The following is a 72,089-nucleotide window of genomic DNA, read 5'->3' on the forward strand; positions in this document are numbered from 1 at the left end:
AGGACCTTGACCGAGCTCACCCACCTGGTGGTGAACTTCGAAGTCGCCAGGAGCCGAGGAGAGCGAACCACTCGGGGATACCCACCGAACCGACGGGACGCAGAGGGCCTATTCAGTACCCAGGCTCATCAAACCCGAGGGAATCCGCCCGACGCACGTACCACGCCGCCGATGCCACGTCCTCGGAATGCCTCCTACGACACTGCCACCCGAACCCGAACGGGAAGCCAGTGCCAGGAAGGCCGAGCAACAGGGGAACCAATCGATGTGAGAACCGCCTGTCGAAACTGCGGCCAGGCCGGTCACTACGCTACGGAATGCAGGAGCCCTAGGATTATCTTCTGCTGGGACTGCGGCCGACCAGGTGTCAGGACCATCGACTGCTGTCGGAACCAAGCGCCGGGAAACGGGCAAGGGCCTCGAGTATCCGGGAGTCACCCGAGGAACCCACCGACCTCCCCGAGCCAATAAACAACGCCATCATCCAAGACCACAGCCGTATTCGCGCCCAAGTCACCATGGAGGGACGCCCCTTCACCGCGACTTTGGATACGGGAGCCTCTCACAGCTTCATAAGCAGACGCCTGGCACAAGAGCTGGACGACGGGAGGAACCATCGCGCAGTACGGACACAAGTAAAATTAGCAGACGGAACCGACAGGGAGCTCACGCATGCCCTACGAACCACGATCCAGCTGGGAGGGACCCGCGTCCGCATCTCTGTTCTCATCATGGCAGATGTGCTGGATGGCCTCCTGCTCGGCATGGACTTTCTATGCTACAGCGGGGCTACACTACAGTGCGGCGGCCAAACCCTCCAGCTCCAGCCACCCATTCAACCCAGAGCCACGGAGACCAGCGCAGCAGACTCGGCACTCAGCGAGTGCGCAACCACATTACCACGGAGCAACAACATGGATACCCACCCCACAGACACCGTCGCCAGAGCACACGCACCCCCGAGCACACAACCCACAGACGCAGAGGAAACGGCAGGAGCCACCGCCAGGGTGAATCCGGAGCCGCAGCCCACATCGCCACCCGAGCTACCGCCAGATACACAGCAGGAAGACCTTCCACAAGAACACCACGCCCAGAGACATCGCATGGCTGCACCCACACACGCTCGCCCAGAGGGCACCCAACGCCACGCCCACGCAGACGCAGGCACCGCTCCAAGCTGGGCAGGAATCCTGCCACTCCCCGACGCATCTGCTGTCCGCCGGAACCCCTTTCGCCAAACGGGCAAGAGAGTTCGGTTCCGGGCACCAGAATCATCCACGAGCGAGAGCACACCATCTTGCGGAATGGCCAACGCCAGATGCAGCACCGAGGAGGAACAACGCCCCAGCGGCCAGGACGGGAACTACCCAGAACCCTGGGTGGAAAAGTTCCTGGAACGAGAACTAGCACGATTCGATACCCTCGCCGGCGTCTCTCACATCGCCGAGCATAGCATCGTAATGCGCAACGACCGCCCCATTAAGCAACGATACCATCCCAGGAACCCTGCAATGAGAGCCGTCATCGACCGCCAGATTGACGAGCTACTACGCGACGGGCGCATCGAGCCCTCCAGGAGCCCTCACAGTGCTCCGATAGTCATCGCCGCTAAGAAGAATGGAGACGTCAGGATGTGTGTAGACTACAGGCAACTGAACGAGAACTCCATTCCGGACGCCTACCCTTTGCCGAGGATTCATCACATCTTGGAGCGGCTTCGGAACGCTCGATATATATCCACGTTGGACCTGAAGAACGGGTACTGGCAGATCCCAGTAGCCCCAGCCAGCCGTGAGTGTACCGCCTTCACCGTTCCAGGTCGCGGCTTGTTCCACTGGAAAGTGATGCCTTTTGGTCTGCACTCGGCCCCGGCAACTTTTCAACGAGCCCTGGATACCGTCATTGGCCCGGATATGGAGCCATACGCCTTCGCATATCTTGATGATATCATCGTGATCGGAGCTACACTCGAGGAGCACGTCAGGAATCTACGCGAGGTGTTCCGCCGACTCAGAGCGGCAAATCTACGGCTGAACCGGGACAAGTGCCAGTTTTTCCAGCGCAGCCTAACGTATTTGGGCCACGTCATCAGCGAGGCCGGAATACAGACCGATCCAGAGAAGGTCGCCGCCATACGGGAGCTGCCGCCGCCAACGAATCTCAAGGAACTTCGCCGATGCCTTGGGATAGCTTCATGGTACCGTCGTTTCGTGCCCAACTTCGCGGACGTAGTCGAGCCGATGACAGCTCTACTCAAGAAGGATCGGAAGTGGCAGTGGGCTGAGAAGCAAGAACAGGCCTTCACCCTGCTGAAGAAGCTCCTAACCGAGGCTCCAATCTTAGCCTGCCCGGACTTCGAGGCGAAGTTCGTACTACAAACCGACGCGAGCGAGTACAGGAACGAGTCGTCGCATACGCCAGCCGGCGTCTAAACAACGCAGAACGAAACTACTCCGTGACGGAGAAAGAATGTCTCGCCATTGTGTGGGGTATCCGAAAAATGCGTTGCTACATCGAGGGATACCGCTTCGAGGTACTAACTGACCACCACTCACTCAAGTGGCTAAATTCCATTGACAACCCCACGGGCAGGATCGCGCGGTGGGCGCTGGAGCTACAACAGTTCCAGTATGATATCAACTACCGACGCGGGAACCAGAATCTGGTCGCCGACGCATTGTCACGCCAGCCACTGGCTACCGTTCAACAGGCGCAGGTGCAGAGTAATGCGTGCAAATGGATCCAGAAGATGCTACGACGAATTCAACAGGAGCCAGCGAAGTTTCCAGATTTCCGGGAGGAAAACGGTCAGCTGTACCGACGCCTAGGTCTACGCCCCGAGGAAGAAGACTATACGCCGTGGAAACTCTGCGTGGGAGCCCCATACCGACGAAGGGTATTGGAGGAGTGCCACGACCATCCAACGGCTGGACACCTGGGCATCCGCAAGACCAGTACGCGGGTGGCCCAGAAATATTACTGGCCAGGCCTGTTCCGAGAGGTGGCCCAGTATGTGCGACGATGCCCGAGCTGCCAGAAGTTTAAAGTAAGCCAGGAAAAGCCGGCCGGAAAAATGTTTACACGGCAAGTCAACGAGCCATTTCACGTGCTGTGCGCCGACTTCGTGGGACCCCTGCCGAGATCCAAGCAAGGGAACACGGTGCTCCTCGTTTTCTTTGATACGTTCAGTAAATGGGTGGAACTCGTCCCCTTACGCCGCGCAACGGTGCCGTACCTCGAGCGAGCATTTCGGGAGCGAATACTCAGCCGATTTGGGATCCCAAAGACTCTCGTTTGCGATAATGGAACGCAATTCACCAGCCGGGCCTTTCAAGCTTTTTGCAATTCCTTGGGAATGGAATTACAACATACCGCGCCTTACACGCCGCGACAAAATCCCACGGAGAGGGCCAATCGGACCGTGAAGACTATGATCGCACAATACCTCGGAGATTCGCCGCAGAGTGCCTGGGACCACCTTCTGCCTGAGATCTCTCTGGCAATTAACAGCAGCGTATCGGACACTACGGGATTCAGCCCCGCCTTCCTTGTACAGGGCCGGGAACCACGCCTGCCGAACACCCTTTACGACGAAGTCACTCCAGGAAGAGGAACGGCTCAACTTTCGCCAACGGAGAGGAGTACGCAGCTCCACAGCATCTTCCAGGTCGCCCGGGAAAACGCAGAACGAGCCACAGCAGAGCAAGGAAGGCACTATAACCTGCGCCGACGCGAGTGGAGACCACCACTCGGATCCCTAGTCCTCGTGCGCCGCCACGTTTTGTCAAACGCCGCCGAAGGCTTTGCCGCCAAGTTGGCATCCAAATACGAGGGCCCATACCGGGTCATCAAGTTCCCCTCTCCGAATATAGCACGGCTACAGATTCCGGGGAGCCGCCGCCGACGCACCGCCTGCATTCAGAACCTGAAGCCATATCACCAAGACAGCGACAACGACGACGACGAAAACGGCCAGAGCAACGACCCAGCACAGACAGATGGACGCACCAGGCAGGATGATGACCACGACGACGACGCCAGGGCCAAAGAGGACCAGGGTATCGTGGGGGCCACTTGCTGATGAGTGCGCTCGTCCAACGTCCCCACCCCCGCAGGGGGAAAACATACCCTGGCCGCTCTCCTTCAAATCATCCACGCTCAAGACACCATGAACACAGGAGAATAGCCAAGAAACCACGGGGAAATCGCCAGTTCCAGGGGAGGAAACTAATCCTTATTTTTCTACTCTCCACAGCCATCCGGAGTCCATCTACAGAGTTGCCAGATCGCCGGAAAGGGCTAGCTGCCGGGCGATAACCACGCCGCAAGACCTATCGATTATTCGATACCGCCCTCGCCGTCCGTTAGCTATAAATGGTAGCGTGGGAGCTTTCAAGCGCACAAACGTTTCCAGGATGCCACGCAAGGAGCAACGCAACCGCCATCAGCCGAAGCAGCGATCGCTTCCAGCCCAGCCTGCGCCAACCGCTCCGTCCGACCGCGACCACCCCGAGGCACCACCACCACTGACGCCCATCCAACGGCGACCTCACCCCGCGATGGGCGCCCAGATGGCACCACTGCCGCCGGCAGTCACTGGTCAGCGATCCCGCCCGGCTGCAAAACCGACCAGCGCCGGGTCACCACCGCCGCTGGCCCCGATCCGTCCGCAACTCAACGTCGACGATAACGGGACACCGCTGCTAGCCACACTGCCAGCTACGACGATCAGCACGGAACCACCCGCTGTCGCCCCGCTGGAGCCAACGCCGCCGGTGGAGGCCCCCACCGGATCCTCATCCTCGCCGAGGATCAGCCCGACCTGGTGCGAGGGATTGTCCTTAGAGGACATGATGACCGCGATCCTGGCCGAGGACGGGGTCCCGACACCGTTCTGCTTGGACGACTTCCAGGCAGAGGCGACGCTACCCGGACGGGGCAGAAACCCCAGTCCGCCTGCCACCGGGGCTCCCGATGAGTCGATGGCCGCACTAAGGATCTCCGACCTGACCACCCCTATCGCCAACAACGGGCTCATGGTCATCACTCTGGCCTCGGACGAGCCCATGACCACCGCTTTGGCTACCGACGAGCCCGTGACCGCCGCTGTGGCTCCCAACGAGTCCATGACCACCGTTTTGGCTCCCGACGAGCCCATGACCTCCGTTTTGGCTCAGGACGAGCCCATGACCACCGCCGTGGCCCCCAATGAGCCCCTGACCGCCGCTCCACTCGAGGAGCTGATGGCCGCCTTGGCCAGCCACGAGCCGCCGGCCGCCTCACCGACTGTCGAGCCGATGGTCGCCCGGCATCCGCCCGTAGCCGTTCCCGGAACCCTGGGAGCGGTCTACGAGGACATCTCCGAGGAGGAGATCATGGAGATAAGTTCCGGCGAAGACGAGGAGCCAGACCTGGCGCAGGACGCCATCCTCATCTCCGACGAGGAAAACAACGCCGGGGAGGCCGCGGCCAACCCACGACACCATCCCAACGGGACCACTGCCCGCCTCATGGGCGCATCACCGGCCGCGGCAGCAGCCACCGGGACCACCAACGCGACACCCCTTGGGGACGCGAGAGTCTGCGGAATCGCTGCCGGCGGACCGCCTGCCGTCACCCTGGACACCACCCTTGCCAGGGCTGGGGGCAGCAGCCAGGGACACCACAGCACCAGTGTCGCGACTGGCCAGGGCAACCACACGGCCCCCACGACTCTTCCTCACGCCGACACCAACGCCGGTACCGCCGCTAGCGCGCCCGACCGCGCCACCGGCCAGAGGACACCCCCTCGCTCGGGGCCACCTGACGCCCGCGCCACCCTTGGGCCACTCTTGGCAGAGCTGTTGGCCTCACCAGAGGGGCCCACAACATCCGCTGACGCCAGCCGACGAGCCACAGCCCGAGCCGCCGCCGAGAGGCTGCTACAAGCGGCACCTACGCGCGTCCCTCCACCGAGGAGCGCCGACAAGGTCACCGCTGGCTGCACCATGGTCACCCCCCGGCCGATACAGAGGGTACGGCCACTGCCCGCCACGGACGAATACCGCTGGCGTTTTCGCCGCGCCCCGGCAGACCGCGACCCGCACGCGCCCACCGACGACCGCCCCGGCATCCTGCGCAATGCAGGCCGTCGACGCCGCGCTCCTTGGCCTGAGGAAGAGCCAAACTCGGACGAGGAGGCATCGACGGATTCGGAACCCGAACTCGAACCGGAGGACTGGGTGCGCGCTCCTGCAGGCTGGACCACGCAGGGCGGATGGCTCCCCGCCGAGCTCATCGCGCAGGTGCAGGCGCGCCTCCAGCAGCCGGTCACCAAGTACCTGCGGTATTTAATAGAGATGGGCGACACGACGTACCGCGTCCAGATCTCACGCGGCGGAGACCGCGTCACCGTCCTTCCTCATCCCCGAGGTAGGGATGGAGTGTGAGGAAGCCTCACAACCATGTTTTGTAGTATGTAAGATCATTTCCATCTTTATAATATTTAAGCTCATTTTCTTAGTATTTAAGTCCATTTTTCCTAGTACGTAAGAACATCTATATTTAGCATTAGGACATAAGTTTTAAATACTAAGACCCACGAAGGGCACACTAAGTTAGGGATTTAGGAGTAGGGACTAGATTTAAGAGATCAAACGACGAAGAGACGACGAGCGGCCGAACACACACACGAGCGGCCACGAACAGCCGAAGGAAAACGAGCGGCCGAGAGCGGCCGAACATACGAGCAGCCGAAGCCGGCAGCCGACCGAGCCGAAGGACGGCCAGCCGAACCGTCTTCGGCAAACACCCGACGACAAGGCCCGATCAGCCGAAGCATGCCGTCGGCACATACGACAAAGCCCGATCAGCCGAAGCATGGCGTCGGCAGACACGACAGGGCCCGAGTAGCAGATCGGCGGCCATGACGCCAGCCGAAGTTCACCCGAAGCTCACCCGAAGTTCCCCGAAGTAAAACGACGCTACCGATCGCCGGCGGCCTATAAAAGGGCCTCGGCAAGCCGAGCCCGGTCTCTTCTCGCAGAACACCAGCAACGGACCAGACGTGCCACGGAGCTACAGGATTACATCGGAATAAAACCACGCCGCCGGCCACGTGCCCCAAAAATGGAGTTGGAGTGAATTATCGGTGAGCTGGCCAAGGGCCACCCCCGCGGGGGGAAAAACTCGGAGTGCGCTAGGGAACAGCTAGGTTTACCGACATTTGTAAAAATAAACTCTGGACATATAATAGAACTCAATCGCGGAAAATTATTTACCCTCTCGGCGCCCCATTACTTCTGGAGAGCAAGGGCCACCGACACATGGCCAGCGTGGCCGGCAACCCTTCGCTTCTCCTTCTCTTAGAGGAGGGGCCGGTACCCCGGCATGCGGGATCGGTTTTCTTCCTGGTTAGGCATCCACATTCTCTCTGCCAAGGCGGCGAAGCGGTACTCGGCCTGCGGGACCGCCTCTCCGTTTTGGAGCCCTTTTCCCCGACACCCAGGGCGACTGGCACATGGTTTTGCATGGCTGGTGGCCCTCACCCGGATCCCGTTCGTTCGGGCATATCGGGGAACTGGATCTCGGCTTGCGGGACCAGTCTCCTCCGATTCCCGGACGATTCCCCACCCCACTAGGACCCCGTTTGTTCGGACATATCGGGGAAACTGGATCTCGGCTTGCGGGACCGGTCTCCTCCGATTCCGGGCGGCCCCATCTCACCCAGAGGCGGCGGGACGGCACTCGGCCTGCGGGATCGACTCGCCGTTTCGGTATCCCTTCTCGGGGACCCAGGGCGGCCGGCACATGGCATGCGTGGCCGGCAGCTCTCATTTCGGGCCGCTCATTCGAAGATCAGGGAACACCGGTACCCCGGCTTTGCGGGATCGGTCCGACTTCGGAAGATGCGCCCTCGTCCCGGATCTGGCAATCGGACTACGGCTTGCGGAGCCGGTTGCCCGGATTTCGGGAGTTTTCCTGACCATCGCCTGCCCCTTTTCGCACCCTAATAAACATACCGGCCTTCGGGCCCGTCCTTTCTCCTGCCTGTCTCCGTAAAATTATAAATATTTCTGTAGAGGACTCCTGGGCCGACTGAGTTATTATCCTGGCCATAGCATCCTTACAATGTATTAGCCTTGTAAAAACTAATATAAATACAAATTCTGAAGTGGATACAGGCATTATTAGCTGAGTTGTGAACTTTTTGTTTACAAATTTACAATTGAGTATGCAAATGTACTAGCCTTGTAAAAACTAATATAAGTACAAATTCTACCATGGATACATGCATTATTAGCTGAGTTGTGAACTTTTTGTTTACAAATTTACAATTGAGTATGCAAATGTATTAGCCATGTAAAAACTAATATAAATACTAAATTCTGAAGTGGATACAGGCATTATTAGCTGAGTTGTGAACTTTTTGTTTACAAATTTACAATTGAGTATGCAAATGTATTAGGCTTGTAAAAACTAATATAAATACAAATTCTGAAGTGGATACAGGCATTATTAGCTGAGTTGTGAACTTTTTGTTTACAAATTTACAATTGAGTATGCAAATGTATTAGCCTTGTAAAACTATTATAAATACATATTCTGAAGTGGATACAGACATTTTTAGCGGAGTTGTGAACTTTGTGTTTACAAATTTACAATTGAGTATGCAAATGTATTAGCCTTCTAAAAACTAATATAAGTACAAATTCTGCCGTGGATGTATGCATTATTATCTGAGTTGTGAACTTTTTGTTTACAAATTTACAATTGAGTATGCAAATGTATTAGCATTGTAAGAACTAATTTAAATATAAATTCTAAAGTGGATATATGCATTATTATCTGAGTTGTGAATTTTTGTTTACAAATTTACAATTGAGTATGCAAATGTATTAGACGTGTAAAAACTAATTTAAATATAAATTCTGAAGTGGATTCAGGCATTATTAGCGGAGTTGTGAACTTTTTGCTTACAAATTTACAATTGAGTATGCAAATGTATTAGCCATGTAAAAACTAATATAAATACTAAATTCTGAAGTGGATACAGGCATTATTAGCTGAGTTGTGAACTTTTTGTTTACAAATTTACAATTGAGTATGCAAATGTATTAGGCTTGTAAAAACTAATATAAATACAAATTCTGAAGTGGATACAGGCATTATTAGCTGAGTTGTGAACTTTTTGTTTACAAATTTACAATTGAGTATGCAAATGTATTAGCCTTGTAAAAACTAATATAAATACAAATTCTGAAGTGGATACATGCATTATTAGCTGCGCAGTGAACTTTTTGTTTACAAATTTATAATTGAGTATGCCGTGTAAAAACTAATATAAATACAAATTCGGAAGTCGATACAGGCATTATTAGCTGAGCTGTGAACTTTTTGTTTACAAATTTACAATTGAGTATGCAAATGTATTAGCCTTGTAAAAACTAATATAAATACAAATTCTGAAGTGGATACAGGCATTATTAGCGGAGTTGTGAACTTTTTGCTTACAAATTTACAATTGAGTATGCAAATGTATTAGCCATGTAAAAACTAATATAAATACAAATTCTGAAGTGGATACAGGCATTATTAGCTGAGCTGTGAACTTTTTGTTTACAAATTTACAATTGAGTATGCAAATGTATTAGCCTTGTAAAAACTAATATAAATACAAATTCTGCCGTGGATACATTCATTATTAGCGGAGTTGTGAACTTTTTGTTTACAAATTTACAATTGAGTGTGCAAATTTATTAGCCTTCTAAAAACTAATTTAAGTACAAATTCTGCCGTGGATACATGCATTATTAGCGGAGTTGTGAACTTTTTGTTTACAAATTTACAATTGAGTATGCAAATGTATAAGCATTGTAAGAACTAATTTAAATATAAATTCTGCCGTGGATACATGCATTATAGCTGAGATGTGAACTTTTTGTTTACAAATTTGCAATTGAGTATGCAAATTTATTAGCCGTGTAAAAACTAATATAAATACAAATTCTGAAGTGGATTCAGGCATTATTAGCTGAGTTGTGAACTTTTTGTTTTCAAATTTACAATTGAGTATGCAAATGTATTAGCCGTGTAAAACTATTATAAATACATATTCTGAAGTGGATACAGACATTTTTAGCGGAGTTGTGAACTTTGTGTTTACAAATTTACAATTGAGTATGCAAATGTATTAGCCTTCTAAAAACTAATATAAGTACAAATTCTGCCGTGGATGTATGCATTATTATCTGAGTTGTGAACTTTTTGTTTACAAATTTACAATTGAGTATGCAAATGTATTAGCATTGTAAGAACTAATTTAAATATAAATTCTAAAGTGGATATATGCATTATTATCTGAGTTGTGAATTTTTGTTTACAAATTTACAATTGAGTATGCAAATGTATTAGACGTGTAAAAACTAATTTAAATATAAATTCTGAAGTGGATTCAGGCATTATTAGCTGAGTTGTGAACTTTTTGTTTACAAATTTACAATTGAGTATGCAAATGTATAAGCCGTGTAAAAACTAATATAAGTACAAATTCTGCCGTCGCACAGTAGCGCCTTTTCTCATTTAGCGTTGCAAAAATCATATCTTTTGAACCAAATAAGGTAATCGAATAATTGAAACGGCATTGGACAGGTAATTGTTGTAAAATATATATATGTACTGCATAAAGTACCACGCCCACAAATACGCCTTTTTAAAGGGTATCAAAGTGAAAAAATAATTTTTTTTCAATGAAAAAAATTTTTAAACAAAAATTTTTATTTAATTTTTTATGTTTATTTTTATGTATTTGCTCAAATAAAAATAATTTGAAAACTGAAAAAAAAAAATTTTTTTAATTCGAAGTGTAACCGCCACGCGCTTCAGTTAGTATATTTCTTGAAATGTATGAAATTGTGTCGGTATTTTGGTATATTTTACCCTGAGTTGTTTTGGTTTTTTGCGTTGCATTTCCGCAGACGCAGCTCGACGCAGCCGATGAAAGTTAATTCTGATCCAGGAAAGATCCACGGAACTTGTAGTCATAGTGTAGTCAGTGGCTTTCATTGGCGTCAGAAGATATAGACTACTTTAGGCAGAAAAAGGTGAAAAAAATGGACACCTGGCAGGTAGCGATTTACCTGTAGAAGCCCAAACCAAAGTGTCGTTTTTTTTAGATTCTTTAATAGTTTATGAATGTATCTATCATTTAAAGTAAAAACCATAACCATTGGTTTTATGGTTTTTTTGTAATATTACCTGAAAGTCGACCAATTTACACATTTTTTTTTATGATGCAAAAAACGAAACAAAGTTCAACTTTAAATGCTCATAACTTCTACAAAAAAAAATCTTAAAATTGATTTTATTGCAGATTCTGAATCCTTGTTAAATTTCCTGTCGAATAAGTATGGTTTAGTTTAGTCTTGCCTTGTTTCATATTTTACTAATTATGAGACAATTGTTTTGTGTGTTGGTTTCGAATGAGGATCGTCTCATTGTGTAGATTCAGGAGGGACTCTATAATAAAACCTTTGACGTAACAATCCTTATCCGCAGCAAAACCCCCCCCCCCCCCACATCTCCCGCTAGAGCTAGGAATCAATGGGTCCCGCTCAGCTGATGGTTAAGGGTCGACAAGCCTGAATGTGGTTAACACTCGGAGGTATGATCGAGAACAACGATACCCTGTTTATGTTTTCCCCTTTTAACGGCGAAATTACGCCACAAATTGAGTATGCAAATATATTAGCCATAACTAATATAATTACAAATTCTGAAGTGGATATATGCACTATTATCTGAGTTGTGAACTTTTTGTTTACAATTTTACAATTGAGCATGCAAATGTATTAGCCGTGTAAAAACTAATATAAATACAAATTCTGAAGTGAATGCATTATTAGCTGAGTTGTGAACTTTTTGTTTAGAAATTTACAATTGAGTGTGCAAATTTATTAGCCTTCTAAAAACTAATTTAAGTACAAATTCTGCCGTGGATACATGCATTATTAGCGGAGTTGTGAACTTTTTGTTTACCAATTTACAATTGAGTATGCAAATGTATTAGCATTGTAAGAACTAATTTAAATATAAATTCTGCCGTGGATACATGCATTATAGCTGAGATGTGAACTTTTTGTTTACAAATTTGCAATTGAGTATGCAAATGTATTAGCCGTGTAAAAACTAATATAAATACAAATTCTGAAGTGAATGCATTATTAGCTGAGTTGTGAACTTTTTGTTTAGAAATTTACAATTGAGTATGCAAATGTATTAGCCATGTAAAAACTAATATAAATACAAATTCTGTATTTATTATTATTATTGTATTATTATCTGAGTTGTGAACTTTTTGTTTACAAATTTACAATTGAGTATGCAAATGTATTAGACGTGTAAAAACTAATATAAATATAAATTCTGAAGTGGATTCAGGCATTATTAGCTGAGTTGTGAACTTTTTGTTTTCAAATTTACAATTGAGTATGCAAATGTATTAGCATTGTAAGAACTAATTTAAATATAAATTCCGCCGTGGATACATGCATTATAGCTGAGATGTGAACTTTTTGTTTACAAATTTGCAATTGAGTATTCAAATGTATTAGCCGTGTAAAAACTAATATAAATACAAATTCTGAAGTGGATACATGCATTATTAGCTGAGTTGTGAACTTTTTGTTTTCAAATTTACAATTGAGTATGCAAATGTATTAGCCGTGTAAAACTATTATAAATACATATTCTGAAGTGGATACAGACATTTTTAGCGGAGTTGTGAACTTTTTGTTTACAAATTTACAATTGAGTGTGCAAATTTATTAGCCTTCTAAAAACTAATTTAAGTACAAATTCTGCCGTGGATACATGCATTATTAGCGGAGTTGTGAACTTTTTGTTTACCAATTTACAATTGAGTATGCAAATGTATTAGCATTGTAAGAACTAATTTAAATATAAATTCTGCCGTGGATACATGCATTATAGCTGAGATGTGAACTTTTTGTTTACAAATTTGCAATTGAGTATGCAAATGTATTAGCCGTGTAAAAACTAATATAAATACAAATTCTGAAGTGGATTCAGGCATTATTAGCTGAGTTGTGAACTTTTTGTTTTCAAATTTACAATTGAGTATGCAAATGTATTAGCCGTGTAAAACTATTATAAATACATATTCTGAAGTGGATACAGACATTTTTAGCGGAGTTGTGAACTTTTTGTTTACAAATTTACAATTGAGTATGCAAATGTATTAGCCTTCTAAAAACTAATATAAGTACAAATTCTGCCGTGGATATATGCATTATTATCTGAGTTGTGAACTTTTTGTTTACAAATTTACAATTGAGTATGCAAATGTATTAGCATTGTAAGAACTAATTTAAATATAAATTCTAAAGTGGATATATGCATTATTATCTGAGTTGTGAATTTTGTTTACAAATTTACAATTGAGTATGCAAATGTATAAGCCGTGTAAAAACTAATATAAGTACAAATTCTGCCGTCGCACAGTAGCGCCTTTTCTCATTTAGCGTTGCAAAAATCATATCTTTTGAACCAAATAAGGTAATCGAATAATTGAAACGGCATTGGACAGGTAATTGTTGTAAAATATATATATGTACTGCATAAAGTACCACGCCCACAAATACGCCTTTTTAAAGGGTATCAAAGTGAAAAAATAATTTTTTTTCAATGAAAACAATTTTTAAACAAAAATGTTTATTTAATTTTTTATGTTTATTTTTATGTATTTGCTCAAATAAAAATAATTTGAAAACTGAAAAAAAAATTTTTTTTTTTAATTCGAAGTGTAACCGCCACGCGCTTCAGTTAGTATATTTCTTGAAATGTATGAAATTGTGTCGGTATTTTGGTATATTTTACCCTGAGTTGTTTTGGTTTTTTGCGTTGCATTTCCGCAGACGCAGCTCGACGCAGCCGATGAAAGTTAATTCTGATCCAGGAAATATCCACGGAACTTGTAGTCATAGTGTAGTCAGTGGCTTTCATTGGCGTCAGAAGATATAGACTACTTTAGGCAGAAAAAGGTGAAAAAAATGGACACCTGGCAGGTAGCGATTTACCTGTAGAAGCCCAAACCAAAGTGTCGTTTTTTTTAGATTCTTTAATAGTTTATGAATGTATCTATCATTTAAAGTAAAAACCATAACCATTGGTTTTATGGTTTTTTTTGTAATATTACCTGAAAGTCGACCAATTTACACATTTTTTTTTTATGATGCAAAAAACGAAACAAAGTTCAACTTTAAATGCTCATAACTTCTACAAAAAAAATCTTAAAATTGATTTTATTGCAGATTCTGAATCCTTGTTAAATTTCCTGTCGAATAAGTATGGTTTAGTTTAGTTTTGCCTTGTTTCATATTTTACTAATTATGAGACAATTGTTTTGTGTGTTAGTTTCGAATGAAAACTATAATAAAACCTTTGACGTAACAATCCTTATCCGCAGCAAAACCCCCCCCCCCCCATCTCCCGCTAGAGCTAGGAATCAATGGGTCCCGCTCAGCTGATGGTTAAGGGTCGACAAGCCTGAATGTGGTTAACACTCGGAGGTATGATCGAGAACAACGATACCCTGTTTATGTTTTCCCCTTTTAACGGCGAAATTACGCCACAAATTGAGTATGCAAATATATTAGCCATAACTAATATAATTACAAATTCTGAAGTGGATATATGCACTATTATCTGAGCTGTGAACTTTTTGTTTACAATTTTACAATTGAGCATGCAAATGTATTAGCCGTGTAAAAACTAATATAAATACAAATTCTGAAGTGAATGCATTATTAGATGAGTTGTGAACTTTTTGTTTAGAAATTTACAATTGAGTATGCAAATGTATTAGCCATGTAAAAACTAATATAAATACAAATTCTGTATTTATTATTATTATTGTATTATTATCTGAGTTGTGAACTTTTTGTTTACAAATTTACAATTGAGTATGCAAATGTATTAGACGTGTAAAAACTTATATAAATATAAATTCTGAAGTGGATTCAGGCATTATTAGCTGAGTTGTGAACTTTTTGTTTTCAAATTTACAATTGAGTATGCAAATGTATTAGCATTGTAAGAACTAATTTAAATATAAATTCCGCCGTGGATACATGCATTATAGCTGATATGTGAACTTTTTGTTTACAAATTTGCAATTGAGTATTCAAATGTATTAGCCGTGTAAAAACTAATATAAATACAAATTCTGAAGTTGATACATGCATTATTAGCTGAGTTGTGAACTTTTTGTTTTCAAATTTACAATTGAGTATGCAAATGTATTAGCCGTGTAAAACTATTATAAATACATATTCTGAAGTGGATACAGACATTTTTAGCGGAGTTGTGAACTTTTTGTTTACAAATTTACAATTGAGTGTGCAAATTTATTAGCCTTCTAAAAACTAATTTAAGTACAAATTCTGCCGTGGATACATGCATTATTAGCGGAGCTGTGAACTTTTTGTTTACCAATTTACAATTGAGTATGCAAATGTATTAGCATTGTAAGAACTAATTTAAATATAAATTCTGCCGTGGATACATGCATTATAGCTGAGATGTGAACTTTTTGTTTACAAATTTGCAATTGAGTATGCAAATGTATTAGCCGTGTAAAAACTAATATAAATACAAATTCTGAAGTGGATTCAGGCATTATTAGCTGAGTTGTGAACTTTTTGTTTTCAAATTTACAATTGAGTATGCAAATGTATTAGCCGTGTAAAACTATTATAAATACATATTCTGAAGTGGATACAGACATTTTTAGCGGAGTTGTGAACTTTTTGTTTACAAATTTACAATTGAGTATGCAAATGTATTAGCCTTCTAAAAACTAATATAAGTACAAATTCTGCCGTGGATATATGCATTATTATCTGAGTTGTGAACTTTTTGTTTACAAATTTACAATTGAGTATGCAAATGTATTAGCATTGTAAGAACTAATTTAAATATAAATTCTAAAGTGGATATATGCATTATTATCTGAGTTGTGAATTTTGTTTACAAATTTACAATTGAGTATGCAAATGTATAAGCCGTGTAAAAACTAATATAAGTACAAATTCTGCCGTCGCACAGTAGCGCCTTTTCTCATTTAGCGTTGCAAAAATCATATCTTTTGAACCAAATAAGGTAATCGAATAATTGAAACGGCATTGGACAGGTAATTGTTGTAAAATATATGTATGTACTGCATAAAGTACCACGCCCACAAATACGCCTTTTTAAAGGGTATCAAAGTGAAAAAATAATTTTTTTTCAATGAAAACAATTTTTAAACAAAAATGTTTATTTAATTTTTTATGTTTATTTTTATGTATTTGCTCAAATAAAAATAATTTGAAAACTGAAAAAAAAATTTTTTTTAATTCGAAGTGTAACCGCCACGCGCTTCAGTTAGTATATTTCTTGAAATGTATGAAATTGTGTCGGTATTTTGGTATATTTTACCCTGAGTTGTTTTGGTTTTTTGCGTTGCATTTCCGCAGACGCAGCTCGACGCAGCCGATGAAAGTTAATTCTGATCCAGGAAATATCCACGGAACTTGTAGTCATAGTGTAGTCAGTGGCTTTCATTGGCGTCAGAAGATATAGACTACTTTAGGCAGAAAAAGGTGAAAAAAATGGACACCTGGCAGGTAGCGATTTACCTGTAGAAGCCCAAACCAAAGTGTCGTTTTTTTTAGATTCTTTAATAGTTTATGAATGTATCTATCATTTAAAGTAAAAACCATAACCATTGGTTTTATGGTTTTTTTGTAATATTACCTGAAAGTCGACCAATTTACACATTTTTTTTTTATGATGCAAAAAACGAAACAAAGTTCAACTTTAAATGCTCATAACTTCTACAAAAAAAATCTTAAAATTGATTTTATTGCAGATTCTGAATCCTTGTTAAATTTCCTGTCGAATAAGTATGGTTTAGTTTAGTTTTGCCTTGTTTCATATTTTACTAATTATGAGACAATTGTTTTGTGTGTTAGTTTCGAATGAAAACTATAATAAAACCTTTGACGTAACAATCCTTATCCGCAGCAAAACCCCCCCCCCCCATCTCCCGCTAGAGCTAGGAATCAATGGGTCCCGCTCAGCTGATGGTTAAGGGTCGACAAGCCTGAATGTGGTTAACACTCGGAGGTATGATCGAGAACAACGATACCCTGTTTATGTTTTCCCCTTTTAACGGCGAAATTACGCCACAAATTGAGTATGCAAATGTATTAGCCATGTAAAAACTAATATAATTACAAATTCTGAAGTGGATATATGCACTATTATCTGAGTTGTGAACTTTTTGTTTACAATTTTACAATTGAGCATGCAAATGTATTAGCCGTGTAAAAACTAATGTAAATACAAATTCTGAAGTGAATGCATTATTAGCTAAGTTGTGAACTTTTTGTTTAGAAATTTACAATTGAGTATGCAAATGTATTAGCCATGTAAAAACTAATATAAATACAAATTCTGAAGTGGATATATGCATTATTATCTGAGTTGTGAACTTTTTGTTTACAAATTTACAATTGAGTATGCAAATGTATTAGACGTGTAAAAACTAATATAAATATAAATTCTGAAGTGGATTCAGGCATTATTAGCTGAGTTGTGAACTTTTTGTTTACAAATTTACAATTGAGTGTGCAAATGTATTAGCCTTCTAAAAACTAATTTAAGTACAAATTCTGCAGTGGATACATGCATTATTAGCGGAGTTGTGAACTTTTTGTTTACAAATTTACAATTGAGTATGCAAATGTATTAGCATTGTAAGAACTAATTTAAATATAAATTCTAAAGTGGATATATGCATTATTATCTGAGTTGTGAATTTTTGTTTACAAATTTACAATTGAGTATGCAAATGTATTAGTCGTGTAAAAACTAATTTAAATATAAATTCTGAAGTGGATTCAGGCATTATTAGCTGAGTTGTGAACTTTTTGTTTACAAATTTACAATTGAGTATGCAAATGTATAAGCCGTGTAAAAACTAATATAAGTACAAATTCTGCCGTCGCACGGCATTGGACAGGTAATTGTTGTAAAATATATATATGTACTGCATAAAGTACCACGCCCACAAATACGCCTTTTTAAAGGGTATCAAAGTGAAAAAATAATTTTTTTTCAATGAAAACAATTTTTAAACAAAAATTTTTATTTAATTTTTTATGTTTATTTTTATGTATTTGCTCAAATAAAAATAATTTGAAAACTGAAAAAAAAAAAATTTTTTTAATTCGAAGTGTAACCGCCACGCGCTTTAGTTAGTATATTTCTTGAAATGTATGAAATTGTGTCGGTATTTTGGTATATTTTACCCTGAGTTGTTTTGGTTTTTTGCGTTGCATTTCCGCAGACGCAGCTCGACGCAGCCGATGAAAGTTAATTCTGATCCAGGAAAGATCCACGGAACTTGTAGTCATAGTGTAGTCAGTGGCTTTCATTGGCGTCAGAAGATATAGACTACTTTAGGCAGAAAAAGGTGAAAAAAATGGACACCTGGCAGGTAGCGATTTACCTGTAGAAGCCCAAACCAAAGTGTCGTTTTTTTTAGATTCTTTAATAGTTTATGAATGTATCTATCATTTAAAGTAAAAACCATAACCATTGGTTTTATGGTTTTTTTGTAATATTACCTGAAAGTCGACCAATTTACACATTTTTTTTTATGATGCAAAAAACGAAACAAAGTTCAACTTTAAATGCTCATAACTTCTACAAAAATCTTAAAATTGATTTTATTGCAGATTCTGAATCCTTGTTAAATTTCCTGTCGAATAAGTATGGTTTAGTTTAGTCTTGCCTTGTTTCATATTTTACTAATTATGAGACAATTGTTTTGTGTGTTGGTTTCGAATGAAAACTATAATAAAACCTTTGACGTAACAATCCTTATCCGCAGCAAAAACCCCCCCCACATCTCCCGCTAGAGCTAGGAATCAATGGGTCCCGCTCAGCTGATGGTTAAGGGTCGACAAGCCTGAATGTGGTTAACACTCGGAGGTATGATCGAGAACAACGATACCCTGTTTATGTTTTCCCCTTTTAACGGCGAAATTACGCCACAAATTGAGTATGCAAATATATTAGCCATGTAAAAACTAATATAATTACAAATTCTGAAGTGGATATATGCACTATTATCTGAGTTGTGAACTTTTTGTTTACAATTTTACAATTGAGCATGCAAATGTATTAGCCGTGTAAAAACTAATATAAATACAAATTCTGAAGTGAATGCATTATTAGCTGAGTTGTGAACTTTTTGTTTAGAAATTTACAATTGAGTATGCAAATGTATTAGCCATGTAAAAACTAATATAAATACAAATTCTGAAGTGGATATATGCATTATTATCTGAGTTGTGAACTTTTTGTTTACAAATTTACAATTGAGTATGCAAATGTATTAGACGTGTAAAAACTAATATAAATATAAATTCTGAAGTGGATTCAGGCATTATTAGCTGAGTTGTGAACTTTTTGTTTACAAATTTACAATTGAGTGTGCAAATGTATTAGCCTTCTAAAAACTAATTTAAGTACAAATTCTGCAGTGGATACATGCATTATTAGCGGAGTTGTGAACTTTTTGTTTACAAATTTACAATTGAGTATGCAAATGTATTAGCATTGTAAGAACTAATTTAAATATAAATTCTGCCGTGGATACATGCATTATAGCTGAGATGTGAACTTTTTGTTTACAAATTTGCAATTGAGTATGCAAATGTATTAGCCGTGTAAAAACTAATATAAATACAAATTCTGAAGTGGATTCAGGCATTATTAGCTGAGTTGTGAACTTTTTGTTTTCAAATTTACAATTGAGTATGTAAATGTATTAGCCGTGTAAAAACTAATTTAAATATAAATTCTGAAGTGGATTCAGGCATTATTAGCTGAGTTGTGAACTTTTTGTTTACAAATTTACAATTGAGTATGCAAATGTATTAGCATTGTAAGAACTAATTTAAATATAAATTCTGCCGTGGATACATGCATTATAGCTGAGATGTGAACTTTTTGTTTACAAATTTGCAATTGAGTATGCAAATGTATTAGCCGTGTAAAAACTAATATAAATACAAATTCTGAAGTGGATTCAGGCATTATTAGCTGAGTTGTGAACTTTTTGTTTTCAAATTTACAATTGAGTATGTAAATGTATTAGCCGTGTAAAACTATTATAAATACATATTCTGAAGTGGATACAGACATTATTATCTGAGTTGTGAACTTTTTGTTTACAAATTTACAATTGAGTATGCAAATGTATTAGCCTTCTAAAAACTAATATACGTACAAATTCTGCCGTGGATATATGCATTATTATCTGAGTTGTGAACTTTTTGTTTACAAATTTACAATTGAGTATGCAAATGTATTAGCATTGTAAGAACTAATTTAAATATAAATTCTAAAGTGGATATATGCATTATTATCTGAGTTGTGAATTTTTGTTTACAAATTTACAATTGAGTATGCAAATGTATTAGCCATGTAAAAACTAATATAAATACAAATTCTGAAGTGGATATATGCATTATTATCTGAGTTGTGAACTTTTTGTTTACAAATTTACAATTGAGTATGCAAATGTATTAGCCGTGTAAAAACTAATATAAATACAAATTCTGAAGTGAATGCATTATTAGCTGAGTTGTGAACTTTTTGTTTAGAAATTTACAATTGAGTATGCAAATGTATTAGCCATGTAAAAACTAATATAAATACAAATTCTGAAGTGGATATATGCATTATTATCTGAGTTGTGAACTTTTTGTTTACAAATTTACAATTGAGTATGCAAATGTATTAGACGTGTAAAAACTAATATAAATATAAATTCTGAAGTGGATTCAGGCATTATTAGCTGAGTTGTGAACTTTTTGTTTACAAATTTACAATTGAGTGTGCAAATGTATTAGCCTTCTAAAAACTAATTTAAGTACAAATTCTGCAGTGGATACATGCATTATTAGCGGAGTTGTGAACTTTTTGTTTACAAATTTACAATTGAGTATGCAAATGTATTAGCATTGTAAGAACTAATTTAAATATAAATTCTGCCGTGGATACATGCATTATAGCTGAGATGTGAACTTTTTGTTTACAAATTTGCAATTGAGTATGCAAATGTATTAGCCGTGTAAAAACTAATATAAATACAAATTCTGAAGTGGATTCAGGCATTATTAGCTGAGTTGTGAACTTTTTGTTTTCAAATTTACAATTGAGTATGTAAATGTATTAGCCGTGTAAAAACTAATTTAAATATAAATTCTGAAGTGGATTCAGGCATTATTAGCTGAGTTGTGAACTTTTTGTTTACAAATTTACAATTGAGTATGCAAATGTATTAGCATTGTAAGAACTAATTTAAATATAAATTCTGCCGTGGATACATGCATTATAGCTGAGATGTGAACTTTTTGTTTACAAATTTGCAATTGAGTATGCAAATGTATTAGCCGTGTAAAAACTAATATAAATACAAATTCTGAAGTGGATTCAGGCATTATTAGCTGAGTTGTGAACTTTTTGTTTTCAAATTTACAATTGAGTATGTAAATGTATTAGCCGTGTAAAACTATTATAAATACATATTCTGAAGTGGATACAGACATTTTTAGCGGAGTTGTGAACTTTTTGTTTACAAATTTACAATTGAGTATGCAAATGTATTAGCCTTCTAAAAACTAATATACGTACAAATTCTGCCGTGGATATATGCATTATTATCTGAGTTGTGAACTTTTTGTTTACAAATTTACAATTGAGTATGCAAATGTATTAGCATTGTAAGAACTAATTTAAATATAAATTCTAAAGTGGATATATGCATTATTATCTGAGTTGTGAATTTTTGTTTACAAATTTACAATTGAGTATGCAAATGTATTAGCCGTGTAAAAACTAATTTAAATATAAATTCTGAAGTGGATTCAGGCATTATTAGCTGAGTTGTGAACTTTTTGTTTACAAATTTACAATTGAGTATGCAAATGTATAAGCCGTGTAAAAACTAATATAATTACAAATTCTGAAGTGGATATATGCACTATTATCTGAGTTGTTCACAATTTTACAATTGAGCATGCAAATGTATTAGCCGTGTAAAAACTAATATAAATACAAATTCTGAAGTGGATACATGAATTATTAGCTGAGTTGTGAACTTTTTGTTTACAAATTTACAATTGAGTATGCAAATGTATTAGCCATGTAAAAACTAATATAATTACAAATTCTGAAGTGGTTATATGCACTATTATCTGAGTTGTGAACTTTTTGTTTACAATTTTACAATTGAGCATGCAAATGTATTCGCCGTGTAAATACAAATATAAATACAAATTCTGAAGTGGATACATGAATTATTAGCTGAGTTGTGAACTTTTTGTTAACAAATTTACAATTGAGTATGCAAATGTATTAGCCATGTAAAAACTAATAAATTTACAAATTCTGAAGTGGATATATGCACTATTATCTGAGTTGTGAACTTTTTGTTTACAATTTTACAATTGAGCATGCAAATGTATTAGCCGTGTAAAAACTAATATAAATACAAATTCTGAAGTGAATGCATTATTAGCTGAGTTGTGAACTTTTTGTTTAGAAATTTACAATTGAGTATGCAAATGTATTAGCCATGTAAAAACTAATATAAATACAAATTCTGAAGTGGATATATGCATTATTATCTGAGTTGTGAACTTTTTGTTTACAAATTTACAATTGAGTATGCAAATGTATTAGACGTGTAAAAACTAATATAAATATAAATTCTGAAGTGGATTCAGGCATTATTAGCTGAGTTGTGAACTTTTTGTTTACAAATTTACAATTGAGTGTGCAAATGTATTAGCCTTCTAAAAACTAATTTAAGTACAAATTCTGCAGTGGATACATGCATTATTAGCGGAGTTGTGAACTTTTTGTTTACAAATTTACAATTGAGTATGCAAATGTATTAGCATTGTAAGAACTAATGTAAATATAAATTCTGCCGTGGATACATGCATTATAGCTGAGATGTGAACTTTTTGTTTACAAATTTGCAATTGAGTATGCAAATGTATTAGCCTTGTAAAAACTAATATAAATACAAATTCTGAAGTGGATTCAGGCATTATTAGCTGAGTTGTGAACTTTTTGTTTTCAAATTTACAATTGAGTATGTAAATGTATTAGCCGTGTAAAAACTAATTTTAATATAAATTCTGAAGTGGATTCAGGCATTATTAGCTGAGTTGTGAACTTTTTGTTTACAAATTTACAATTGAGTATGCAAATGTATTAGCATTGTAAGAACTAATTTAAATATAAATTCTGCCGTGGATACATGCATTATAGCTGAGATGTGAACTTTTTGTTTACAAATTTGCAATTGAGTATGCAAATGTATTAGCCGTGTAAAAACTAATATAAATACAAATTCTGAAGTGGATTCAGGCATTATTAGCTGAGTTGTGAACTTTTTGTTTTCAAATTTACAATTGAGTATGTAAATGTATTAGCCGTGTAAAACTATTATAAATACATATTCTGAAGTGGATACAGACATTTTTAGCGGAGTTGTGAACTTTTTGTTTACAAATTTACAATTGAGTATGCAAATGTATTAGCCTTCTAAAAACTAATATACGTACAAATTCTGCCGTGGATATATGCATTATTATCTGAGTTGTGAACTTTTTGTTTACAAATTTACAATTGAGTATGCAAATGTATTAGCATTGTAAGAACTAATTTAAATATAAATTCTAAAGTGGATATATGCATTATTCTGAAGTGGATATATGCACTATTATCTGAGTTGTGAACGTTTTGTTTACAATTTAACAATTGAGCATGCAAATGTATTAGCCGTGTAAAAACTAATATAAATACAAATTCTGAAGTGAATGCATTATTAGCTGAGTTGTGAACTTTTTGTTTAGAAATTTACAATTGAGTATGCAAATGTATTAGCCATGTAAAAACTAATATAAATACAAATTCTGAAGTGGATATATGCATTATTATCTGAGTTGTGAACTTTTTGTTTACAAATTTACAATTGAGTATGCAAATGTATTAGACGTGTAAAAACTAATATAAATATAAATTCTGAAGTGGATTCAGGCATTATTAGCTGAGTTGTGAACTTTTTGTTTACAAATTTACAATTGAGTGTGCAAATGTATTAGCCTTCTAAAAACTAATTTAAGTACAAATTCTGCAGTGGATACATGCATTATTAGCGGAGTTGTGAACTTTTTGTTTACAAATTTACAATTGAGTATGCAAATGTATTAGCATTGTAAGAACTAATTTAAATATAAATTCTGCCGTGGATACATGCATTATAGCTGAGATGTGAACTTTTTGTTTACAAATTTGCAATTGAGTATGCAAATGTATTAGCCGTGTAAAAACTAATATAAATACAAATTCTGAAGTGGATTCAGGCATTATTAGCTGAGTTGTGAACTTTTTGTTTACAAATTTACAATTGAGTGTGCAAATGTATTAGCCTTCTAAAAACTAATTTAAGTACAAATTCTGCAGTGGATACATGCATTATTAGCTGAGTTGTGAACTTTTTGTTTACAAATTTACAATTGAGTGTGCAAATGTATTAGCCTTCTAAAAACTAATTTAAGTACAAATTCTGCAGTGGATTCAGGCATTATTAGCTGAGTTGTGAACTTTTTGTTTACAAATTTACAATTGAGTGTGCAAATGCATTAGCCTTCTAAAAACTAATTTAAGTACAAATTCTGAAGTGGATTCAGGCATTATTAGCTGAGTTGTGAACTTTTTGTTTACAAATTTGCAATTGAGTATGCAAATGTATTAGCCGTGTAAAAACTAATATAAATACAAATTCTGAAGTGGATTCAGGCATTATTAGCTGAGTTGTGAACTTTTTGTTTTCAAATTTACAATTGAGTATGTAAATGTATTAGCCGTGTAAAACTATTATAAATACATATTCTGAAGTGGATACAGACATTTTTAGCGGAGTTGTGAACTTTTTGTTTACAAATTTACAATTGAGTATGCAAATGTATTAGCCTTCTAAAAACTAATATACGTACAAATTCTGCCGTGGATATATGCATTATTATCTGAGTTGTGAACTTTTTGTTTACAAATTTACAATTGAGTATGCAAATGTATTAGCATTGTAAGAACTAATTTAAATATAAATTCTAAAGTGGATATATGCATTATTATCTGAGTTGTGAATTTTTGTTTACAAATTTACAATTGAGTATGCAAATGTATTAGCCGTGTAAAAACTAATTTAAATATAAATTCTGAAGTGGATTCAGGCATTATTAGCGGAGTTGTGAACTTTTTGTTTACAAATTTACAATTGAGTATGCAAATGTATAAGCCGTGTAAAAACTAATATAAGTAAAAATTCTGCCGTCGCACGGCATTGGACAGGTAATTGTTGTAAAATATATATATGTACTGCATAAAGTACCACGCCCACAAATACGCCTTTTTAAAGGGTATCAAAGTGAAAAAATAATTTTTTTTCAATGAAAACAATTTTTAAACAAAAATTTTTATTTAATTTTTTATGTTTATTTTTATGTATTTGCTCAAATAAAAATAATTTGAAAACTGAAAAAAAAATTTTTTTTTTAATTCGAAGTGTAACCGCCACGCGCTTTAGTTAGTATATTTCTTGAAATGTATGAAATTGTGTCGGTATTTTGGTATATTTTACCCTGAGTTGTTGTTTTTTGCGTTGCATTTCCGCAGACGCAGCTCGACGCAGCCGATGAAAGTTAATTCTGATCCAGGAAAGATCCACGGAACTTGTAGTCATAGTGTAGTCAGTGGCTTTCATTGGCGTCAGAAGATATAGACTACTTTAGGCAGAAAAAGGTGAAAAAAATGGACACCTGGCAGGTAGCGATTTACCTGTAGAAGCCCAAACCAAAGTGTCGTTTTTTTTAGATTCTTTAATAGTTTTTGAATGTATCTATCATTTAAAGTAAAAACCATAACCATTGGTTTTATGGTTTTTTTGTAATATTACCTGAAAGTCGACCAATTTACACATTTTTTTATTTATGATGCAAAAAACGAAACAAAGTTCAACTTTAAATGCTCATAACTTCTACAAAAAAAATCGTAAAATTGATTTTATTGCAGATTCTGAATCCTTGTTAAATTTCCTGTCGAATAAGTATGGTTTAGTTTAGTCTTGCCTTGTTTCATATTTTACTAATTATGAGACAATTGTTTTGTGTGTTGGTTTCGAATGAAAACTATAATAAAACCTTTGACGTAACAATCCTTATCCGCAGCAAAAACCCCCCCCACATCTCCCGCTAGAGCTAGGAATCAATGGGTCCCGCTCAGCTGATGGTTAAGGGTCGACAAGCCTGAATGTGGTTAACACTCGGAGGTATGATCGAGAACAACGATACCCTGTTTATGTTTTCCCCTTTTAACGGCGAAATTACGCCACAAATTGAGTATGCAAATATATTAGCCATGTAAAAACTAATATAATTACAAATTCTGAAGTGGATATATGCACTATTATCTGAGTTGTGAACTTTTTGTTTACAATTTTACAATTGAGCATGCAAATGTATTAGCCGTGTAAAAACTAATATAAATACAAATTCTGAAGTGAATGCATTATTAGCTGAGTTGTGAACTTTTTGTTTAGAAATTTACAATTGAGTATGCAAATGTATTAGCCATGTAAAAACTAATATAAATACAAATTCTGAAGTGGATATATGCATTATTATCTGAGTTGTGAACTTTTTGTTTACAAATTTACAATTGAGTATGCAAATGTATTAGACGTGTAAAAACTAATAAAAATATAAATTCTGAAGTGGATTCAGGCATTATTAGCTGAGTTGTGAACTTTTTGTTTACAAATTTACAATTGAGTGTGCAAATGTATTAGCCTTCTAAAAACTAATTTAAGTACAAATTCTGCAGTGGATACATGCATTATTAGCGGAGTTGTGAACTTTTTGTTTACAAATTTACAATTGAGTATGCAAATGTATTAGCATTGTAAGAACTAATTTAAATATAAATTCTGCCGTGGATACATGCATTATAGCTGAGATGTGAACTTTTTGTTTACAAATTTGCAATTGAGTATGCAAATGTATTAGCCGTGTAAAAACTAATATAAATACAAATTCTGAAGTGGATTCAGGCATTATTAGCTGAGTTGTGAACTTTTTGTTTTCAAATTTACAATTGAGTATGTAAATGTATTAGCCGTGTAAAACTATTATAAATACATATTCTGAAGTGGATACAGACATTTTTAGCGGAGTTGTGAACTTTTTGTTTACAAATTTACAATTGAGTATGCAAATGTATTAGCCTTCTAAAAACTAATATACGTACAAATTCTGCCGTGGATATATGCATTATTATCTGAGTTGTGAACTTTTTGTTTACAAATTTACAATTGAGTATGCAAATGTATTAGCATTGTAAGAACTAATTTAAATATAAATTCTAAAGTGGATATATGCATTATTATCTGAGTTGTGAATTTTTGTTTACAAATTTACAATTGAGTATGCAAATGTATTAGCCGTGTAAAAACTAATTTAAATATAAATTCTGAAGTGGATTCAGGCATTATTAGCTGAGTTGTGAACTTTTTGTTTACAAATTTACAATTGAGTATGCAAATGTATAAGCCGTGTAAAAACTAATATAAGTACAAATTCAGCCGTCGCACGGCATTGGACAGGTAATTGTTGTAAAATATATATATGTACTGCATAAAGTACCACGCCCACAAATACGCCTTTTTAAAGGGTATCAAAGTGAAAAAAATAATTTTTTTTCAATGAAAACAATTTTTAAACAAAAATTTTTATTTAATTTTTTATGTTTATTTTTATGTATTTGCTCAAATAAAAATAATTTGAAAACTGAAAAAAAAATTTTTTTTTAATTCGAAGTGTAACCGCCACGCGCTTTAGTTAGTATATTTCTTGAAATGTATGAAATTGTGTCGGTATTTTGGTATATTTTACCCTGAGTTGTTTTGGTTTTTTGCGTTGCATTTCCGCAGACGCAGCTCGACGCAGCCGATGAAAGTTAATTCTGATCCAGGAAAGATCCACGGAACTTGTAGTCATAGTGTAGTCAGTGGCTTTCATTGGCGTCAGAAGATATAGACTACTTTAGGCAGAAAAAGGTGAAAAAAATTGACACCTGGCAGGTAGCGATTTACCTGTAGAAGCCCAAACCAAAGTGTCGTTTTTTTTAGATTCTTTAATAGTTTATGAATGTATCTATCATTTAAAGTAAAAACCATAACCATTGGTTTTATGGTTTTTTTGTAATATTACCTGAAAGTCGACCAATTTACACATTTTTTTTTTATGATGCAAAAAACGAAACAAAGTTCAACTTTAAATGCTCATAACTTCTACAAAAAAAATCTTAAAATTGATTTTATTGCAGATTCTGAATCCTTGTTAAATTTCCTGTCGAATAAGTATGGTTTAGTTTAGTCTTGCCTTGTTTCATATTTTACTAATTATGAGACAATTGTTCTGTGTGTTGGTTTCGAATGAAAACTATAATAAAACCTTTGACGTAACAATCCTTATCCGCAGCAAAAACCCCCCCACATCTCCCGCTAGAGCTAGGAATCAATGGGTCCCGCTCAGCTGATGGTTAAGGGTCGACAAGCCTGAATGTGGTTAACACTCGGAGGTATGATCGAGAACAACGATACCCTGTTTATGTTTTCCCCTTTTAACGGCGAAATTACGCCACAAATTGAGTATGCAAATATATTAGCCATGTAAAAACTAATATAATTACAAATTCTGAAGTGGATATATGCACTATTATCTGAGTTGTGAACTTTTTGTTTACAATTTTACAATTGAGCATGCAAATGTATTAGCCGTGTAAAAACTAATATAAATACAAATTCTGAAGTGAATGCATTATTAGCTGAGTTGTGAACTTTTTGTTTAGAAATTTACAATTGAGTATGCAAATGTATTAGCCATGTAAAAACTAATATAAATACAAATTCTGAAGTGGATATATGCATTATTATCTGAGTTGTGAACTTTTTGTTTACAAATTTACAATTGAGTATGCAAATGTATTAGACGTGTAAAAACTAATATAAATATAAATTCTGAAGTGGATTCAGGCATTATTAGCTGAGTTGTGAACTTTTTGTTTACAAATTTACAATTGAGTGTGCAAATGTATTAGCCTTCTAAAAACTAATTTAAGTACAAATTCTGCAGTGGATACATGCATTATTAGCGGAGTTGTGAACTTTTTGTTTAGAAATTTACAATTGAGTATGCAAATGTATTAGCATTGTAAGAACTAATTTAAATATAAATTCTGCCGTGGATACATGCATTATAGCTGAGATGTGAACTTTTTGTTTACAAATTTGCAATTGAGTATGCAAATGTATTAGCCGTGTAAAAACTAATATAAATACAAATTCTGAAGTGGATTCAGGCATTATTAGCTGAGTTGTGAACTTTTTGTTTTCAAATTTACAATTGAGTATGTAAATGTATTAGCCGTGTAAAACTATTATAAATACATATTCTGAAGTGGATACAGACATTTTTAGCGGAGTTGTGAACTTTTTGTTTACAAATTTACAATTGAGTATGCAAATGTATTAGCCTTCTAAAAACTAATTTAAGTACAAATTCTGCAGTGGATACATGCATTATTAGCGGAGTTGTGAACTTTTTGTTTACAAATTTACAATTGAGTATGCAAATGTATTAGCATTGTAAGAACTAATTTAAATATAAATTCTGCCGTGGATATATGCATTATTATCTGAGTTGTGAACTTTTTGTTTACAAATTTACAATTGAGTATGCAAATGTATTAGCATTGTAAGAACTAATTTAAATATAAATTCTAAAGTGGATATGTGCATTATTATCTGAGTTGTGAATTTTGGTTTACAAATTTACAATTGAGTATGCAAATGTATTAGACGTGTAAAAACTAATTTAAATATAAATTCTGAAGTGGATTCAGGCATTATTAGCTGAGTTGTGAACTTTTTGTTTACAAATTTTTCAATTGAGTATGCAAATGTATAAGCCGTGTAAAAACTAATATAAGTACAAATTCTGCCGTGGATACAAGCATTATTAGCTGAGTTGTGAACTTTTTGTTTACAAATTTACAATTGAGTATGCAAACTTGGCGAGAATTAAGTAAAGTAGGAATAGGGAGGGTTAAGCAAAGCGTCGATAGCAACGTCGATGTTGAAAAACTATGTCGATCGTTCTCTCGAATTGATGTGCCTGAAGCTACATCTAACCAGTACCTTAATAATATAATTCACTGTGATAATAGTTTTAGCTTTGTGTGTGTTGATCAATGTGATGTCTTGGAGAGCATACTCAAGATAAAGTCTAATGCGGAAGGCTTAGACAATATCAATCCTAAATTTATAAAAATAATGTTGCCCTTACTTCTCCCACATATTACACATATTTACAATTCTGCAATTACTACCTCCACATTCCCATCATCTTGGAAAATAGCTAAAATAATCCCAGTGCTAAAACCCAATAAAGACTATAGGCCAATTTCAATCCTTCCTTTTCTTGCCAAAGTGCTTGAAAACCTAATGTCCCAACAAATTCAGAAGTTCCTTGAAAGGAATTCGTTACTTTCACCACAGCAGTCGGGTTTTCGGAAAAAGAGAAGTTGTGTGAGTGCAATAACAAATATCGTGGAAGACATTCGACAAAAACTTGACAATAATTGTGTGACTTTTTTGACCCTTCTTGACCATAGTAAAGCATTTGACTCTGTCAATCACCATATTTTAAGAACAAAACTAAAAAACCACTTTAATTTCTCGTGTACTGCAGTTCGATTTATAGAATCCTATCTTTGTGATAGGCTACAAGCTGTGGTTGTAGGTGCTAGGACTTCCGACTTTTGCCAACTCTCACGTGGTGTTCCTCAAGGATCAGTCTTGGGTCCATTATTGTTTTCCATGTATGTGAATGATTTGCCCAGTCTCTTGTCTGATTGTGAAGTCCACTTGTATGCAGACGATGTGCAAATATATGTTAGCAGTCCCATTAGGCAGTTAAATGTTTGTGTTAGTGTAAGTAATAATATGCTTAATGTAATTTATAAGTGGGCAAAAGGTAATGGCTTGTGTATAAATCCTAGTAAATCAAAGTGTATAGTAATTGCCAAAAAACCGATTGATACAACGTACATTCGAAATCTAGCAATCAATGGCACGCTGATTCAATTTGAACAGAGTGCAGTAAACTTAGGATTTACATTTAGTAACACCCTTAGCTGGAGCAAACATATATCCAAAGCTACAGGGCGAACATACGGTATGCTAAGGCAGCTGTCATATTCCAAGTCATTCCTCCCGATCCAAATAAGGCTTTTAGTAGCCAGGGTAATTTTAATACCAACTATGTTCTATGGAGTGGAAGTATTTGGACACTGCGATACACGAGATATGCACAAGCTGGCTGTAGGTTTGAACTCAATTGTACGTTATGTCTTTAATCTAAAACGACTTGACCATGTATCACACTTGACTAATAAAATTCTTGGCTTAAACTTGACCTCGTGGATTCGCTATAGGACTCTATTATATTTCCACAAAATTGTGATATCCCATGAACCAACATACTTGTTTGACAAACTCAAATCTGCTACCTCAACTAGAACGAATAATTATATATGCCCAAGATATAATTCGCTGTGCTCAAATAGGCAATTCTTTACTAATGCTATCCGTCTGTGGAACAATCTGCCACATAGATATAAGACAATTAGGGCCGCAACTCAGTTTAAATCTCAAATAAAAGAATATTTAAAGTAAAGTAAAATGTAATGTAAGAATAAAACAATTATTAACTAGAAGACATGTAGTAATACGTTATAGATATAAGTTCATATGTTTTAAAATTAAGTATATACAATTTCAAAATCTTTGTGACTAGCGCTACAATTATAAGTGTAAACTTGCTGTGCTAGGATAATATAATAAATAAATTAATTAAATTAATTAAATGTATTAGCATTGTAAGAACTAATTTAAATATAAATTCTGCCGTGGATATATGCATTATTAGCTGAGATGTGAACTTTTTGTTTACAAATTTACAATTGAGTATGCAAATGTATTAGCATTGTAAGATCTAATTTAAATATAAATTCTAAAGTGGATATATGCATTATTATCTGAGTTGTGAACTTTTGGTTTACAAATTTACAATTGAGAATGCAAATGTATTAGACGTGTAAAAACTAATATAAATATAAATTCTGAAGTGGATTCAGGCATTATTAGCTGAGTTGTGAACTTTTTGTTTACAAATTTACAATTGAGTATGCAAATGTATAAGCCGTGTAAAAACTAATATAAGTACAAATTCTGCCGTCGATACATGCATTATTAGTTGAGTTGTGAACTTTTTGTTTACAAATTTACAATTGAGTATGCAAATGTATTAGCATTGTAAGAACTAATTTAAATATAAATTCTGCCGTGGATAAATGCATTATTATCTGAGTTGTGAACTTTTTGTTTACAAATTTACAATTAAGTATGCAAATGTATTAGACGTGTAAAAACTAATATAATTACAAATTCTGAAGTGGATATATGCACTATTATCTGAGTTGTTCACAATTTTACAATTGAGCATGCAAATGTATTAGCCGTGTAAAAACTAATATAAATACAAATTCTGAAGTGGATACATGAATTATTAGCTGAGTTGTGAACTTTTTGTTTACAAATTTACAATTGAGTATGCAAATGTATTAGCCATGTAAAAACTAATATAATTACAAATTCTGAAGTGGTTATATGCACTATTATCTGAGTTGTGAACTTTTTGTTTACAATTTTACAATTGAGCATGCAAATGTATTAGCCGTGTAAATACAAATATAAATACAAATTCTGAAGTGGATACATGAATTATTAGCTGAGTTGTGAACTTTTTGTTAACAAATTTACAATTGAGTATGCAAATGTATTAGCCATGTAAAAACTAATATAATTACAAATTCTGAAGTGGATATATGCACCATTATCTGAGTTATGAACTTTTTGTTTACAATTTTACAATTGAGCATGCAAATGTATTAGCCGTGTAAAAACTAATATAAATACAAATTTTGAAGTGAATGCATTATTAGCTGAGTTGTGACCTTTTTGTTTACAAATTTACTATTGAGTATGCAAATGAATTAGCCCTGTAAAAACTAATATAAATACAAATTCTGAAGTGGATACAGGCATTATTAGCTGAGCTGTGAAATTTTTGTTTACAAATTTACAATTGAGTATGCAAATGTATTAGCCTTGTAAAAACTAATATAAATACAAATTCTGAAGTGGATTCAGGCATTATTAGCTGAGTTGTGAAATTTTGAGCATGCAAATGTATTAGCCGTGTAAATACTAATATAAATAAAAATTCTGAAGTGGATACATGAATTATTAGCTGAGTTGTGAACTTTTTGTTAACAAATTTACAATTGAGTATGCAAATGTATTAGCCATGTAAAAACTAATATAATTACAAATTCTGAAGTGGATATAGGCACTATTATCTGAGTTGTGAACTTTTTGTTTACAATTTTACAATTGAGCATGCAAATGTATTAGCCGTGTAAAAACTAATATAAATACAAATTCTGAAGTGGATACATGAATTATTAGCTGAGTTGTGAACTTTTTGTTTACAAATTTACAATTGAGTATGCAAATGTATTAGCCATGTAAAAACTAATATAATTACAAATTCTGAAGTGGATATATGCACTATTATCTGAGTTGTGAACTTTTTGTTTACAATTTTACAATTGAGCATGCAAATGTATTAGCCGTGTAAAAACTAATATAAATACAAATTCTGAAGTGGATACATGAATTATTAGCTGAGTTGTGAACTTTTTGTTTATAAATTTACAATTGAGCATGCAAATGTATTAGCCGTGTAAAAACTAATATAAATACAAATTTTGAAGTGAATGCATTATTAGCTGAGTTGTGACCTTTTTGTTTACAAATTTACAATTGAGTATGCAAATGAATTAGCCCTGTAAAAACTAATATAAATACAAATTCTGAAGTGGATACAGGCATTATTAGCTGAGCTGTGAAATTTTTGTTTACAAATTTACAATTGAGTATGCAAATATATTAGCCGTGTAAAAACTAATATAAATAAAAATTCTGAAGTGGATACATGAATTATTAGCTGAGTTGTGAACTTTTTGTTAACAAATTTACAATTGAGTATGCAAATGTATTAGCCATGTAAAAACTAATATAATTACAAATTCTGAAGTGGATATAGGCACTATTATCTGAGTTGTGAACTTTTTGTTTACAATTTTACAATTGAGCATGCAAATGTATTAGCCGTGTAAAAACTAATATAAATACAAATTCTGAAGTGGATACATGAATTATTAGCTGAGTTGTGAACTTTTTGTTTACAAATTTATACCTGAGTATGCAAATGTATTAGCCATGTAAAAACTAATATAAATACTAATTCTGAAGTGGATATATGCACTATTATCTGAGTTGTGAACTTTTTGTTTACAATTTTACAATTGAGCATGCAAATGTATTAGCCGTGTAAAAACTAATATAAATACAAATTCTGAAGTGGATACATGCATTATTAGCTGAGTTGTGAACTTTTTGTTTACAAATTTACAATTGAGTATGCAAATGTATTTGCCATGTAAAAACTAATATAATTACAAATTCTGAAGTCGATATAGGCACTATTATCTGAGTTGTGAACTTTTTGTTTACAATTTTACAATTGAGCATGCAAATGTATTAGTCGTGTAAAAACTAATATAAATACAAATTCTGAAGTGGATACATGAATTATTAGCTGAGTTGTGAACTTTTTGTTTACAAATTTACAATTGAGTATGCAAATGTATTAGCCATGTAAAAACTAATATAATTACAAATTCTGAAGTGGATATATGCACTATTATCTGAGTTGTAAACTTTTTGTTTACAAATTTACAATTGAGCATGCAAATGTATTAGCCGTGTAAAAACTAATATAAATACAAATTCTGAAGTGGATACATGAATTATTAGCTGAGTTGTGAACTTTTTGTTTATAAATTTACAATTGAGCATGCAAATGTATTAGCCGTGTAAAAACTAATATAAATACAAATTTTGAAGTGAATGCATTATTAGCTGAGTTGTGACCTTTTTGTTTACAAATTTACAATTGAGTATGCAAATGAATTAGCCCTGTAAAAACTAATATAAATACAAATTCTGGAGTGGATACAGGCATTATTAGCTGAGCTGTGAAATTTTTGTTTACAAATTTACAATTGAGTATGCAAATGTATTAGCCGTGTAAAAACTAATATAAATACAAATTCTGAAGTGGATACATGCATTATTAGCTGAGTTGTGAACTTTTTGTTTACAAAATTTACAATTGAGTATGCAAATGTATTAGCCATGTAAAAACTAATATAATTACAAATTCTGAAGTGGATATATGCACTATTATCTGAGTTGTTAACTTTTTGTTTACAATTTTACAATTGAGCATGCAAATGTATTAGCCGTGTAAAAACTAATATAAATACAAATTTTGAAGTGAATGCATTATTAGCTGAGTTGTGACCTTTTTGTTTACAAATTTACAATTGAGTATGCAAATGAATTAGCCCTGTAAAAACTAATATAAATACAAATTCTGAAGTGGATACAGGCATTATTAGCTGAGCTGTGAAATTTTTGTTTACAAATTTACAATTGAGTATGCAAATGTATTAGCATTGTAAGAACTAATTTAAATATAAATTCTAAAGTGGATATATGCATTATTATCTGAATTGTGAACTTTTTGTTTACAAATTTACAATTAAGTATGCAAATGTATTAGACGTGTAAAAACTAATATAAATATAAATTCTGAAGTGGATTCAGGCATTATTAGCTGAGTTGTGAACTTTTTGTTTAGAAATTTACAATTGAGTATGCAAATGTATAAGCCGTGTAAAAACTAATATAAGTACAAATTCTGCCGTCGATATATGCATTATTAGTTGAGTTGTGAACTTTTTGTTTACAAATTTACAATTGAGTATGCAAATGTATTAGCATTGTAAGAACTAATTTAAATATAAATTCTGCCGTGGATATATGCATTATTAGCTGAGATGTGAACTTTTTGTTTACAAATTTACAATTGAGTATGCAAATGTATTAGCCATGTAAAAACTAATATAAATACAAATTCTGAAGTGGATATATGCATTATTATCTGAGTTGTGAACTTTTTGTTTACAAATTTACAATTAAGTATGCAAATGTATTAGACGTGTAAAAACTAATATAAATATAAATTCTGAAGTGGATTCAGGCATTATTAGCTGAGTTGTGAACTTTTTGTTTAGAAATTTACAATTGAGTATGCAAATGTATTAGCCATGTAAAAACTAATATAAATACAAATTCTGTATTTATTATTATTATTGTATTATTATCTGAGTTGTGAACTTTTTGTTTACAAATTTACAATTGAGTATGCAAATGTATTAGACGTGTAAAAACTAATATAAATATAAATTCTGAAGTGGATTCAGGATTCATTTACACATTTACAATTGAGTATGCAAATGTATAAGCCGTGTAAAAACTAATATAAGTACAAATTCTGCCGTGGATACAAGCATTATTAGCTGAGTTGTGAACTTTTTGTTTACAAATTTACAATTGAGTATGCAAACTTGGCGAGAATTAAGTAAAGTAGGAATAGGGAGGGTTAAGCAAAGCGTCGATAGCAACGTCGATGTTGAAAAACTATGTCGATCGTTCTCTCGAATTGATGTGCCTGAAGCTACATCTAACCAGTACCTTAATAATATAATTCACTGTGATAATAGTTTTAGCTTTGTGTGTGTTGAGCAATGTGATGTCTTGGAGAGCATACTCAAGATAAAGTCTAATGCGGAAGGCTTAGACAATATCAATCCTAAATTTATAAAAATAATGTTGCCCTTACTTCTCCCACATATTACACATATTTACAATTCTGCAATTACTACCTCCACATTCCCATCATCTTGGAAAATAGCTAAAATAATCCCAGTGCTAAAACCCAATAAAGACTATAGGCCAATTTCAATCCTTCCTTTTCTTGCCAAAGTGCTTGAAAACCTAATGTCCCAACAAATTCAGAAGTTCCTTGAAAGGAATTCGTTACTTTCACCACAGCAGTCGGGTTTTCGGAAAAAGAGAAGTTGTGTGAGTGCAATAACAAATATCGTGGAAGACATTCGACAAAAACTTGACAATAATTGTGTGACTTTTTTGACCCTTCTTGACCATAGTAAAGCATTTGACTCTGTCAATCACCATATTTTAAGAACAAAACTAAAAAACCACTTTAATTTCTCGTGTACTGCAGTTCGATTTATAGAATCCTATCTTTGTGATAGGCTACAAGCAGTGGTTGTAGGTGCTAGGACTTCCGACTTTTGCCAACTCTCACGTGGTGTTCCTCAAGGATCAGTCTTGGGTCCATTATTGTTTTCCATGTATGTGAATGATTTGCCCAGTCTCTTGTCTGATTGTGAAGTCCACTTGTATGCAGACGATGTGCAAATATATGTTAGCAGTCCCATTAGGCAGTTAAATGTTTGTGTTAGTGTAAGTAATAATATGCTTAATGTAATTTATAAGTGGGCAAAAGGTAATGGCTTGTGTATAAATCCTAGTAAATCAAAGTGTATAGTAATTGCCAAAAAACCGATTGATACAACGTACATTCGAAATCTAGCAATCAATGGCACGCTGATTCAATTTGAACAGAGTGCAGTAAACTTAGGATTTACATTTAGTAACACCCTTAGCTGGAGCAAACATATATCCAAAGCTACAGGGCGAACATACGGTATGCTAAGGCAGCTGTCATATTCCAAGTCATTCCTCCCGATCCAAATAAGGCTTTTAGTAGCCAGGGTAATTTTAATACCAACTATGTTCTATGGAGTGGAAGTATTTGGACACTGCGATACACGAGATATGCACAAGCTGGCTGTAGGTTTGAACTCAATTGTACGTTATGTCTTTAATCTAAAACGACTTGACCATGTATCACACTTGACTAATAAAATTCTTGGCTTAAACTTGACCTCGTGGATTCGCTATAGGACTCTATTATATTTCCACAAAATTGTGATATCCCATGAACCAACATACTTGTTTGACAAACTCAAATCTGCTACCTCAACTAGAACGAATAATTATATATGCCCAAGATATAATTCGCTGTGCTCAAATAGGCAATTCTTTACTAATGCTATCCGTCTGTGGAACAATCTGCCACATAGATATAAGACAATTAGGGCCGCAACTCAGTTTAAATCTCAAATAAAAGAATATTTAAAGTAAAGTAAAATGTAATGTAAGAATAAAACAATTATTAACTAGAAGACATGTAGTAATACGTTATAGATATAAGTTCATATGTGTTAAAATTAAGTATATACAATTTCAAAATCTTTGTGACTAGCGCTACAATTATAAGTGTAAACTTGCTGTGCTAGGATAATATAATAAATAAATTAATTAAATGTATTAGCATTGTAAGAACTAATTTAAATATAAATTCTGCCGTGGATATATGCATTATTAGCTGAGATGTGAACTTTTTGTTTACAAATTTACAATTGAGTATGCAAATGTATTAGCATTGTAAGATCTAATTTAAATATAAATTCTAAAGTGGATATATGCATTATTATCTGAGTTGTGAACTTTTGGTTTACAAATTTACAATTGAGAATGCAAATGTATTAGACGTGTAAAAACTAATATAAATATAAATTCTGAAGTGGATTCAGGCATTATTAGCTGAGTTGTGAACTTTTTGTTTACAAATTTACAATTGAGTATGCAAATGTATAAGCCGTGTAAAAACTAATATAAGTACAAATTCTGCCGTCGATACATGCATTATTAGTTGAGTTGTGAACTTTTTGTTTACAAATTTACAATTGAGTATGCAAATGTATTAGCATTGTAAGAACTAATTTAAATATAAATTCTGCCGTGGATAAATGCATTATTATCTGAGTTGTGAACTTTTTGTTTACAAATTTACAATTAAGTATGCAAATGTATTAGACGTGTAAAAACTAATATAATTACAAATTCTGAAGTGAATATATATGCACTATTATCTGAGTTGTTCACAATTTTACAATTGAGCATGCAAATGTATTAGCCGTGTAAAAACTAATATAAATACAAATTCTGAAGTGGATACATGAATTATTAGCTGAGTTGTGAACTTTTTGTTTACAAATTTACAATTGAGTATGCAAATGTATTAGCCATGTAAAAACTAATATAATTACAAATTCTGAAGTGGTTATATGCACTATTATCTGAGTTGTGAACTTTTTGTTTACAATTTTACAATTGAGCATGCAAATGTATTAGCCGTGTAAATACAAATATAAATACAAATTCTGAAGTGGATACATGAATTATTAGCTGAGTTGTGAACTTTTTGTTAACAAATTTACAATTGAGTATGCAAATGTATTAGCCATGTAAAAACTAATATAATTACAAATTCTGAAGTGGATATATGCACCATTATCTGAGTTATGAACTTTTTGTTTACAATTTTACAATTGAGCATGCAAATGTATTAGCCGTGTAAAAACTAATATAAATACAAATTTTGAAGTGAATGCATTATTAGCTGAGTTGTGACCTTTTTGTTTACAAATTTACTATTGAGTATGCAAATGAATTAGCCCTGTAAAAACTAATATAAATACAAATTCTGAAGTGGATACAGGCATTATTAGCTGAGCTGTGAAATTTTTGTTTACAAATTTACAATTGAGTATGCAAATGTATTAGCCTTGTAAAAACTAATATAAATACAAATTCTGAAGTGGATTCAGGCATTATTAGCTGAGTTGTGAAATTTTGAGCATGCAAATGTATTAGCCGTGTAAATACTAATATAAATAAAAATTCTGAAGTGGATACATGAATTATTAGCTGAGTTGTGAACTTTTTGTTAACAAATTTACAATTGAGTATGCAAATGTATTAGCCATGTAAAAACTAATATAATTACAAATTCTGAAGTGGATATAGGCACTATTATCTGAGTTGTGAACTTTTTGTTTACAATTTTACAATTGAGCATGCAAATGTATTAGCCGTGTAAAAACTAATATAAATACAAATTCTGAAGTGGATACATGAATTATTAGCTGAGTTGTGAACTTTTTGTTTACAAATTTACAATTGAGTATGCAAATGTATTAGCCATGTAAAAACTAATATAATTACAAATTCTGAAGTGGATATATGCACTATTATCTGAGTTGTGAACTTTTTGTTTACAATTTTACAATTGAGCATGCAAATGTATTAGCCGTGTAAAAACTAATATAAATACAAATTCTGAAGTGGATACATGAATTATTAGCTGAGTTGTGAACTTTTTGTTTATAAATTTACAATTGAGCATGCAAATGTATTAGCCGTGTAAAATCTAATATAAATACAAATTTTGAAGTGAATGCATTATTAGCTGAGTTGTGACCTTTTTGTTTACAAATTTACAATTGAGTATGCAAATGAATTAGCCCTGTAAAAACTAATATAAATACAAATTCTGAAGTGGATACAGGCATTATTAGCTGAGCTGTGAAATTTTTGTTTACAAATTTACAATTGAGTATGCAAATATATTAGCCGTGTAAAAACTAATATAAATAAAAATTCTGAAGTGGATATAGGCACTATTATCTGAGTTGTGAACTTTTTGTTTACAATTTTACAATTGAGCATGCAAATGTATTAGTCGTGTAAAAACTAATATAAATACAAATTCTGAAGTGGATACATGAATTATTAGCTGAGTTGTGAACTTTTTGTTAACAAATTTACAATTGAGTATGCAAATGTATTAGCCATGTAAAAACTAATATAATTACAAATTCTGAAGTGGATATAGGCACTATTATCTGAGTTGTGAACTTTTTGTTTACAATTTTACAATTGAGCATGCAAATGTATTAGCCGTGTAAAAACTAATATAAATACAAATTCTGAAGTGGATACATGAATTATTAGCTGAGTTGTGAACTTTTTGTTTACAAATTTATACCTGAGTATGCAAATGTATTAGCCATGTAAAAACTAATATAAATACTAATTCTGAAGTGGATATATGCACTATTATCTGAGTTGTGAACTTTTTGTTTACAATTTTACAATTGAGCATGCAAATGTATTAGCCGTGTAAAAACTAATATAAATACAAATTCTGAAGTGGATACATGCATTATTAGCTGAGTTGTGAACTTTTTGTTTACAAATTTACAATTGAGTATGCAAATGTATTAGCCATGTAAAAACTAATATAATTACAAATTCTGAAGTGGATATAGGCACTATTATCTGAGTTGTGAACTTTTTGTTTACAATTTTACAATTGAGCATGCAAATGTATTAGTCGTGTAAAAACTAATATAAATACAAATTCTGAAGTGGATACATGAATTATTAGCTGAGTTGTGAACTTTTTGTTTACAAATTTACAATTGAGTATGCAAATGTATTAGCCATGTAAAAACTAATATAATTACAAATTCTGAAGTGGATATATGCACTATTATCTGAGTTGTAAACTTTTTGTTTACAAATTTACAATTGAGCATGCAAATGTATTAGCCGTGTAAAAACTAATATAAATACAAATTCTGAAGTGGATACATGAATTATTAGCTGAGTTGTGAACTTTTTGTTTATAAATTTACAATTGAGCATGCAAATGTATTAGCCGTGTAAAAACTAATATAAATACAAATTTTGAAGTGAATGCATTATTAGCTGAGTTGTGACCTTTTTGTTTACAAATTTACAATTGAGTATGCAAATGAATTAGCCCTGTAAAAACTAATATAAATACAAATTCTGAAGTGGATACAGGCATTATTAGCTGAGCTGTGAAATTTTTGTTTACAAATTTACAATTGAGTATGCAAATGTATTAGCCGTGTAAAAACTAATATAAATACAAATTCTGAAGTGGATACATGCATTATTAGCTGAGTTGTGAACTTTTTGTTTACAAATTTACAATTGAGTATGCAAATGTATTAGACGTGTAAAAACTAATATAAATATAAATTCTGAAGTGGATTCAGGCATTATTAGCTGAGTTGTGAACTTTTTGTTTACAAATTTACAATTGAGTATGCAAATGTATTAGACGTGTAAAAACTAATATAAATATAAATTCTGAAGTGGATTCAGGCATTATTAGCTGAGTTGTGAACTTTTTGTTTACAAATTTACAATTGAGTATGCAAATGTATAAGACGTGTAAAAACTAATATAAGTACAAATTCTGCCGTCGATACATGCATTATTAGTTGAGTTGTGAACTTTTTGTTTACAAATTTACAATTGAGTATGCAAATGTATTAGCATTGTAAGAACTAATTTAAATATAAATTCTAAAGTGGATAAATGCATTATTATCTGAGTTGTGAACTTTTTGTTTACAAATTTACAATTAAGTATGCAAATGTATTAGACGTGTAAAAACTAATATAATTACAAATTCTGAAGTGGATATATGCACTATTATCTGAGTTGTTCACAATTTTACAATTGAGCATGCAAATGTATTAGCCGTGTAAAAACTAATATAAATACAAATTCTGAAGTGGATACATGAATTATTAGCTGAGTTGTGAACTTTTTGTTTACAAATTTACAATTGAGTATGCAAATGTATTAGCCATGTAAAAACTAATATAAATACAAATTCTGAAGTGGATATATGCACTATTATCTGAGTTGTGAACTTTTTGTTTACAATTTTACAATTGAGCATGCAAATGTATTAGCCGTGTAAAAACTAATATAAATACAAATTTTGAAGTGAATGCATTATTAGCTGAGTTGTGACCTTTTTGTTTACAAATTTACTATTGAGTATGCAAATGAATTAGCCCTGTAAAAATTAATATAAATACAAATTCTGAAGTGGATACAGGCATTATTAGCTGAGCTGTGAAATTTTTGTTTACAAATTTACAATTGAGTATGCAAATGTATTAGCCTTGTAAAAACTAATATAAATACAAATTCTGAAGTGGATTCAGGCATTATTAGCTGAGTTGTGAAATTTTGAGCATGCAAATGTATTAGCCGTGTAAATACTAATATAAATAAAAATTCTGAAGTGGATACATGAATTATTAGCTGAGTTGTGAACTTTTTGTTAACAAATTTACAATTGAGTATGCAAATGTATTAGCATGTAAAAACTAATATAATTACAAATTCTGAAGTGGATACATGAATTATTAGCTGAGTTGTGAACTTTTTGTTTATAAATTTACAATTGAGCATGCAAATGTATTAGCCGTGTAAAAACTAATATAAATACAAATTCTGAAGTGGATACATGAATTATTAGCTGAGTTGTGAACTTTTTGTTTACAAATTTACAATTGAGTATGCAAATGTATTAGCCATGTAAAAACTAATATAATTACAAATTCTGAAGTGGATATATGCACTATTATCTGAGTTGTGAACTTTTTGTTTACAATTTTACAATTGAGCATGCAAATGTATTAGCCGTGTAAAAACTAATATAAATACAAATTCTGAAGTGGATACATGAATTATTAGCTGAGTTGTGAACTTTTTGTTTATAAATTTACAATTGAGCATGCAAATGTATTAGCCGTGTAAAAACTAATATAAATACAAATTTTGAAGTGAATGCATTATTAGCTGAGTTGTGACCTTTTTGTTTACAAATTTACAATTGAGTATGCAAATGAATTAGCCCTGTAAAAACTAATATAATTACAAATTCTGAAGTGGATATATGCACCATTATCTGAGTTATGAACTTTTTGTTTACAATTTTACAATTGAGCATGCAAATGTATTAGCCGTGTAAAAACTAATATAAATACAAATTTTGAAGTGAATGCATTATTAGCTGAGTTGTGACCTTTTTGTTTACAAATTTACAATTGAGTATGCAAATGAATTAGCCCTGTAAAAACTAATATAAATACAAATTCTGAAGTGGATACAGGCATTATTAGCTGAGCTGTGAAATTTTTGTTTACAAATTTACAATTGAGTATGCAAATGTATTAGCCTTGTAAAAACTAATATAAATACAAATTCTGAAGTGGATTCAGGCATTATTAGCTGAGTTGTGAAATTTTTGTTTACAAATTTATACCTGAGTATGCAAATGTATTAGCCATGTAAAAACTAATATAATTACAAATTCTGAAGTGGATATATGCACTATTATCTGAGCTGTGAACTTTTTGTTTACAATTTTACAATTGAGCATGCAAATGTATTAGCCGTGTAAAAACTAATATAAATACAAATTTTGAAGTGAATGCATTATTAGCTGAGTTGTGACCTTTTTGTTTACAAATTTACAATTGAGTATGCAAATGAATTAGCCCTGTAAAAACTAATATAAATACAAATTCTGAAGTGGATACAGGCATTATTAGCTGAGCTGTGAAATTTTTGTTTACAAATTTACAATTGAGCATGCAAATGTATTAGCCGTGTAAAAACTAATATAAATACAAATTCTGAAGTGGATACATGAATTATTAGCTGAGTTGTGAACTTTTTGTTTACAAATTTACAATTGAGTATGCAAATGTATTAGCCATGTAAAAACTAATATAATTACAAATTCTGAAGTGGATATATGCACTATTATCTGAGTTGTAAACTTTTTGTTTACAAATTTACAATTGAGCATGCAAATGTATTAGCCGTGTAAAAACTAATATAAATACAAATTCTGAAGTGGATACATGAATTATTAGCTGAGTTGTGAACTTTTTGTTTATAAATTTACAATTGAGCATGCAAATGTATTAGCCGTGTAAAAACTAATTTTAATACAAATTTTGAAGTGAATGCATTATTAGCTGAGTTGTGACCTTTTTGTTTACAAATTTACAATTGAGTATGCAAATGAATTAGCCCTGTAACAACTAATATAAATACAAATTCTGAAGTGGATACAGGCATTATTAGCTGAGCTGTGAAATTTTTGTTTACAAATTTACAATTGAGTATGCAAATGTATTAGCCGTATAAAAACTAATATAAATACAAATTCTGAAGTGGATACATGCATTATTAGCTGAGTTGTGAACTTTTTGTTTACAAAATTTACAATTGAGTATGCAAATGTATTAGCCATGTAAAAACTAATATAATTACAAATTCTGAAGTGGATATATGCACTATTATCTGAGTTGTTAACTTTTTGTTTACAATTTTACAATTGAGCATGCAAATGTATTAGCCGTGTAAAAACTAATATAAATACAAATTTTGAAGTGAATGCATTATTAGCTGAGTTGTGACCTTTTTGTTTACAAATTTACAATTGAGTATGCAAATGAATTAGCCCTGTAAAAACTAATATAAATACAAATTCTGAAGTGGGTACAGGCATTATTAGCTGAGCTGTGAAATTTTTGTTTACAAATTTACAATTGAGTATGCAAATGTATTAGCATTGTAAGAACTAATTTAAATATAAATTCTAAAGTGGATATATGCATTATTATCTGAGTTGTGAACTTTTTGTTTACAAATTTACAATTGAGTATGCAAATGTATTAGACGTGTAAAAACTAATATAAATATAAATTCTGAAGTGGATTGAGGCATTATTAGCTGAGTTGTGAACTTTTTGTTTACAAATTTACAATTGAGTATGCAAATGTATAAGACGTGTAAAAACTAATATAAGTACAAATTCTGCCGTCGATACATGCATTATTAGTTGAGTTGTGAACTTTTTGTTTACAAAATTACTATTGAGTATGCAAATGTATTAGCATTGTAAGAACTAATTTAAATATAAATTCTGCCGTGGATACATGCATTATTATCTGAGTTGTGAACTTTTTGTTTACAAATTTACAATTAAGTATGCAAATGTATTAGACGTGTAAAAACTAATTTAAGTACAAATTCTGAAGTGGATATATGCACTATTATCTGAGTTGTGAACTTTTTGTTTACAATTTTACAATTGAGCATGCAAATGTATTAGCCGTGTAAAAACTAATATAAATACAAATTCTGAAGTGGATACATGAATTATTAGCTGAGTTGTGAACTTTTTGTTTACAAATTTACAATTGAGTATGCAAATGTATTAGCCATGTAAAAACTAATATAATTACAAATTCTGAAGTGGATATATGCACTATTATCTGAGTTGTGAACTTTTTGTTTACAATTTTACAATTGAGCATGCAAATGTATTAGCCGTGTAAAAACTAATATAAATACAAATTCTGAAGTGGATACATGAATTAATAGCTGAGTTGTGAACTTTTTGTTAACAAATTTACAATTGAGTATGCAAATGTATTATGTAATGGTCGCCTTAGTTGCAAGAATGTTTTCTTTACTATACGAACGGTGGGAAAGAAAAGTTTTTTTTATTTTGTAAGGAAGTTCGACGGCTGGGGTAAGCCTCAGTCACGTCCAAGGTCCTCTTTAACAGAAAAAATTTGTAAAGATGTGGGACAAAGTGTTTTGACGGACGGCAAACTGACATGAGATGGTAATGGTCAGTTACCGGGATACGCAGCCAGAAAAATGGCTGATTCGGTCACTGCAATAGAGCGAAATAATCGTCGGAGCGCGTTTTGGGTCGGGCCCATAGCAATCGCTAGAAGGAGACCGAAAGAGGGGTCGACTTTGGGGACCACCGTTTCCTAGGGCAGAGTTTATGGCCTAAGATCTAGGCATTTTGGGAAAATATTCTACGTAATTCATGGCCAGCGTGACGGTGGGTCGTTCCCTCGCGAGCTGGACTCGATCGGAGTCGAAGATTTTACTTGAGAAAGCTTTTCTGGAATTTATTTAATTTTTCCCTCATTTTTAAATTTTCTCTGCATTTTATTTTCCAGTGTGGGCAGCGTACGGCCTCTCGAAAGTGGCGGTCAGTGATTAGATTTTCCGCGAGAGCAAAAATATATTTAAATAGAATTTTCTTAAAATTTTATTATTAAAGTTTGGAGTAAAATTTCTCCCAGTGTGGGCGAAACTCAGCCATTCCCCGCAAGAACCGAAATGTAAATACGTACGAGTTTATTTTAATTAATTTCAGTTTTCATTGTGTCTTTTATTTAATCAAGTTGTGTTGTTTCCAGAATTTTCTTTTCGCCTTCGTTGGTTTTTTTATTTAATAAAGTTTGCAGGGATTTTTGGTTAGATTTTTGGGATCATTATTTCCTAGCCTACTCTAGCGAAAACCGCATCTTGGCCATCGTGAAATTTCTATTCACACGTGTACCCGCTGGCCAAAATGCGATCCTCCCTATACACTCACCCGTCTCCGTTTTCCGCACACACACACGTGCCTGTGGCTGCTGCTTCCGCCACGTCCTCGCCTCCGTCCGCTTCCAAAAAAGGTGCCTCCAAATTCTCCGCACTCCACGGGCTGCCGTTACTATCCCTGGTCACTTCGAGCACCACCTCCTGGCTGGTCTCGGGTTATAACATTGTCATCGTTGGCCGCAGAAACTCCGTCGCGTAGAAACTCCCGTTGTGGTTACGTTGAAACTCCGTCGACCGCTCGCACGTCTATACGTTTTCGTCGCCTCCGCAAAAGTAACTCCAGACACGCGGCTTTGCCAAATTTTCGGCCGCGCTGGTAATTTTCCATTGCTCTTGCATTTCGGTGCATCAGCTTCCCTCTCGCTCTCTCCCGTTGGCGCGTGCCAATTTTCGGGGGTTGCTTTGCGCTCGATCGTATGCTCGCTCTCCGTTGCTCTCGTACGGCGCTAACTCCGTGGCCACTTGTTCGTGGTGAATAACTCTCTCTGCTCTCCGAGTGTAGGTGTGTGTGTGTGTGTGTGCGGGATCTAGAGATGTGAGAACGGGGAACCAAAGATAACTACTAATTCTTGACTACGCTTAAATTCTGTACAACTAGAAGATGATTACAGTGCGAAACTTGACTGCTTAAATATACAGAGCTTATTTTACAAAACAATAGAGAATGATCCCAAAAATCTAACCAAAAATCCCTGCAAACTTTATTAAATAAAAAAACCAACGAAGGCGAAAAGAAAATTCTGGAAACAACACAACTTGATTAAATAAAAGACACAATGAAAACTGAAATTAATTAAAATAAACTCGTACGTATTTACATTTCGGTTCTTGCGGGGAATGGCTGAGTTTCGCCCACACTGGGAGAAATTTTACTCCAAACTTTAATAATAAAATTTTAAGAAAATTCTATTTAAATATATTTTTGCTCTCGCGGAAAATCTAATCACTGACCGCCACTTTCGAGAGGCCGTACGCTGCCCACACTGGAAAATAAAATGCAGAGAAAATTTAAAAATGAGGGAAAAATTAAATAAATTCCAGAAAAGCTTTCTCAAGTAAAATCTTCGACTCCGATCGAGTCCAGCTCGCGAGGGGAACGACCCACCGTCACGCTGGCCATGAATTACGTAGAATATTTTCCCAAAATGCCTAGATCTTAGGCCATAAACTCTGCCCTAGGAAACGGTGGTCCCCAAAGTCGACCCCTCTTTCGGTCTCCTTCTAGCGATTGCTATGGGCCCGACCCAAAACGCGCTCCGACGATTATTTCGCTCTATTGCAGTGACCGAATCAGCCATTTTTCTGGCTGCGTATCCCGGTAACTGACCATTACCATCTCATGTCAGTTTGCCGTCCGTCAAAACACTTTGTCCCACATCTTTACAAATTTTTTCTGTTAAAGAGGACCTTGGACGTGACTGAGGCTTACCCCAGCCGTCGAACTTCCTTACAAAATAAAAAAAACTTTTCTTTCCCACCGTTCGTATAGTAAAGAAAACATCCCCCTCTTTCACATCCCCCTCTTTCTTCGGGGGCGCGAAAAAAAAGAGATCTCGTTCTCCGTGGTGATGTGGACGCGGCGGATGTGTGCCGCGGCCAGTGCTGGCGCCTCCTTCTTGCCCGGGGAAGAATTTCCCGGAATGACGGTAGCCAGAACGTCGTCGTCGTTGCTTGTGGTGGCGGCCGTGGCCAACGCTGGCACCCTCTCTCTCGGGGCTCGCGGTCACGTCTCCAAGGGTCACTCCACGGGGAGCGGATGGTAACAGGCTTGGCACCACCGCTGCTGTCCAGGCGTGTATGGCCTCTTGGCCCAGGCCTGAGACGAGCTTTCTTGCGTCGAGCGGGCTGGCTGGTCCGTGTCAAATCGACGGCTTGCGTATGACGCGCTGTAGGAAAACAAAGTTTCATTAGCCTTTTAGGTTTACTAATATGACTAACTAGTGGTTTTAGTTGGGGGTTAGTTATTAGTGAGGGGGAAATGCTAATGCTGGTACTGGGAGCGTTGAGTTTCCCCCTTAGGGGAGTGGGAACGTTGGGAAGGCGCACCCTCCAGCAAGTGGCCCCCACTGACTCAAGCATTGGCTCCTGTCGCAGTGTTCCTGGTTGGCTCTTGCCTTGGCCAGATCGAGCGTCGCTCGTCGGCTTATCTTTGAGCAAGTTTGTTGCTGTCGTGCAGTCTTCGTACGGACTTCTGAAGCTGCTGCTGCGCTGCTGTTCTCCGTGTGTGCTTCCGCCGTCTGCGGGTATCCTTGAATGTTTCTCCGTTGCTTCCGTCTTGATGCGGGTATCCCTGGGTAATGATGCTCTGCTTCTCTGCTGCCGCGGTTGCTCTGCTATTTCCGCCTTGGTGCGGTATTCGTGCGGCTGTGTCCGCCGTGTGCGGGGCTTCTCGCTGATGTGGCCGCCGTGTGCGGTCTTCTCGATGATGTGTCCGCCGTGTGCGAACTCCTGATGCTGATGCCGCCTTGCGCGGGGTTCTCGCTGATGTGCCGCCGTGTGCGGGCTCCTGCTGCTATGCCGCCGGGGTGCGGGCTCCTCGATGACGTTCCTCTGATGCTTCCGCCTGGGTGCGGGTATTTCCTGGATTCTGCTCCTGTCACGGTACAGGCTCTCCGCTGCTGATGCTTCTCTGTTACGGGTCTCTCTGCTTCCTGATGCCGCCTTGGTGCGGTCTTCCTGCTCCGTGGTCTCCTTAAGTGCGGCTAGGATTCCTCCAGCGTCAGGTGTACACTCTGCTCTGGCTGGGGAAGTCGCTCGCCCTTCCGCTACTGGTTCTGTTGAAGCAGAAGCTTGATTTCGTCGAAACGGATTGTTTCGCGCTGCATTGTCGTCTCGCGGCCCTAACATACTGCTGGTCTGGGTATCTGGCGTCTCGTGATCTGGCTCGTTGCTGGCTGGTGTGGATTCTACGGCTTCGATGGGGTCTGCTGTTTTCGGAGTGAACGCGTTTGTCAAAACCGACGGCGTAGCTAAGTTATAGGTGGGGCTGGGTACTGAAAGAGAAGAGAGAACCTGTAAAACACGGCAGCACTCGTAAGTGCGTATTCCTCTGCGACCACAATCCCAGCAGAAGAGAACTCTGGGATTGCGACATGTGTATGAACGGTGTCCTTCCTGGGCACAATTCCTGCAAGCTAATCTACAATGCGGCACCATCGATATGTTTCCCACTCGAGGACCTAGTTGTGGAACTGCGGCGAGCGTAGGTGGTCGTCTGACTGGTCGCGTGACATTTTGGTAGCTCGTTGATGGTGCTCCTGCATACGCTGGGGTCGCGTAGTCATCTCTTCCTGGTGGTGGCTGCAGTTCGACCCGCATCCTTGCTTGGTTTCCTGTGGCTCGATCGCGGGTGTCCTCATAGTTTACCACTAAGGCGGTAAGTTGCTCCAAAGTCGTGAACTCGTGTCTCCTTGTAAACAGCTGGTATTCCGGTTGAAGATTTTCGTAGATTCGTTCCAACTCCTGTTCCGCGTTGTATCCTGCTCTGTGCATCATGAGTCGAATGTTTACCAGGTACTGCTTAAATGGCTCTCCTCGTCGTTGGTATCTGTTGCGGATCTCATCGTCGAGTCTCTGAAAATACCTGGGCGGCAGGAAGAAGTCAAGAAACGCCTTCTTGAAGTTCGTCCACGATTTTCCTAGTAGCTGGCTTGTCCGAAACCAGTGCTCCGCTGTGTCCGTCAAAAGACCAGGGATGGCCTGTGGCATCTTCTCCACGTCGACTTCATATGCGGTGGCTCGTTCCTCGAAGTGCTGGATAAAGGTAATGGGGTCCGTGGTCCCATCGAAAGTAATTCCCCAATTCTTCAGTTTCTCTGCGAGCGTGGCTGCTGACATCTCGGATTTCTTGGGAGAAATGTCCCGTCTGACCGGGTTGGTCTCCATGTCTCCGACTGTAGTGGCGGCACCTCTGCCTTCCTGTGTTGACATCTGAAGCTGCGTTGGACCCGGTGGGTGTGGATTCAGACTCGGTGTACGTTGGTTACTCTCAGTTAATGCGGCTGTGATTTCCGCCTCGCATTCCTGCAGTTGTTCGGCTATCTCCAGTACATGATCGTCCCGATTATTAAATGCGGCCAGCCGGCTCCTCATTTCCTCGACTGTTCCGGTTGCTTCCAAGGAAAACTCCTTCAAAATCGCCTCCAGTTCCCGCTTCCGCAGATACGAAATCCAGCGCGCGCCCATATTGCTGTGAAATAATTAGTCAAATGGCAAACGACAAGAAAAATTTCGATAGGTCGAGAGAAATAATTCGGACGAGGGTCAAGCGACGTTTGAGTTGATTAAACTTCAGTGAAATATTGGATTTTATTTGCCACACATAAAAGAATGGCTAACTGCCCACGTGTAACTAGGTTAAACCCGAATTCGATGTAAAACGGCGATGTAATTCTGTAGCTCTCCTCGACGGCGGTTAAATTTTGATTCGACGGCGATGTAAGCTTGTAAATGTTCACGACGATGATGAAAATTTTATTCGACGATGATTTAAGTTTTCTTCGACGGTGATTTCAAGTTAATTCGGCGATGCTTTAGCTTTTATTCGACGGTGCTCGAGACTTAGTAAAATTTTCACGACGATGATCTTTGGTTCCTGTTGAAAAACTGCGACTGTACGCGTTGGCTCGACGACGGTTGAAAGACAAGAGACAACCGATGGGATCCCGTTGACTGTACTCGATGGCTGCTGGTGTGAGGGAGACGACGATGAGAGTGAAGGGTGAAAACAAAATGGCTGCGCTGTGGAAAATTTGTGTTAGCTTTTCCCTGCCACGTGCTTTCGAAATTCTCGCGACCTGACTTGGCTACCTAGAGGGCTTTTCGCTCTCGCTCTCTCTCTCCCTTTTTCTTTCCCTCTTTGCTTTCTCTGCTCGATTTTATTTCTTGGCTCACGTGTGTTTCTAGTCACGTGATCAAATAACCTCTCGTTTTAGGTTATGATCTTTTCACGGCTGGGGTATACAAATTTTCGCTGCGTGTGCCACGAGTTTCTTAGAGTGGGTATACTTTTTGGTTAAGTTCTCCCGATTTTTGCCATGGGCTTCTCGAAAAATTCAAAGTTTTCTCGATTGTGAGGTTATATAGAATGCCCGGTATATATTCTTATCGATATATATATATATTCACGTAGTTTTCTGCCCTAGAAATTTTGGTGTCCCTCGACATCCGACTCTCCATACGTTCCGACTTAGAAAATTTTCTCTAAGTGGCGGAACCGAAAATTTTTCAAACTTGACGTATCCGAATGGGTCTTTAGGCCATATTTTCGACGTCTAAAGTTCGTAAACCCCATGTCCCTGTTCGGGCGCCATTCTGTAAGGAAGTTCGACGGCTGGGGTAAGCCTCAGTCACGTCCAAGGTCCTCTTTAACAGAAAAAATTTGTAAAGATGTGGGACAAAGTGTTTTGACGGACGGCAAACTGACATGAGATGGTAATGGTCAGTTACCGGGATACGCAGCCAGAAAAATGGCTGATTCGGTCTCTGCAATAGAGCGAAATAATCGTCGGAGCGCGTTTTGGGTCGGGCCCATAGCAATCGCTAGAAGGAGACCGAAAGAGGGGTCGACTTTGGGGACCACCGTTTCCTAGGGCAGAGTTTATGGCCTAAGATCTAGGCATTTTGGGCAAATATTCTACGTAATTCATGGCCAGCGTGACGGTGGGTCGTTCCCTCGCGAGCTGGACTCGATCGGAGTCGAAGATTTTACTTGAGAAAGCTTTTCTGGAATTTATTTAATTTTTCCCTCATTTTTAAATTTTCTCTGCATTTTATTTTCCAGTGTGGGCAGCGTACGGCCTCTCGAAAGTGGCGGTCAGTGATTAGATTTTCCGCGAGAGCAAAAATATATTTAAATAGAATTTTCTTAAAATTTTATTATTAAAGTTTGGAGTAAAATTTCTCCCAGTGTGGGCGAAACTCAGCCATTCCCCGCAAGAACCGAAATGTAAATACGTACGAGTTTATTTTAATTAATTTCAGTTTTCATTGTGTCTTTTATTTAATCAAGTTGTGTTGTTTCCAGAATTTTCTTTTCGCCTTCGTTGGTTTTTTTATTTAATAAAGTTTGCAGGGATTTTTGGTTAGATTTTTGGGATCATTATTTCCTAGCCTTCTCTAGCGAAAACCGCATCTTGGCCATCGAGAAATTTCTATTCACACGTGTACCCGCTGGCCAAAATGCGATCCTCCCTATACACTCACCCGTCTCCGTTTTCCGCACACACACACGTGCCTGTGGCTGCTGCTTCCGCCACGTCCTCGCCTCCGTCCGCTTCCAAAAAAGGTGCCTCCAAATTCTCCGCACTCCACGGGCTGCCGTCACTATCCCTGGTCACTTCGAGCACCACCTCCTGGCTGGTCTCGGGTTATAACATTGTCATCGTTGGCCGCAGAAACTCCGTCGCGTAGAAACTCCCGTTGTGGTTACGTTGAAACTCCGTCGACCGCTCGCACGTCTATACGTTTTCGTTGCCTCCGCAAAAGTAACTCCAGACACGCGGCTTTGCCAAATTTTCGGCCGCGCTGGTAATTTTCCATTGCTCTTGCATTTCGGTGCATCAGCTTCCCTCTCGCTCTCTCCCGTTGGCGCGTGCCAATTTTCGGGGGTTGCTTTGCGCTCGATCGTATGCTCGCTCTCCGTTGCTCTCGTACGGCGCTAACTCCGTGGCCACTTGTTCGTGGTGAATAACTCTCTCTGCTCTCCGAGTGTAGGTGTGTGTGTGTGTGTGTGCGGGATCTAGAGATGTGAGAACGGGGAACCAAAGATAACTACTAATTCTTGACTACGCTTAAATTCTGTACAACTAGAAGATGATTACAGTGCGAAACTTGGCTGCTTAAATATACAGAGCTTATTTTACAAAACAATAGAGAATGATTATATAAAAAGCTTATGTTTACCAAGTGCGAAGTGATTAAAGTATTATCCGAAATTATTTCCAAAAACTTAGTTTACAAAGCGAGAATAATTTGGGCGTTTGCCGGTTTGTTTTTGATTTCGCTGCTGGCTGCTGCGGCTCTCCATGAGCGTTGGCGGCAGTGGTTATTGCCGTCGGCTACTGTTGTTGTCGCTGCCGGCTCCTGACCGCCGTTGTTATTGTTTTTGGGCGCTGCTGACGCTGTTGTTGTTCGCTGCTGACGCTGTTGATATTCGCTGCTGGCGCTGTTGATATTCGCTGCTGACTCTGCTGTTGTTGTTGGCTGCGGGAGCTGTTTTTTTTGTTGTCGGCGGCTGGCGCGGTTGCCGTTGTAGTTGGCCGACAGTATTTGTGGGAAGTCGAACGACTCCTCACAATTTTGACTTAGATTTTAAAAATCTCGTCATATCCCGCCATAGTAGGACCCACTATTCACCTTTTTTGACAACTACCTGTGAATGACAAAAAAGTGATTAATCTGAATGCACCCCTTCGTCGGCTTGAGAACTGATAAAAAGCTCGTAAGCCCAGAAATTGGTCTTTCCGTTTTAAGTCGTGCCTACGAGCAGTTGAAATCGCTCTTATTTCAATTTATAGTTTTTGCACGCTGCCAAAAAAAATTGGACTTTAAAGTTCAAAGTCCAGGCATTCAAATCTGATCGCATCTCGCGATACGGACAGTGCTCCGCTATTCAGTCAGCATTATTTTACCTTTCGGCTGCTGATTAAACCTGTACGGTAAATATTTTGTGCAAATTTTAGAAAACATAAATTCTAACCTTTGCCCCTCTAATAGCCACTGGATCAACCAATACCAACAATTCTCCTGATCGTGGCCGTAGCCAAATTCTTTTTGCCAACCTGTGTTGCAAACCCTTGTTTTTGGGCAGATCCGAAAAATCGACTTACGTAAGTCCTACCATAACCTGTCGCTTATACTCTTTTCACTGAGAAAAATTCTTTAGTTCCTCGCAACAACGTTCTTGCCATCGAAAAAGGAAAAGCCTGTAGGGATCCAGGAGAGAAAAGCAACAAAAGCAAAAATGTAGCAGAAAAACTGGCCACGTGGGATTGTTAAAAAAATTACAACGATACAACAAACACCTTAAAATAATAAAATCCTAAAAACCCTATATATATATAAAAAAATAATAATGAGGCAAAACAGATTAAAATTTAAAACTAAATTCTAAAAAAAAAAACAAAAAAAAAAAAAAAAATAACAATAATTATGAAATACTAAAATTAATTAATTTAAATCCGCCATCACAACACGCCGATCAACCTTTCTCTAAGTGTACCTCTTATGGAGAACCCTAATCATATAAATTGAAAGCTTCTAAGCCCACAGCTTTTTAACCATCTCCTCTGGAGCAACATGAAGGCCTTCATCAAGCAACAAGAGTGGGTGAGTTTTTATTCGGCAACATATTAAAAAGTGGAAGTGATCGAGCAAACCAATGAACATGCAAATTAAACAACTAATATTTTGTGCAAAGGGATAATCCAAATCAATTTAACTGTGACCATTTAAGTTGTGAAAAAAAAAATATATAGAATAATGTAAATGAAGAAGTAATCGCAGCTTTTGTTTTGATTATCCAGTTTCGTTGAGAGATAATGGAAGCTCGTGTACATTGGTTTGGCCGATAGCAAATATATATGATTGACTGTTCTCGCATAGTTTGAAATTAATTATGAATTAAATAAAACACGGCCTGTTGATGTGATTGGGAGAATAAAAGAAAAAGGTTCAAATAGAGTAAAAAGAAAAACAATGAAGATAAACAACATACACTAAAACAACAAAGATGTACAATTAATTCATACAATTTAAAACTTAGATCTTAATTTTTATTTTAATTAGTTAAAAGCCAACATGTAGAGATAAAAATATTATTTGAAAATTTAAAATTTAATTCTTAATTTTTATGATAATTAATTAAAAGCCAACATGTAGATATAACCATATTATTTGACAATTTAAAACTTAAATAAGACATATTAATTTTGGAAATGATTAGAACCTATGAATAGAAACAGAATGCTTGAATTGTAATAATGGATGTTTAGAAAAAAATGAATTGAAAAAAAAATATGATGAAAATGAATATAACAAACATTTATAGTATGAAATTAACGATGAATTTCTAAGTTTTATTTTAGACATGGGGGTATAAATTAAATAAAAGAAGGGACATTAACATTTGGGTTTCCCCAGTTAGGGAGAGACATGGTTGGGAGGGTTAAGACTACATGTGGCATTCACCATCAACGCCACCGCCTTACATTTCGTTGAAGACCCTACACCTACATCCATAGAATAAATTTGATTTTGATTCCACCTTTTTCGCCTATGAGTAGGCTTATTGTTTTGTTGAGGGACTCTTAAATTTAAAGTTCGTAGTGTCAAGTTTAGACGTCAGCAAGAACCTACCCCACCCGGAATGAGCTACCGTTTTATGGGTCCCGCCGCCGCTGATCAGTCGAAAACTAACAATATGTTGTCATATAACACAGACCATGCAACACGCTACAATTAGCCATGTAAAAACTAATATAATTACAAATTCTGAAGTGGATATATGCACTATTATCTGAGTTGTGAACTTTTTGTTTACAATTTTACAATTGAGCATGCAAATGTATTAGCCGTGTAAAAACTAATATAAATACAAATTTTGAAGTGAATGCATTATTAGCTGAGTTGTGACCTTTTTGTTTACAAATTTACAATTGAGTATGCAAATGAATTAGCCCTGTAAAAACTAATATAAATACAAATTCTGAAGTGGATACAGGCATTATTAGCTGAGCTGTGAAATTTTTGTTTACAAATTTACAATTGAGTATGCAAATGTATTAGCATTGTAAGAACTAATTTAAATATAAATTCTAAAGTGGATATATGCATTATTATCTGAGTTGTGAACTTTTTTTTTAAAAATTTACAATTGAGTATGCAAATGTATTAGACGTGTAAAAACTAATATAAATATAAATTCTGAAGTGGATTCAGGCATTATTAGCTGAGTTGTGAACTTTTTGTTTACAAATTTACAATTGAGTATGCAAATGTATAAGCCGTGTAAAAACTAATATAAGTACAAATTCTGCCGTCGATACATGCATTATTAGTTGAGTTGTGAACTTTTTGTTTACAAATTTACTATTGAGTATGCAAATGTATTAGCATTGTAAGAACTAATTTAAATATAAATTCTGCCGTGGATACATGCATTATTATCTGAGTTGTGAACTTTTTGTTTACAAATTTACAATTAAGTATGCAAATGTATTAGACGTGTAAAAACTAATATAAATATAAATTCTGAAGTGGATTCAGGCATTATTAGCTGAGTTGTGAACTTTTTGTTTACAAATTTACAATTGAGTATGCAAATGTATAAGCCGTGTAAGAACTAATTTAAATATAAATTCTGCCGTGGATACATGCATTATTATCTGAGTTGTGAACTTTTTGTTTACAATTTTACAATTGAGCATGCAAATGTATTAGCCGTGTAAAAACTAATATAAATACAAATTCTGAAGTGGATACATGAATTAATAGCTGAGTTGTAAACTTTTTGTTAACAAATTTACAATTGAGTATGCAAATGTATTAGCCATGTAAAAACTAATATAATTACAAATTCTGAAGTGGATATATGCACCATTATCTGAGTTATGAACTTTTTGTTTACAATTTTACAATTGAGCATGCAAATGTATTAGCCGTGTAAAAACTAATATAAATACAAATTTTGAAGTGAATGCATTATTAGCTGAGTTGTGACCTTTTTGTTTACAAATTTACAATTGAGTATGCAAATGAATTAGCCCTGTAAAAACTAATATAAATACAAATTCTGAAGTGGATACAGGCATTATTAGCTGAGCTGTGAAATTTTTGTTTACAAATTTACAATTGAGTATGCAAATGTATTAGCCTTGTAAAAACTAATATAAATACAAATTCTGAAGTGGATTCAGGCATTATTAGCTGAGTTGTGAAATTTTTGTTTACAAATTTATACCTGAGTATGCAAATGTATTAGCCATGTAAAAACTAATATAATTACAAATTCTGAAGTGGATATATGCACTATTATCTGAGCTGTGAACTTTTTGTTTACAATTTTACAATTGAGCATGCAAATGTATTAGCCGTGTAAAAACTAATATAAATACAAATTTTGAAGTGAATGCATTATTAGCTGAGTTGTGACCTTTTTGTTTACAAATTTACAATTGAGTATGCAAATGAATTAGCCCTGTAAAAACTAATATAAATACAAATTCTGAAGTGGATACAGGCATTATTAGCTGAGCTGTGAAATTTTTGTTTACAAATTTACAATTGAGTATGCAAATGTATTAGCATTGTAAGAACTAATTTAAATATAAATTCTAAAGTGGATATATGCATTATTATCTGAGTTGTGAACTTTTTTTTTACAAATTTACAATTGAGTATGCAAATGTATTAGACGTGTAAAAACTAATATAAATATAAATTCTGAAGTGGATTCAGGCATTATTAGCTGAGTTGTGAACTTTTTGTTTACAAATTTACAATTGAGTATGCAAATGTATAAGCCGTGTAAAAACTAATATAAGTACAAATTCTGCCGTCGATACATGCATTATTAGTTGAGTTGTGAACTTTTTGTTTACAAATTTACTATTGAGTATGCTAATGTATTAGCATTGTAAGAACTAATTTAAATATAAATTCTGCCGTGGATACATGCATTATTATCTGAGTTGTGAACTTTTTGTTTACTAATTTACAATTAAGTATGCAAATGTATTAGACGTGTAAAAACTAATATAAATATAAATTCTGAAGTGGATTCAGGCATTATTAGCTGAGTTGTGAACTTTTTGTTTACAATTTTACAATTGAGCATGCAAATGTATTAGCCGTGTAAAAACTAATATAAATACAAATTCTGAAGTGGATACATGAATTAATAGCTGAGTTGTAAACTTTTTGTTAACAAATTTACAATTGAGTATGCAAATGTATTAGCCATATAAAAACTAATATAATTACAAATTCTGAAGTGGATATATGCACCATTATCTGAGTTATGAACTTTTTGTTTACAATTTTACAATTGAGCATGCAAATGTATTAGCCGTGTAAAAACTAATATAAATACAAATTTTGAAGTGAATGCATTATTAGCTGAGTTGTGACCTTTTTGTTTACAAATTTACAATTAAGTATGCAAATGTATTAGACGTGTAAAAACTAATATAAATATAAATTCTGAAGTGGATTCAGGCATTATTAGCTGAGTTGTGAACTTTTTGTTTACAAATTTACAATTGAGTATGCAAATGTATAAGCCGTGTAAGAACTAATTTAAATATAAATTCTGCCGTGGATACATGCATTATTATCTGAGTTGTGAACTTTTTGTTTACAATTTTACAATTGAGCATGCAAATGTATTAGCCGTGTAAAAACTAATATAAATACAAATTCTGAAGTGGATACATGAATTAATAGCTGAGTTGTAAACTTTTTGTTAACAAATTTACAATTGAGTATGCAAATGTATTAGCCATGTAAAAACTAATATAATTACAAATTCTGAAGTGGATATATGCACCATTATCTGAGTTATGAACTTTTTGTTTACAATTTTACATTTGAGCATGCAAATGTATTAGCCGTGTAAAAACTAATATAAATACAAATTTTGAAGTGAATGCATTATTAGCTGAGTTGTGACCTTTTTGTTTACAAATTTACAATTGAGTATGCAAATGAATTAGCCCTGTAAAAACTAATATAAATACAAATTCTGAAGTGGATACAGGCATTATTAGCTGAGCTGTGAAATTTTTGTTTACAAATTTACAATTGAGTATGCAAATGTATTAGCCTTGTAAAAACTAATATAAATACAAATTCTGAAGTGGATTCAGGCATTATTAGCTGAGTTGTGAAATTTTTGTTTACAAATTTATACCTGAGTATGCAAATGTATTAGCCATGTAAAAACTAATATAATTACAAATTCTGAAGTGGATATATGCACTATTATCTGAGCTGTGAACTTTTTGTTTACAATTTTACAATTGAGCATGCAAATGTATTAGCCGTGTAAAAACTAATATAAATACAAATTTTGAAGTGAATGCATTATTAGCTGAGTTGTGACCTTTTTGTTTACAAATTTACAATTGAGTATGCAAATGAATTAGCCCTGTAAAAACTAATATAAATACAAATTCTGAAGTGGATACAGGCATTATTAGCTGAGCTGTGAAATTTTTGTTTACAAATTTACAATTGAGTATGCAAATGTATTAGCATTGTAAGAACTAATTTAAATATAAATTCTAAAGTGGATATATGCATTATTATCTGAGTTGTGAACTTTTTTTTTACAAATTTACAATTGAGTATGCAAATGTATTAGACGTGTAAAAACTAATATAAATATAAATTCTGAAGTGGATTCAGGCATTATTAGCTGAGTTGTGAACTTTTTGTTTACAAATTTACAATTGAGTATGCAAATGTATAAGCCGTGTAAAAACTAATATAAGTACAAATTCTGCCGTCGATACATGCATTATTAGTTGAGTTGTGAACTTTTTGTTTACAAATTTACTATTGAGTATGCTAATGTATTAGCATTGTAAGAACTAATTTAAATATAAATTCTGCCGTGGATACATGCATTATTATCTGAGTTGTGAACTTTTTGTTTACTAATTTACAATTAAGTATGCAAATGTATTAGACGTGTAAAAACTAATATAAATATAAATTCTGAAGTGGATTCAGGCATTATTAGCTGAGTTGTGAACTTTTTGTTTACAATTTTACAATTGAGCATGCAAATGTATTAGCCGTGTAAAAACTAATATAAATACAAATTCTGAAGTGGATACATGAATTAATAGCTGAGTTGTAAACTTTTTGTTAACAAATTTACAATTGAGTATGCAAATGTATTAGCCATATAAAAACTAATATAATTACAAATTCTGAAGTGGATATATGCACCATTATCTGAGTTATGAACTTTTTGTTTACAATTTTACAATTGAGCATGCAAATGTATTAGCCGTGTAAAAACTAATATAAATACAAATTTTGAAGTGAATGCATTATTAGCTGAGTTGTGACCTTTTTGTTTACAAATTTACAATTGAGTATGCAAATGAATTAGCCCTGTAAAAACTAATATAAATACAAATTCTGAAGTGGATACAGGCATTATTAGCTGAGCTGTGAAATTTTTGTTTACAAATTTACAATTGAGTATGCAAATGTATTAGACGTGTAAAAACTAATATAAATATAAATTCTGAAGTGGATTCAGGCATTATTAGCTGAGTTGTGAACTTTTTGTTTACAATTTTACAATTGAGCATGCAAATGTATTAGCCGTGTAAAAACTAATATAAATACAAATTCTGAAGTGGATACATGAATTAATAGCTGAGTTGTAAACTTTTTGTTAACAAATTTACAATTGAGTATGCAAATGTATTAGCCATGTAAAAACTAATATAATTACAAATTCTGAAGTGGATATATGCACCATTATCTGAGTTATGAACTTTTTGTTTACAATTTTACAATTGAGCATGCAAATGTATTAGCCGTGTAAAAACTAATATAAATACAAATTTTGAAGTGAATGCATTATTAGCTGAGTTGTGACCTTTTTGTTTACAAATTTACAATTGAGTATGCAAATGAATTAGCCCTGTAAAAACTAATATAAATACAAATTCTGAAGTGGATACAGGCATTATTAGCTGAGCTGTGAAATTTTTGTTTACAAATTTACAATTGAGTATGCAAATGTATTAGCATTGTAAGAACTAATTTAAATATAAATTCTAAAGTGGATATATGCATTATTATCTGAGTTGTGAACTTTTTTTTTACAAATTTACAATTGAGTATGCAAATGTATTAGCCATGTAAAAACTAATATAATTACAAATTCTGAAGTGGATATATGCACTATTATCTGAGCTGTGAACTTTTTGTTTACAATTTTACAATTGAGCATGCAAATGTATTAGCCGTGTAAAAACTAATATAAATACAAATTCTGAAGTGGATACATGAATTATTAGCTGAGTTGTGAACTTTTTGTTTACAAATTTACAATTGAGTATGCAAATGTATTAGCCATGTAAAAACTAATATAATTACAAATTCTGAAGTGGATATATGCACTATTATCTGAGTTGTGAACTTTTTGTTTACAAATTTACAATTGAGCATGCAAATGTATTAGCCGTGTAAAAACTAATATAAATACAAATTCTGAAGTGGATACATGAATTATTAGCTGAGTTGTGAACTTTTTGTTTACAAATTTACAATTGAGTATGCAAATGTATTAGCCATGTAAAAACTAATATAATTACAAATTCTGAAGTGGATATAGGCACTATTATCTGAGTTGTGAACTTTTTGTTTACAATTTTACAATTGAGCATGCAAATGTATTAGCCGTGTAAAAACTAATATAAATACAAATTCTGAAGTGGATACATGAATTATTAGCTGAGTTGTGAACTTTTTGTTTACAAATTTACAATTGAGTATGCAAATGTATTAGCCATGTAAAAACTAATATAATTACAAATTCTGAAGTGGATATATGCACTATTATCTGAGTTGTGAACTTTTTGTTTACAAATTTACAATTGATCATGCAAATGTATTAGCCGTGTAAAAACTAATATAAATACAAATTCTGAAGTGGATACATGAATTATTAGCTGAGTTGTGAACTTTTTGTTTACAAATTTACAATTGAGTATGCAAATGTATTAGCCATGTAAAAACTAATATAATTACAAATTCTGAAGTGGATATATCCACTATTATCTGAGTTGTGAACTATTTGTTTAAAATTTTACAATTGAGCATGCAAATGTATTAGCCGTGTAAAAACTAATATAAATACAAATTCTGAAGTGGATTCAGGCATTATTAGCTGAGTTGTGAACTTTTTGTTTTCAAATTTACAATTGAGTATGCAAATGTATTAGCCGTGTAAAACTATTATAAATACATATTCTGAAGTGGATACAGACATTTTTAGCGGAGTTGTGAACTTTTTGTTTACAAATTTACAATTGAGTATGCAAATGTATTAGCCTTCTAAAAACTAATATAAGTACAAATTCTGCCGTGGATATATGCATTATTATCTGAGTTGTGAACTTTTTGTTTACAAATTTACAATTGAGTATGCAAATGTATTAGCATTGTAAGAACTAATTTAAATATAAATTCTAAAGTGGATATATGCATTATTATCTGAGTTGTGAATTTTTGTTTACAAATTTACAATTGAGTATGCAAATGTATTAGACGTGTAAAAACTAATTTAAATATAAATTCTGAAGTGGATTCAGGCATTATTAGCTGAGTTGTGAACTTTTTGTTCACAATTTTACAATTGAGCATGCAAATGTATTAGCCGTGTAAAAACTAATATAAATACAAATTCTGAAGTGAATGCATTATTAGCTGAGTTGTGAACTTTTTGTTTACAAATTTACAATTGAGTATGCAAATGTATTAGCCATGTAAAAACTAATATAATTACAAATTCTGAAGTGGATATATGCACTATTATCTGAGTTGTGAACTTTTTGTTTACAATTTTACAATTGAGCATGCAAATGTATTAGCCGTGTAAATACTAATATAAATACAAATTCTGAAGTGGATACATGAATTATTAGCTGAGTTGTGAACTTTTTGTTAACAAATTTACAATTGAGTATGCAAATGTATTAGCCATGTAAAAACTAATATAATTACAAATTCTGAAGTGGATATATGCACTATTATCTGAGTTGTGAACTTTTTGTTTACAATTTTACAATTGAGCATGCAAATGTATTAGCCGTGTAAAAACTAATATAAATACAAATTTTGAAGTGAATGCATTATTAGCTGAGTTGTGACCTTTTTGTTTACAAATTTACAATTGAGTATGCAAATGAATTAGCCCTGTAAAAACTAATATAAATACAAATTCTGAAGTGGATACAGGCATTATTAGCTGAACTGTGAAATTTTTCTTTACAAATTTACAATTGAGTATGCAAATGTATTAGCCTTGTAAAAACTAATATAAATACAAATTCTGAAGTGGATTCAGGCATTATTAGCTGAGTTGTGAAATTTTTGTTTACAAATTTATACCTGAGTATGCAAATGTATTAGCCATGTAAAAACTAATATAATTACAAATTCTGAAGTGGATATACGCACTATTATCTGAGTTGTGAACTTTTTGTTTACAAATTTACAATTGAGCATGCAAATGTATTAGCCGTGTAAAAACTAATATAAATACAAATTCTGAAGTGGATACATGAATTATTAGCTGAGTTGTGAACTTTTTGTTTACAAATTTACAATTGAGTATGCAAATGTATTAGCCATGTAAAAACTAATATAATTACAAATTCTGAAGTGGATAGATGCATTATTAGCTGAGTTGTGAACTTTTTGTTTACAAATTTACAATTGAGTATGCAAATGAATTAGCCCTGTAAAAACTAATATAAATACAAATTCTGAAGTGGATACAGGCATTATTAGCTGAACTGTGAAATATTTCTTTACAAATTTACAATTGAGTATGCAAATGTATTAGCCTTGTAAAAACTAATATAAATACAAATTCTGAAGTGGATTCAGGCATTATCAGCTGAGTTGTGAAATTTTTGTTTACAAATTTATACCTGAGTATGCAAATGTATTAGCCATGTAAAAACTAATATAATTACAAATTCTGAAGTGGATATATGCACTATTATCTGAGTTGTGAACTTTTTGTTTACAATTTTACAATTGAGCATGCAAATGTATTAGCCGTGTAAAAACTAATATAAATACAAATTCTGAAGTGGATACATGCATTATTAGCTGAGTTGTGAACTTTTTGTTTACAAATTTACAATTGAGTATGCAAATGAATTAGCCCTGTAAAAACTAATATAAATACAAATTCTGAAGTGGATACAGGCATTATTAGCTGAACTGTGAAATTTTTCTTTACAAATTTACAATTGAGTATGCAAATGTATTAGCCTTGTAAAAACTAATATAAATACAAATTCTGAAGTGGATTCAGGCATTATTAGCTGAGTTGTGAAATTTTTGTTTACAAATTTATACCTGAGTATGCAAATGTATTAGCCATGTAAAAACTAATATAATTACAAATTCTGAAGTGGATATATGCACTATTATCTGAGTTGTGAACTTTTTGTTTACAATTTTACAATTGAGCATGCAAATGTATTAGCCGTGTAAAAACTAATATAATTACAAATTCTGAAGTGGATATATGCACTATTATCTGAGTTGTGAACTTTTTGTTTACAATTTTACAATTGAGCATGCAAATGTATTAGCCGTGTAAAAACTAATATAAATACAAATTTTGAAGTGAATGCATTATTAGCTGAGTTGTGACCTTTTTGTTTACAAATTTACAATTGAGTATGCAAATGAATTAGCCCTGTAAAAACTAATATAAATACAAATTCTGAAGTGGATACATGCATTATTAGCTGAGTTGTGAACTTTTTGTTTACAAATTTACAATTGAGTATGCAAATGTATTAGCCTTGTAAAAACTAATATAAATACAAATTCTGGCATTATTAGCTGAGTTGTGAAGTTTTTGTTTACAAATTTATACCTGAGTATGCAAATGTATTAGCCATGTAAAAACTAATATAATTACAAATTCTGAAGTGGATATATGCACTATTATCTGAGTTGTGAACTTTTTGTTTACAATTTTACAATTGAGCATGCAAATGTATTAGCCGTGTAAAAACTAATATAAATACAAATTCTGAAGTGGATACATGCATTATTAGCTGAGTTGTGAACTTTTTGTTTACAAATTTACAATTGAGTATGCAAATGTATTAGCCATGTAAAAACTAATATAATTACAAATTCTGAAGTGGATATATGCACTATTATCTGAGTTGTGAACTTTTTGTTTACAAATTTACAATTGAGCATGCAAATGTATTAGCCGTGTAAAAACTAATATAAATACAAATTCTGAAGTGGATACATGAATTATTAGCTGAGTTGTGAACTTTTTGTTTACAAATTTACAATTGAGTATGCAAATGTATAAGCCGTGTAAAAACTAATATAATTACAAATTCTGAAGTGGATATATGCACTATTATCTGAGTTGTGAACTTTTTGTTTACAAATTTACAATTGAGCATGCAAATGTATTAGCCGTGTAAAAACTAATATAATTACAAATTCTGAAGTGGATATACGCACTATTATCTGAGTTGTGAACTTTTTGTTTACAAATTTATACCTGAGTATGCAAATGTATTAGCCATGTAAAAACTAATATAATTACAAATTCTGAAGTGGATATACGCACTATTATCTGAGTTGTGAACTTTTTGTTTACAAATTTACAATTGAGTATGCAAATGTATTAGCCATGTAAAAACTAATATAATTACAAATTCTGAAGTGGATAGATGCATTATTAGCTGAGTTGTGAACTTTTTGTTTACAAATTTACAATTGAGTATGCAAATGAATTAGCCCTGTAAAAACTAATATAAATACAAATTCTGAAGTGGATACAGGCATTATTAGCTGAACTGTGAAATTTTTCTTTACAAATTTACAATTGAGTATGCAAATGTATTAGCCTTGTAAAAACTAATATAAATACAAATTCTGAAGTGGATTCAGGCATTATTAGCTGAGTTGTGAAATTTTTGTTTACAAATTTATACCTGAGTATGCAAATGTATTAGCCATGTAAAAACTAATATAATTACAAATTCTGAAGTGGATATATGCACTATTATCTGAGTTGTGAACTTTTTGTTTACAATTTTACAATTGAGTATGCAAATGTATTAGCAGTATAAAAACTAATATAAATACAAATTCTGAAGTGGATACATGCATTATTAGCTGAGTTGTGAACTTTTTGTTTACAAATTTACAATTGAGTATGCAAATGAATTAGCCCTGTAAAAACTAATATAAATACAAATTCTGAAGTGGATACAGGCATTATTAGCTGAACTGTGAAATTTTTCTTTACAAATTTACAATTGAGTATGCAAATGTATTAGCCTTGTAAAAACTAATATAAATACAAATTCTGAAGTGGATTCAGGCATTATTAGCTGAGTTGTGAAATTTTTGTTTACAAATTTATACCTGAGTATGCAAATGTATTAGCCATGTAAAAACTAATATAATTACAAATTCTGAAGTGGATATATGCACTATTATCTGAGTTGTGAACTTTTTGTTTACAATTTTACAATTGAGCATGCAAATGTATTAGCCGTGTAAAAACTAATATAAATACAAATTCAGAAGTGGATACATGAATTATTAGCTGAGTTGTGAACTTTTTGTTTACAAATTTACAATTGAGTATGCAAATGTATTAGCCATGTAAAAACTAATATAATTACAAATTCTGAAGTGGATATAGGCACTATTATCTGAGTTGTGAACTTTTTGTTTACAATTTTACAATTGAGCATGCAAATGTATTAGCCGTGTAAAAACTAATATAAATACAAATTCTGAAGTGGATACATGAATTATTAGCTGAGTTGTGAACTTTTTGTTTACAAATTTACAATTGAGTATGCAAATGTATTAGCCATGTAAAAACTAATATAATTACAAATTCTGAAGTGGATATAGGCACTATTATCTGAGTTGTGAACTTTTTGTTTACAATTTTACAATTGAGCATGCAAATGTATTAGCCGTGTAAAAACTAATATAAATACAAATTCTGAAGTGGATACATGAATTATTAGCTGAGTTGTGAACTTTTTGTTTACAAATTTACAATTGAGTATGCAAATGTATTAGCCATGTAAAAACTAATATAATTACAAATTCTGAAGTGGATATATGCACCATTATCTGAGTTATGAACTTTTTGTTTACAATTTTACAATTGAGCATGCAAATGTATTAGCCGTGTAAAAACTAATATAAATACAAATTTTGAAGTGAATGCATTATTAGCTGAGTTGTGACCTTTTTGTTTACAAATTTACAATTGAGTATGCAAATGAATTAGCCCTGTAAAAACTAATATAAATACAAATTCTGAAGTGGATACAGGCATTATTAGCTGAACTGTGAAATTTTTCTTTACAAATTTACAATTGAGTATGCAAATGTATTAGCCTTGTAAAAACTAATATAAATACAAATTCTGAAGTGGATTCAGGCATTATTAGCTGAGTTGTGAAATTTTTGTTTACAAATTTATACCTGAGTATGCAAATGTATTAGCCATGTAAAAACTAATATAATTACAAATTCTGAAGTGGATATATGCACTATTATCTGAGTTGTGAACTTTTTGTTTACAATTTTACAATTGAGCATGCAAATGTATTAGCCGTGTAAAAACTAATATAAATACAAATTCTGAAGTGGATACATGAATTATTAGCTGAGTTGTGAACTTTTTGTTTACAAATTTACAATTGAGTATGCAAATGTATTAGCCATGTAAAAACTAATATAATTACAAATTCTGAAGTGGATATAGGCACTATTATCTGAGTTGTGAACTTTTTGTTTACAATTTTACAATTGAGCATGCAAATGTATTAGCCGTGTAAAAACTAATATAAATACAAATTCTGAAGTGGATACATGAATTATTAGCTGAGTTGTGAACTTTTTGTTTACAAATTTACAATTGAGTATGCAAATGTATTAGCCATGTAAAAACTAATATAATTACAAATTCTGAAGTGGATATATGCACTATTATCTGAGTTGTGAACTTTTTGTTTACAAATTTATACCTGAGTATGCAAATGTATTAGCCATGTTAAAACTAATATAATTACAAATTCTGAAGTGGATATATGCACTATTATCTGAGTTGTTAACTTTTTGCTTACAAATTTACAATTGAGTATGCAAATGTATTAGCCTTGTAAAAACTAATATAAATACAAATTCTGAAGTGGATAGATGCATTATTAGCTGAGTTGTGAACTTTTTGTTTACAAATTTACAATTGAGTATGCAAATGAATTAGCCCTGTAAAACTAATATAAATACAAATTCTGAAGTGGATACAGGCATTATTAGCTGAACTGTGAAATTTTTCTTTACAAATTTACAATTGAGTATGCAAATGTATTAGCCTTGTAAAAACTAATATAAATACAAATTCTGAAGTGGATTCAGGCATTATTAGCTGAGTTGTGAAATTTTTGTTTACAAATTTATACCTGAGTATGCAAATGTATTAGCCATGTAAAAACTAATATAATTACAAATTCTGAAGTGGATATATGCACTATTATCTGAGTTGTGAACTTTTTGTTTACAATTTTACAATTGAGCATGCAAATGTATTAGCCGTGTAAAAACTAATATAAATACAAATTCTGAAGTGGATACATGCATTATTAGCTGAGTTGTGAACTTTTTGTTTACAAATTTACAATTGAGTATGCAAATGAATTAGCCCTGTAAAAACTAATATAAATACAAATTCTGAAGTGGATACAGGCATTATTAGCTGAACTGTGAAATTTTTCTTTACAAATTTACAATTGAGTATGCAAATGTATTAGCCTTGTAAGAACTAATATAAATACAAATTCTGAAGTGGATTCAGGCATTATTAGCTGAGTTGTGAAATTTTTGTTTACAAATTTATACCTGAGTATGCAAATGTATTAGCCATGTAAAAACTAATATAATTACAAATTCTGAAGTGGATATATGCACTATTATCTGAGTTGTGAACTTTTTGTTTACAATTTTACAATTGAGCATGCAAATGTATTAGCCGTGTAAAAACTAATATAAATACAAATTCTGAAGTGGATACATGAATTATTAGCTGAGTTGTGAACTTTTTGTTTACAAATTTACAATTGAGTATGCAAATGTATTAGCCATGTAAAAACTAATATAATTACAAATTCTGAAGTGGATATAGGCACTATTATCTGAGTTGTGAACTTTTTGTTTACAATTTTACAATTGAGCATGCAAATGTATTAGCCGTGTAAAAACTAATATAAATACAAATTCTGAAGTGGATACATGAATTATTAGCTGAGTTGTGAACTTTTTGTTTACAAATTTACAATTGAGTATGCAAATGTATTAGCCATGTAAAAACTAATATAATTACAAATTCTGAAGTGGATATAGGCACTATTATCTGAGTTGTGAACTTTTTGTTTACAATTTTACAATTGAGCATGCAAATGTATTAGCCGTGTAAAAACTAATATAAATACAAATTCTGAAGTGGATACATGAATTATTAGCTGAGTTGTGAACTTTTTGTTTACAAATTTACAATTGAGTATGCAAATGTATTAGCCATGTAAAAACTAATATAATTACAAATTCTGAAGTGGATATATGCACCATTATCTGAGTTATGAACTTTTTGTTTACAATTTTACAATTGAGCATGCAAATGTATTAGCCGTGTAAAAACTAATATAAATACAAATTTTGAAGTGAATGTATTATTAGCTGAGTTGTGACCTTTTTGTTTACAAATTTACAATTGAGTATGCAAATGAATTAGCCCTGTAAAAACTAATATAAATACAAATTCTGAAGTGGATACAGGCATTATTAGCTGAACTGTGAAATTTTTCTTTACAAATTTACAATTGAGTATGCAAATGTATTAGCCTTGTAAAAACTAATATAAATACAAATTCTGAAGTGGATTCAGGCATTATTAGCTGAGTTGTGAAATTTTTGTTTACAAATTTATACCTGAGTATGCAAATGTATTAGCCATGTAAAAACTAATATAATTACAAATTCTGAAGTGGATATATGCACTATTATCTGAGTTGTGAACTATTTGTTTACAATTTTACAATTGAGCATGCAAATGTATTAGCCGTGTAAAAACTCATATAAATACAAATTCTGAAGTGGATACATGCATAATTAGCTGAGTTGTGAACTTTTTGTTTACAAATTTACAATTGAGTATGCAAATGTATTAGCCATGTAAAAACTAATATAATTACAAATTCTGAAGTGGATATAGGCACTATTATCTGAGTTGTGAACTTTTTGTTTACAATTTTACAATTGAGCATGCAAATGTATTAGCCGTGTAAAAACTAATATAAATACAAATTCTGAAGTGGATACATGAATTATTAGCTGAGTTGTGAACTTTTTGTTTACAAATTTACAATTGAGTATGCAAATGTATTAGCCATGTAAAAACTAATATAATTACAAATTCTGAAGTGGATATATGCACTATTATCTGAGTTGTGAACTTTTTGTTTACAAATTTACAATTGAGCATGCAAATGTATTAGCCGTGTAAAAACTAATATAAATGCAAATTCTGAAGTGGATACATGAATTATTAGCTGAGTTGTGAACTTTTTGTTTACAAATTTACAATTGAGTATGCAAATGTATTAGCCATGTAAAAACTAATATAATTACAAATTCTGAAGTGGATAGATGCATTATTAGCTGAGTTGTGAACTTTTTGTTTACAAATTTAAAATTGAGTATGCAAATGTATTAG

The 72,089-nt window shown here is 34.5% G+C and overlaps 2 protein-coding genes and 1 long non-coding RNA gene across 3 annotated transcripts; all 3 read left to right on the forward strand.

Moving 5' to 3' along the window:
• The first annotated feature begins 187 nt into the window (after window positions 1-187).
• LOC138929342 (uncharacterized) lies at window positions 188-2,435 on the forward strand. The gene is made up of 2 exons (XM_070288786.1): window positions 188-267; window positions 365-2,435. Exons 1-2 carry the CDS (start codon window positions 188-190, stop codon window positions 2,433-2,435), a joined length of 2,151 nt encoding a protein of 716 aa, XP_070144887.1.
• A 1,983-nt stretch (window positions 2,436-4,418) lies between these two features.
• Window positions 4,419-6,431, forward strand: LOC138929343 (calphotin-like). Its single transcript, XM_070288787.1, has one exon. It carries the CDS (start codon window positions 4,419-4,421, stop codon window positions 6,429-6,431), a length of 2,013 nt encoding a protein of 670 aa, XP_070144888.1.
• A 48,614-nt stretch (window positions 6,432-55,045) lies between these two features.
• Window positions 55,046-55,569, forward strand: LOC138929344 (uncharacterized). The gene is made up of 3 exons (XR_011445728.1): window positions 55,046-55,200; window positions 55,259-55,371; window positions 55,428-55,569. It is a non-coding gene; the product is annotated as an uncharacterized lncRNA (long non-coding RNA).
• The last annotated feature ends 16,520 nt before the right edge of the window (window positions 55,570-72,089 follow it).

The sequence above is a fragment of the Drosophila kikkawai genome, unplaced genomic scaffold (genome assembly GCF_030179895.1).
Source record: "Drosophila kikkawai strain 14028-0561.14 unplaced genomic scaffold, DkikHiC1v2 scaffold_15, whole genome shotgun sequence".
Taxonomy (NCBI): domain Eukaryota; kingdom Metazoa; phylum Arthropoda; class Insecta; order Diptera; family Drosophilidae; genus Drosophila; species Drosophila kikkawai.

Coding starts and splice junctions, on each gene's coding strand:
- LOC138929343 (XM_070288787.1), top strand. CDS start 4,419: ATGCCACGCAAGGAGCAACGCAACCGCCATCAGCCGAAGCAGCGATCG.
- LOC138929342 (XM_070288786.1), top strand. CDS start 188: ATGCCTCCTACGACACTGCCACCCGAACCCGAACGGGAAGCCAGTGCC. Junction 268..364: donor CAACAGGGGAACCAATCGAT/GTGAGAACCGCC, acceptor GCGGCCGACCAG/GTGTCAGGACCATCGACTGC.